The sequence below is a fragment of the Salmo trutta genome, chromosome 35 (genome assembly GCF_901001165.1).
Source record: "Salmo trutta chromosome 35, fSalTru1.1, whole genome shotgun sequence".
NCBI lineage: Eukaryota > Metazoa > Chordata > Actinopteri > Salmoniformes > Salmonidae > Salmo > Salmo trutta.
Window position 1 is genome coordinate 15,498,923 of NC_042991.1, and position 72,089 is coordinate 15,571,011.

At 43.4% G+C, this 72,089-nt stretch overlaps 3 protein-coding genes across 4 annotated transcripts; 2 read left to right on the plus strand and 1 right to left on the minus strand.

The window, feature by feature from the left end:
• The first annotated feature begins 6,886 nt into the window (after positions 1–6,886).
• Positions 6,887–15,977, plus strand: LOC115174685 (cyclin-C). The gene is made up of 12 exons (XM_029733466.1): positions 6,887–7,042; positions 7,477–7,583; positions 11,302–11,386; positions 11,850–11,919; positions 12,094–12,145; positions 12,297–12,352; positions 13,308–13,343; positions 13,446–13,537; positions 13,621–13,688; positions 13,795–13,874; positions 13,964–14,082; positions 14,192–15,977. Exons 1-12 carry the CDS (start codon positions 7,011–7,013, stop codon positions 14,244–14,246), a joined length of 852 nt encoding a protein of 283 aa, XP_029589326.1. The 5' UTR covers positions 6,887–7,010; the 3' UTR covers positions 14,247–15,977.
• A 746-nt stretch (positions 15,978–16,723) lies between these two features.
• LOC115174686 (failed axon connections homolog) lies at positions 16,724–23,766 on the plus strand. 2 transcript variants are annotated; one of them, XM_029733467.1, is made up of 6 exons: positions 16,724–17,182; positions 19,073–19,208; positions 19,397–19,593; positions 19,859–20,076; positions 20,651–20,767; positions 23,159–23,766. In XM_029733467.1, the coding sequence occupies exons 1-6, from the start codon at positions 16,923–16,925 to the stop codon at positions 23,449–23,451; spliced, it is 1,221 nt and encodes a 406-aa protein (XP_029589327.1). In that variant the 5' UTR covers positions 16,724–16,922; the 3' UTR covers positions 23,452–23,766. The 2 variants fall into 2 exon arrangements, with proteins under 2 accessions (XP_029589327.1, XP_029589328.1); XM_029733468.1 differs by lacking the exon at positions 16,724–17,182 and adding an exon at positions 18,895–18,992.
• A 13,314-nt stretch (positions 23,767–37,080) lies between these two features.
• Positions 37,081–40,342, minus strand: LOC115174687 (POU domain, class 3, transcription factor 2-like). Its single transcript, XM_029733469.1, has one exon. The coding sequence runs from the start codon at positions 40,136–40,138 to the stop codon at positions 38,795–38,797; it is 1,344 nt and encodes a 447-aa protein (XP_029589329.1). The 5' UTR covers positions 40,139–40,342; the 3' UTR covers positions 37,081–38,794.
• Between the last annotated feature and the right edge of the window lie 31,747 nt (positions 40,343–72,089).

The following is a 72,089-nucleotide window of genomic DNA, read 5'->3' on the forward strand; positions in this document are numbered from 1 at the left end:
TACACCCAGGTACTGCTCTGCAGCTGCCACCTACAATCATTAAAAATCGACTACCCCATTCCACTACTTTGACCCTATCTGTTCCTGCACCATGCCAACAGCCTGGGAGAACAGGACACCACCCTGTCAACACACCCTGTAACTCTTCAGTCAAATCTTGTACACCCAAATACTTCTCTGCAGCTGCCACCACATCTATTTTCTGTGATTTACATTCCATTTCTGCGTTACAGTTGATAACCATTGCTATGAACACTAAGAAGCCAACCTTACTGAAGCATAAATCACTCGTTGGCCTATCCCTCTGTGCTGGCACAGATCTACTACTCATTGGGATCCTCTCAGGATCCCTCACTCTTGACCCGTCCTCCTCTACTTTCTTCACTGCCTTAGCATATGACACCTTCTGCACTATTTTGACTCTGGCCACTTCAACCTGCCATAATGCAATAATAGTATTTAACAACAAAAAATGTATGACTACCTCATCTCTGTACCCCACACATACAATTATATGTAAGGTCCCTTAGTTGAGCAGTGAATTTCAAACACAGATTCTACCACAAAGACCGTGAGGTTTCCAATGCATTGCAAAGAAGGGCACCTATTGGTGGATGGGTAAAAAAAAAAAAAATCCAGATTGAATATCCCTTTGAGCATGGTGAAGTTATTAATTACATTTTGGATGGTGTATCAATACACCCAGTCACTACAAAGATATAGGTGTCCTTCCTAACTCAGTTGCCGGAGAGGAAGGAAACAGCTCAGGGATTTCCCAATGAGGCCAATGGTGACTTTAAAACAGTTACAGAGTTTAATGGTGTGATAGGAGAAAACTGAGGATGGATCAATAACATTATAGTTACTCCACAGTACTAACCTAATTGACAAAGGGAAAAGAAGGAAGCCTGTACAATGCATAACATGCATCCTGTTTGCAACAAGGCACAAAAATTATATTGCAAAAAAAATGTGGTAAAACAATTAACTTCTTGTCCCGAATACAATGTTTTTGTTAGGGGCAAATTCAATACAAAACATTTCTGAGTACCACTCTCCATATTTTCAAACATAGTGGTGGCTGCATCATGTTATTAGGAATTCTTGTAATCGTTAAGGACTGGGGAGTTTTTCAGGATAAAATAGAAACGGAATGGAGCTAAGCACAGGCAAAATCCTAGAGGAAAACCTGGTTCAGTCTGCTTAATTCACCTTTCAGCAGGACAATAACCTAAATCACAAGGCCAAATCTACACTGGAATAACTTACCAAGAAGACAGTGAATGTTCCTGAGTGGCCAAGTTACAGTTTTGACTTAATTCGACTTGAAAATCTATGGCAAGACCTGAAAATGTTTGTCTAGCAATGATCAACAACCAATTTGACAGAACTTGAAGAATTTTGAATTGGAATAATGGGCAAATGTTGTACAATCCAGGAGTGGAATGATCTTAGAGACTCACAGCTGTAATTGCTGCCAAAGGTGCTTTTACAAAGTATTTACTCAGGGGTGTGAATACTTATGTAAATTAGACATTTCTGTATTTCATTTTCAATATATTTGAAAACATTTCTAAAAACATAGTTTCACTTTGTCATTATGGGGTATTGTGTGTAGATGGGTGAGGAAAAAAATATATTTAATCCATTTTGAAGTCAGGCTGTAAGACAACAAAATGTGGAATAAGTCAAGGGGTATGAATACTTTCTGAAGGCACTGTATACCCTAACATGAGTTTGTCTGCTAGAGAATCTGATTCAAAACTCAAAAGGACTGACAGTGGCTCCTCTGTTTCACCACGCTCCCCACCGGGACTGTGTCGCACCAAATAGCGGACATCACAAAAACCAGGAATTTTAAACTTCAATTGCTCCACCTCTTACCATATTATAAGCCTATCCATAGTTCATATAAACCACTAGGCCTATCAAAGATGGCCAAGTTTGTTAGGATATGGCAGGGTCAATGGCATGGGGTATTCTCAGTCACACCTGCAACCAATCAGAGCCGACAAACAATTAATTCAAATGGACCAACCAGCTCAAAGTTCACAATCACGGCTACCACTATGCATTGAATAGAGCTCACCAGCTTGTAGTCCTAAAACCCGGAAATGAGTTACCTCTGGTTCGTTAAGCTATCCCTATGGGGAAAATGAAAGGGGAAAGAATAGGTTTTTGTGATAACACCGAAAATAAGGTCCGAGGTTAACAGAGGTTTAGGATTGTGCTTTACGTTCCTTTTCTGATTCCATAAATGCATCAAAATTCACAAAAAGTGATCTTAACTGATAAAGATGATCTCATAGAACAAAACATATAAGATCTCTTAAATCTGTGTTTACCACAGATCTCATTTTTGGCCTTCATCCAAAAACTATACAAAAACTACTGTTTCCATTACTATTGCTCTCTATAGAGGCACCACCACCCTGTTAAAGCCAAGTCGAAACAGTTTGCGTGTAACAAATAATTACAAAATGTTTGTTCGTTTTGTCTGTTTGTGAACACAACATGTTTTCTTGAGGCTGTGATTGGTCAACAGTACTACTCCTAGTAGGAGTGGGAACTATGGACAGGATTCTTCAATGAAGCGTTTGTCATTCATTGAGCGACCACTACTTTTCAAGCACATTTTTCCACTTGAGAAATACTGCACCAAACCTCTTAATTAGATGTAAAATTACGAGTTTAAGACCTCTTCGGCAAAAATGACAACATTTATTTCAGGTTTCTTGATTTATCTTAGATTAATTCAGACTATTTTGAGGAAGTGTATAGATGGGTTTGCAGACAACGTCACGAAAATGATGAGGGCAAACCCGTGAAACTGAAAGCACCAACCACCACATTTAACCATGGCAAGGTGACTGGGAATATGGCAGAATATAAACAGCGTAGTTATTCACTCCGTATGGCCATCAAACAAGCTAAATGTCAGTATATAGAGTCGCAATTCAACGGCTCAGACACGAGACCTATGTGGCAGGGACTACAGACAATCACGGAGTACAAAAGGTAAACCAGTCACGACGCCGAGACTGACGTCTTGCTTCCGGACAGGCTAAACATATCTTTCGCACCCTTTGAAGATAACACAGTGCCAAGGACTGTGAGACCTACTTCTCCGTGGCCAATGTGAAAAAAAACTTTAAACGTGTTAACCCTCGCAAGGCTGCCGGCCCAGACGTCATCCCTAGACGCGTTCTCAGAACATACGCAGACCAGCTGGCTGGTGTATTTATGGGCATGTTCAAATATCTCCCTATCCCAGTCTGCCTTCCCCACATGCTTCACTTGACTACTTTGAGAGACTAGTCAAGGATCATATCACCTCTACCTTACCTGTCACCCTAGACACACTTCAATTTGCTTACCGCCCCAATAAATCCACAGACGATGCAATCGCCATCACTGCCCTTTCCCATCTGGACAAGAGGAATACCTATGTAAGAATGCTGTTTATTGAATATAGCTCAGCATTCACCACCAAAGTACCCTCCAAGCTCATCATTAAGCTCGAGACTCTGGATCTGAACACCGCCCTGTGCAACTGGGTCCTGGACTTCCTGACAGGCCGCCCCCAGGTGGTGAAGGTAGGAAACATCACCTCCACTCCGCTGATCCTCAACACTGGGGCCCCACAAGGGTGCGTGCTCAGCCCCGTCCTGTACTCCCTGTTCACCCATGACTGCGTGGCCAAGCATGCCTCCAACTCAATCATCAAGTTTGCAGACGACACAACAGTAGTAGGCTTAAATACCAATGATGACGAGACCGCCTACAGGGAGGAGGTGAGGACTCTGGGAGTATGGTGCCTGGAAAACAACCTGTCACTCAACGTCAACAAAACAAAGGAGATGATTGTGGACTTCAGGAAATAGCAGAGGGTGCAACCCTCTATCTACATCGATGGGACCACAGTGGAGAAGGTTGAAAGCTTCAAGTTCCTTGCTGTACACATCACTGACAAACTGAAATGGACCACCCACACACACAGTGTGGTGAAGAAGGCGCAACAGAGCATCTTCAACTTCAGGAGGCTAAAGAAATGTGGCTTGTCACCTAAAACCCTCACAAACTTTACAGATGCAAAATTGAAAGCATCCTGTCGGTTCTGTATCACCGCCTGGTACGCCAACTGCACCGCCCTTAATTGCAATGCTCTCCAGAGGGTGGTGCGGTCTGCCCAACGCATTACCGGGGGCAAACTACCCTCCCTCCAAGACACCTACAGAACCCGATGTCACAGGAAGGCCAAAAAGATCATCAAGGACATCAACCACCCGAGCCACTGCCTGTTCACCCCGCTATCATCCAGAAGGCGAGGTCAGTATAGGTGCATCAAAGCTGGGACTGAGAGACTGAAAAACAGCTTCTATCTCAAGGCCATCAGACTGTTAAACAGCCATCACTAGCACATTAGAGGCTGCTGCCTATAAGCACAGACTAGTATTCACTGGCCACTTTAAGGAATGGAACACTAGTCACTTTATTAATGTTTACATATCTGGCATTACTCATCTCAAATGTATAGTTGGTCACCTTAGCCAAATACATTTAAACTCAGTTTTTCACAATTCCTGACATTTAATCCTAATATAAATTCCCTGTCTTAGGTCAGTTAGGATCACCACTTTATTTTAAGAATGTGAAATGTCAGAATAAGAGTAGAGAGAATTATTTATTTCAGCTATTATTTCTTTCATCACATTCCCAGTGGGTCAGAAGTTTACATACACTCAATTAGTATTTGGTAGCATTGCCTTTAAATTGTTTAACTTGGGTCAAACGTTTCAGGTAGCCTTCCACAAGCTTCCCACAATAAGTTGGGTGAATTTTGGCCCATTCCTCCTGACAGAGCTGGTGTAACTGAGTCAGGTTTGTAGGCCTCCTTGCTCGCACACGCTTCTTCAGTTCTGCCCACAACTTTTCTATAGGATTGAGGTCAGGGTTTGTGATGGCCACTCCAATACCTTGACTTTGTTTTCCTTAAGCCATTTTGCCACAACTTTGGAAGTATGCTTGGGGTCATTGTCCATTTGGAAGATCCATTTGTGACCAAGCTTTAATTTCCTGACTGATGTCTTGAGATGTTGCTTCAATATATCCAGGTAATTTTCCTTCCTCAAGATGCCATCTATTTTGTGAAGTGCACCAGTCCCTCCTGCAGCAAAGCACCCCCACAACATGATGCTGCCACCTACGTGCTTCACGATTGGGATGGTGTTCTTCGGCTTGCAAGCATCCCCCTTTTTCCTCCAAACATAACAATGGTCATTATGGCCAAACAGGTCTATTTTTGTTTTATCAGACCAGAGGACATTTCTCCAAAAAGTATGATCTTTGTCCCCATGTGCAGTTGCAAACCTTATTCTGGCTTTTTTTATGGCGGTTTTGGAGCAGTGGCTTCTTCCTTGCTGAGCGTCCTTTCAGGTTATGTCGATATAGGACTCGTTTTACTGTGGATATAGATACTTTTGTACCTGTTTCCTTCAGCATCTTCACAAGGTCCTTTGCTGTTGTTCTGGGATTGATTTGCACTTTTCACACCAAAGTACGTTCATCTCTAAGAGACAGAACGCGTCTCCTTCCTGAGCGGTATGACGGCTGCGTGGTCCCATGGTGTTTATACTTGCGTACTATTGTTTGTACCGATGAACGTGGTACCTTCAGGTGTTTGGAAATTGCTCCCAAGGATGAACCAGACTTGTGGAGGTCTGCAATTTTTTTCTGAGGTCTTAGCTGATTTCTTTTGATTTTCCCATGATGTCAAGCAAAGAGGCACTGAGTTTGAAGGCAGGCCTTGAAATACATCCACAGGTACACCTCCAATTGACACAAATGATGTCAGTTAGCCTATCAGAAGCTTCTAAAGCCATGATATAATTTTCTGGATTTTTCCAAGCTGTTTAAAGGCACAGTCAACTTAGTGTATGTGAACTTTTGACTCACTGGAATTGTAATACAGTGAATTATAATTGAAATAATCTGTCTGTAAACAATTGTTGGAAAAATGACTTGTGTCATGCACAAAGTAGATGTCCTAACCGACTTGCCAAAACTATAGTTTGTTAACAAGAAATTTGTGGAGTGGTTGAAAAACGAGTTTTAATGACTCCAACCTAACTGTATGTAAACTTCCAACTTCAACGGTATATGTTGTGTAATTTGTTAGATATTACTGCACTGTAGGAGCTAGAAGCACCAGCATTTCGCTACACCCGCAATAACATCTGCTAATGACATATTTGTGACCAATAAAATTTGATTTGATTTTAATAGTATTTTTGTCATGAGATGCTGGATTGTTCCCTTCCATACCGCAGTGTTTGATCTAATGCATTCTGGGATTTTCTTTCTTCTTCTGATATTTAAATGGAGGGGATTATGAATTATTGTAGACAACCCACAACGTGATCTTACAATTTTTCCAGACCACTGTAATTACTTTTAATTGTTTTAGGAGAATGATTTTTTTTAAATGAAATCTTTCAACCTCATGCTGCATGGTATTGGTAACCATACATGATTTCAGATTAAACATTACTATGGTGATATGCAGAATAAATTAGCAATTTGAATGACCTGTACATTGAATTTCATTGAATTAAATTCTACTTCCTTTAATTAAAATTCAATTAAAAATCTTATTTCTGTGGAGTGTGAATTCAAATTTAATTCAAATGTAAAATTGAATTGGAATCAAAGAGCAATTTGCAACTCAATTCATAATCGACCCCAACCCTGATGGTTAGGCAACATCGATATTTTAACAATTGTATATTTACACGCGAAATTAGACAACAAGAGATGTGCGTTTCCCACCCTTTTAGCAACCCAGACCCAGCTTAGTGGAACACAAGCACATCACGCCCCAGTCGCCGTCAGAACAGCATTGAGTGTTGCACTGCAAATTGATAAGCTGACCACTTTCTTCTCTATGTCCCGTGTCATCTTTCAAAATAAAGACATTTTAAAATAACATTTTCTACCTCAACTCATAAGCCATGGCTGGGAACTTCTGGCAGAGCTCACATTAGTAAGTATTCTGTCCAAACGTGATGTATTAGGACTATGTATGGGAAAGAAACTCCATTGATTTGGGGCCTAGCTAGAGTTAGCAAGCTAGCTTGCTACCTAACTTCAGCTTGTCCGCCCACTCTAGTCTTATATTATGTCAATATTAGTGTACCGGATGAACATTTAGTGGTCATTTTTCTTAGTGGTAATTATCTAGATATGAATGCTGAGATTTATTTGTAGAGACAGCTAAGTATTTTTGTGCCCCTAGCGAGCTGGCTTGATAGCGTAGCCACACTGACATTAACTTAGTGCACAGGTCGTCAAGGCATTTTTGTGTTATTGTTTATTTCTGACGCGCCGCTCTCAGATTTCCTATCAGCGGTTTTGTTGTTATGATACTGTGTGTATGAGAGGGCTCGTTGTGGTTGATTGTCTCCTCTCTTTCACTAGTCTGCAGTGGGTCCTGGACAAACAGGACCTGATGAAGGAGCGTCAGAAGGACATAAAGTTCATGTCTGAGGAGGACTACTGGAAACTGCAGATCTTCTTTGCCAATGGTATTTCTTCAGACTCATATGCTATGATAAATCTGTGTGGTGAGAGAATGGTTTTACTGTTAGGGAAATGGTACCATGTCACAACATGAATTACCCTCAAATCTCATTTGACACTGTACTCCTAGCAATAACCGGCAACAATTACCTATATTTACATTTGAGTCATTTAGCAGGAGCAATTAGGGTTAAGTGCCTTACTCAAGGGCACATGGACAGATTTTTCATCTAGTCTGCTCAAGGATTAGAACCAGCGACCTTTCGATTAACCGCTAGGCTACCACCTCATACACTACGTGACCAAAAGCTTGTTGAACATCTCATTCCAAAATGATGGGCGTTAATATGGTGTTGGTCCCCCCTTTGCCGCTATAACAGCCTCCCTCTTCTGGGAAGGCATTCCACTAGATGTTGGAACATTGCTGCGGGGACTCGCTTACATGCATCCACAACAGCATTAGTGAGGTTGGGTACTGATGTTGGGTGATTAGGCCTGGCTCGCAGTCGGCGTTCCTATTCATCCCAAAGGTGTTCAATGGGGTTGAGGTCAGGGTTCTGTGCAGGCCAGTCAAGTTCTTCCACATCGATCTCGACAAACCATTTATGTATGGACCTCGCTTTGTGCACGGGAGCATTGTCATGCTGAAACAAAGTTTGAAGCACAGAATCATCTAGAATGTCATTGTATGCTGTAACATTAAGATTTCCCTTCACTGGAACTAAGGTTCCTAGCCCGAACCATGAAAAACAGCCCCAGACCGTTATTCCTCCTCCACCAAACTTTACAGTTTGGCAGTCCAACGAATGCAAAGTGCAAATGGTGAAGCGTGATTCATCACTCCAGAGAACAAGTTTCCTCTGCTCCAGAGTGTAATGGTGGCAAGCTTTGCACCACTCCAGCCAGCGCTTGGCATTGCGCATGGTGATCTTAGGCTTGTGTGCGGCTGCTCGGCCATGGAAACTCATTTCATGAAGCTCCCGACAAACAGTACTGACTTTGCTTCCAGAGGCAGTTTGGAACTCAGTAGTGAGTGTTGCAATTGAGGACAGACGATTTTTACGTGCTTCAGCACTCAGCGGTCGCATTCTGTGAGGTTTTGTGGCCTACCACTTTGTTGCTCCTGTAGGTTTCCACTTCACAATAACAGCACTTAAAGTTGTGGGCAGCTCTAGCAGGGCAGAAATTTGACAACTGACTTGTTGGAAAGGTGTATGACGGTGCCGCGTTGAAAGTCACTGAGCTCTTCAGTAAGGCCATTCTACTGCCAATGTTTGTCTATGGAGATTGCATGGCTGTGTGCTCGATTTTATACACCTGTCAGAAACGTGTGGCTGAAATAGCCGAATTCACTAATTTGAAGGGGTGTCCACATACTTTTGTATATAAAGTGTATTCAGAAAGTATTCAGACCCCATGACTTTTTACACATTTTGTTACGTTACAGCCTTAATCTAAAATGTATTAAATTGTTCTACATACAATACCACATAATGACTACCGTAATTTCCGGACTATTAAGCACACCTGAATACAAGCCGCACCCACTGAATTTAAAAAAATATATATATTTTGAACATAAATAAGCCGCACATGTCTATAAGCCGCAGGTGTCTACCGGTACATTGAAACAAATTAACTTTACACAGGCTTTAACGAAACACGGCTTGTAACAAAAATAAATAGGATTTAATGAAACACGGCTTGTAACAAAAATAAATAGGCTTTAACGAAACACGGCTTGTAACAAAAAATAAAAAATTAGCAGTAAGCTTTAGTTGTCTTTTTGCACTGAGTCAATTCCTCACGCTGCTGTTTCCAACGTCTTATCATCAACTCATTAAGACCAAGCTCCCGTGCAGCAGCTCTATTTCCTTTTCCAACAGCCAGATCAATCGCCTTCAACTTGAAAGCTGCATCATATGCATTTCTCCATGTCTTTGCCATGATGAGGGTGACAAAATGACTACCGTAATCAGAATGATGGGAAGTTTGAGAGCGCTCGATTTAATCTAAACAGTAAACAAAAAAATTGTTTGACCTTAACCCGTTCGGCAATTTCATTGGTCTAATGAAAGCTTCATGCCGCCAAAAAACTGAGCACGTCACAGAATGTGTTTTTTTGGAAGAAAAAAAATTGAAAGCGGGAAAAATCCATATATTAGCCGCGTCATTGTTTAAGCCGCAAGGTTCAAAGCCTGGGAAAAAAGTTGCGGTTTATAGTCCGGAATTTACGGTAAGCAAAAACAGGTTTTCTGAAATGTTTGCAGGTTTTTATAAAAAAATAAATAAAACATATATCACATTGGCAGCGATTACAGCCTCAAGTCTTCTTGGGTATGATGCTACAAGCTTGGGATTTTTCTCCCATTCTTCTCTGCAGATCCTCTCAAGCTCTGTCCAGTTGGATGGGGAGTGCCGTTGCACAGCTATTTTCAGGTCTCTCCAGAGATGTTTGATCAGGTTCAAGTCCGGGCTCTGGCTGGGCCACTCAAGGACATTCAGTGAATTGTCCTGAGGCCACTCCTGCATTGTCTTAGCTGTGTGCTTAGGGTCAATGTCCTGTTGGAAGGTGAACCTTCACCCCAGTCTGAGGTCCTGAGCTCTCTGGAGCAGGTTTTCATCAAGGTTCTTTCTGTACTATGCTCCGTTCATCTTTCCCTCGATCCTGACTAGTCTCCCAATCCCTGCTGCTGAAAAACATCCCCACAGCATGATGCTTCCACCACCATGTTTCACCGTAGGGATGGTGCCAGGTTTCCTCCAGACGTGACGCTTGGCATTCAGGACAATTGGTTAAATCTTGGCTTCATCAGACCAGAGAATCTTGTTTCTCATGGTCTGAGGTGCCTTTTGGCAAACTCCAAGCGGGCTGTCATGTGCCTTTTACTGAGGAGTGGCTTCAGTCTTGCGACTCTACCATAAAGGCCTGAGTGATGGAGTGCTGCAGAGATGGTTGTCCTTCTGGAAGGTTCGCCCATCTCCATGGAGGAACTCTGGAGCACTGTCAGAATGACCATTGAGATCTTGGTCACCTCCCTGAACAAGGCCAGAGAATCTTGTTTCATTGCTCAGTTTGGTCAGCTCTAGGAAGTCTTGGTGGTTCCAAACTTCTTCAATTTAAGAATGATGGAGGCCACTGTGTTCTTGGGGACCTTCAATCTGCAGACATTTTTTGGTACCATTCCCCAAATCTGTGCCTTGACACAATCCTGTCTTGGACTTCTACAGACAATTATTTCGACCTAACGGCTTGGTTTTTGCTCTAACATGCACTGTCAACTGTGGGACCTTATATAGACAGGTGTGTGCCTTTCCAAATCATGTCCAATCAATTGAATTTACCACAGATGGACTCCAATCAAGTTGTAGAAATGTCTCTAGGATGATCAATGGAAGCAGGATGCACCTGAGCTCAATTTCGAGTCTCATAGCAAAGGGTCTGAATACTTATGTAAATAAGTTTTTATTTTAATACATTTACTAAAAAAATCTAAACCTGTTTTTGCTTTGTCATTATGGGCTATTGTGTGTAGATTGATTAAGGAAATGTTTTATTTAATCTATTTTCTAATAAGGCTGTAGCGTAACAAAATGTGGAAAAAGTTGAGGGGTCTGAATACTTTCCGAGTGCACTGTACAGTGTCGTGTGACTTGTAAGGTTGCTGTTTGACGCAATTGAGGTTAGATGTGCTTTGTGTTGAACTTATTGTTCTGTTCCAGTGATCCAGGCACTGGGGGAACACCTGAAGCTCCGCCAGCAGGTCATTGCTACAGCAACCGTCTACTTCAAACGTTTCTATGCCAGGTGCTTATGCCATTTTCATGACAACAACACTGTGTTCTATTCATCAGCAAATTATAAATGGCACTAGGGGAGCATTGTGTAATATCTACAGTGCTCTACAGTGCCACTACATGCGCCTAAATATTTTGCTGTACGACCTGGAATTTTAATTTAGGAGCACCAGGGCGCCTAGGAAAAAATCACCCAGGTGATAATTGTTGGAATTATTATTTCACTGTACCGCAGCCCCTGAGTGCCATGGAGAATACACTGAGCGCAGTTTTTCACCGTCATGCTTTCCCCATTACTACAAAGAAAACGACTTGTTACTTCAAATATTTTTCATTGTGCTCCTACATTTCTTTGTGTGCTCCTACATTTTTCAACTTAGGCGCACACGTGCTCAGCGTAGAGCCCTGAGCTTCGAGCCTCTTCCAAATCTCTTTCTTTGTCTCCCCCCTCTTACTTATTTCTTCCTTTGCAGGTACTCCCTGAAGAGTATAGACCCAGTGCTCATGGCTCCTACATGTGTGTTCCTGGCCTCCAAAGTGGAGGTATATATGGCCTGATATCCCACTGCCTTTCCAGTTTTCATAGTCTGTGTGGGAGTAGGGATAGGTTTAACTGATAGGGTTAACTGCTCTGTAACATAGTCTTTGATAGAGTAGGATGGGGTGAACTGCACTATGACAGCATCCTCAAAGCCCTTCTGTTACTGTCTCTTCCAGGAATTTGGTGTTGTTTCAAACACTCGTCTGATCTCTGCAGCAACGTCTGTGTGTAAGTAAGGAGACACGAAGCGTTTCCGTTTAGATATGATCTTATATTGAAGATGACAAATACACTCTTGCAGTGGTACAAAGGTTACATTCATTCTGATGGGTTGCATTCATTTGATGTCAAATCTAACAAGTGTTTTTGTTTTGTACAGTAAAAACAAGATTTTCCTATGCCTTCCCAAAGGAGTTCCCTTACAGAATGAACCATGTAAGTCTCACCTAACCTTGCTGTTGAAATCATTTAGGATGTGCTGTATGAACAGTTCTTAGGCTTAACAATGTAGTATTTATTATAAAGTTAAATGATTGAATATAATTCATTGTTGTAGCTAGGCGTTACAATCATGTTGCATTGTGGTGGGAACTATCTCTGAGGTAACACACTCACTACATTGTGGAATATTTATACTTAAGCGATAAGGTCCAAGGTTGTGTGGTATATGGCCAAAAATGCTGTTCTTAAGCACGACACAACGTGGAGTGCCTGGATACAGCCCTTAGCCGTGGTGTATTGGCCATATACCACAAACCCTGGAGGTGCCTTACTGCTATTATAAACTGGTTACCAATGTAATTAGAACAGTAAAAAGTAATGTATAGTTATACCCGTGTTATACGGTCTGATATACCACGTCTTTCAGCCAAACAGCATTGAGTGCTCGAACCACCCAGTTTATACACCAGTAAGAGTCCTTTACATTGTGTGTTGTAGTTAGGTATCAGTATGTTGGCGTCTATGGAGACGCCACATTCCACAACTAGTGTTCGCAAGCCTATGGCAAAACTCCCATCGCCATGGAAGGTGATTTTGACCGTGGTCGGTGGCGTCTCCTCACCGGGGCGTATCTATCGCTGTGGCGCTAAGTGGACTACGATTGCAGCGCCGGTTATTTATCTACTGATTCCACGGAGTTGCCAGGACCACGTCGGGGCTGTCCTAACACCTTGTAGACAATTATTGATTCTCTGGTGGTGTGGCGCAATGAAGGAGGTGATTATTCACACTGTAGGGGTTCAGTTAGCAGAATGTTGTTATTCCCAGATACTGGAAATATTCCCAGATATTTCCCAGATAACAGAGAGAAAAGGGATACAAGTTGAGACTATGACACTGATATATTTACTAAACTGAGTTTGTACTTCATTTGCTTTCCTCATGACAGATATTAGAATGTGAGTTCTACCTACTAGAGCTCATGGTAAGTATAGAAGGTTTTGTCTCTGTCACAATACATTCAATGCTAGATGTCATCCATTTGTTGGATGGATGGATTCATGAACTGATTTCATGCGTGTTCCAGGACTGCTGTTTGATAGTGTACCACCCCTACAGACCCCTGCTGCAGTATGTGCAGGACATGGGGCAGGAGGACATGCTACTGCCATTGGCCTGGTATGTGTTTATTTTTCTTTGTTTGCAGGAGCATGTATTGATTTGATATGAGAATATTGAAACACTGTCTTATTTCTCTATAGGAGAGTAGTGAATGACACGTATAGGACAGACCTCTGTTTACTCTACCCTCCCTTCATGATCGCACTAGGTAAGACACCCCGTCAGGCCTCTCACATTTCCTACTAGTAGATATTCAGCTCAATAAAATATAGGTGAGGTGTTACACACATGCATTCTTCCCCCTGCATCCGCAGCATGTCTGCATGTTGCCTGTGTGGTGCAGCAGAAAGACGCCAGGCAGTGGTTTGCTGAGCTCTCTGTCGACATGGAGAAGGTACGGCCACACAAAACAAATGGCATATTAATACATCAATCGGAGGGGAAAGCTGATTGTCTGTGCGGTGACGTATGTGCTCTGCTCAGATCCTGGAGATCATCCGAGTCATCCTGAAGCTGTACGACCAGTGGAAGAATTTTGACGACAGGAAGGAAATGGCTACAGTGCTCAACAAGATGCCTAAACCCAAGCCGCCTCCCAACAGGTACAGAGATCTATCCTAATCTCACTTTAGTGTTCCACCTATGTACTGTTAACATGACCCATTCACTTCCTGTCTCAACTAACTGTTTCCTGTTTTGTTTGTGTACCAGTGAGAATGACCAGAGCTCCAGTGGGAACCAGAATAACTCTTACATCCAGTCATAGGCAATGGGATGTCCACCTCGGCTCATGTATGATAACTCATCAGAGAGATGGCCACAGGAATGCTGGCATTAGCCAATCGGCGGCAGCAGTCCTGTGTTTCCATCCCTCAACAGTTAAAGGGCGCGTTCCTGTGCCCAGGTGTTGCTAACGCATGGCAGATCTTACAACACCTGGATAGGTATTTTACGTATCAGCTAACCACATGTTATAGCAATATAGTGCCCGACCGGCACAGTTGATGACTTTGCTCGTAACCATTGGTTGATGCATTCAATGTCTGAGCAGGGGAACGCGACCAAAACCTTATGGACCTAACTGTGAGAAACAGGAGGATGTAGTGAGGGAGGGGGGGACTATGAGTTGTGATGATCCTGACTTCCTTGAACACTCTCGGGGAACAATCATATAATATGGAGCTCCGTGGGACCAGAGAACTTGATCATTAGTGATTGTGATGTGTGAGTGGCCCATTTGGCAGTGTCTTCATTCCTCAGGGAGAATAGTAGTCCTTTTTACTGGTATCGCTAAGATGATTGGACCCTGTACTGTTTGAAATGCGTTCTGAAAGGATGTAAGGCTGTTCGATTGTGTGACCCGATTGCATGTCCTGTTATCTAAGGTCTACGTTGATTGGTTCCAGAGTTTAGCAGGTGAAGTCATGGGGGAGAATGGAATTTCTGGGGGTATACCCGCTAGATTCAAGTGTCTTCATTACCTGTTGTATCTCCAGCCTTTGTAAATAGCTTTACTCATGTCTTTCATTTCGTCTTTTGTGTTTTACTTGATTGAGCAAATTTACTTGGGTAGAAATCAAGAAATGTATTTGCTGTCTTCTTCAAGTAAAAGTGCTCAAATGTGTTTACTGTCATGATATAATTAGCCTGCAACAAAAACGTTATTTTAATTTTTTATTCTGCTTTTTTTAGATGGAGAATTGTTAGGACCACATTTTTGGTGGGGAAGGCAGGTGGATTTTTAGCTGTGTGTTCTTGATTGCATATTGAATCAGTCCTACACAAGCCAGGGTCCAATGTTTTCTGTCTGCATGTGCCATGTATTTTATCAAATTGAAGTGTCACAATACCTTTGTGTGCATATTTACTTGTATATATTGATATATTTTCTGTACAGTAATACAGTGGGAGCTGCCGTGTGTGTGTCTGAGAGAGGTTGTTTCTCTTGGTTTCTGTGATATGTACGTGTTCATCTGTGTCCAGAACTGGGTGCTTGAATGCCTTCCAAAATAAGCTGTTTATCAAGGTAATAAGACTTACGAGCACACTGTGTCCTATTGCAGGGAAGTGATGTTTTTTTAGTGGTCCCTTCTCTTTGGGTGCATCCCAATAGTTTGAAGTGAATTCCTCTCCTTGTATCGGTTGCTTCATATACACTGATGCGAAAAGAAAATCTAGATGAAATCAGACTGGTGGTGGTCGTGCTCCATATTACTTTCACATACCGGCTGTTTGCAAGTCATTGCAGATAAAGGAGAGAGAGGATCCAGCTTTTAGACTATTGAGATACAGCCTTTTGCCTCAGAGTTCCCTTCCCCTCTACAGGCTCCATCATTTATCAAATGTGTTTACGTGACTGACTGGGATTACCATTACCCCTGTCTCTATAGAAACACAACATGAAAATGTATGGTTTATCAAGTATTGGCTATTACTTGAACTGTATTTCTTTTTGAAAATCTTTTGTGGTAATAAAATGAATATTGCAGTAACCAAATTCGGTTGATGCATCTGTAGCTCCTTCTTTGCACGACTGAATGTTTCATATTATGTTTTATTTCAGGGGCATTCAACTGTTGCCTGACGCTTGACCATCCTGACCGACCAGTCTCGTTTCGCTTCACTTCACTCAAAGATTAAAATCAAAGTTTATTGGTCGGTACACATATTTGCAGACATTATCGTAGGTGCAGAGTAATGCTTGTGTTTCTAGCTCCAAAAGTGAAGTAATACAGAACAATACAGATATAATCCAAAAAGAAATACATTCATTAATCGGTATAGCGAAAAAGAATATAAACTCGCGAGACTTCAAGATGGCCTACGATACGAGGCTAACTCAGCTGTATAGGCTACCACGTCTAGCCCTACATTTGTGTTGCCTGGATTTAATTTTGTAATGGTCTAAAAGTTTCTAGAACTAATGATCATCTTGCAACAAATAAAAGTCATAGGCTACACCACCATGCAATAGTTAGGCCTATATGACTTTAGTGCGATATGTATTGGTAAGGAGAGGTAATGTAGAGTCGTTACTGTTATCAACGCTGCAAAGCAGACATGTATATTATAAAGTTTATGGGAACGGTTAATTATTTATTTTTTAAGTAGCCTATGCAATTAACCTACATTGAAGTTGCCAGGAAATTGAGTAGCCTATGCTATTGCCCAACTGATCGCAAAAACAGTTTCAAAGGTGCAGCTATCGTGACGTCACTCTCATCCGCGGCAGAGTGAGATCGGCTGCGGAGGATACCGGCGACGATCGGCTGCGGAGGATACCGACCCCGCAGCCGGGACGGGACAACCGCCAGGCGAGATGGCCCCTATCCCTTTCTTCCTCGCATCCCGCATCGCAACGACCCATTGGCACGCATGAAGCCCCCGTTGATGAAGCCAAAACCGGCCAAAGCAAGGCAGAAAAAGGCCACTGAGAGAGAGAATGTACTGGCGCGTCGGGTTCGCCTGGACGCGCTCGTTTGTGGTTGATCTTGGACGGAACCAGAGCTTCTCCTTCGGCTTGTGCGGCTCCAATGAGCAGCTCTCGTTGTATGGGTACATCATCGCCTACCCTCTGCAGGACTACGGTGGGATCATGCCGCTCCTTGGGTCGGACTCTTGGTGGCGGAAAACGCTCTATCTGACCGGGGGCGCTCTGCTTGCCGCCGCTGCCTATCTACTGCACGAGCTGCTCGCCATCAGGTAGGCTTCCAAAATGAATGTAGCCTAACGGCCCGGTCCGCTTGAAGGAGATTCCATGTTTAGTCGCGTTATGGAAAGAAAATAAATAAACCAATGAATCACACAAATGTTATGGCTCTTCGTATTCCAGTGATTGTGGCTATTAGGCCTAGATGTCAAATTAAAACCATCCATTGATTTGTTCATATGTAGCGTGAAGCCTGAAATTAGAGATATTTGTGTGTAAATACAATAAGCTAATTTTCATTGCTGCAAAGGTTGACTCTTATTTATTTACGATTTCTCAAGGGCATGGGATGATAGGACATGTGATATTGGCTAGATGGCTGTACCCAAGCCAAACATGTTTTCTGTCGAGTCGAGTCTTGGCAGTATAGAAAAACATTGCGGTTGTGATAGAATGACCTTTACTAACCTCGCACTTGAGAGAAGTATACAGCTAAAAGTCAGGCCCCAATATGTATTAGCTAACAGGAATTGACCATCTTTGACCGAAAACTGCAGCTTCGCAGTAGAATCCCTAGATTGTAGCTGAAATAATGTCTGGGGGAATTGAGTTAGGTCGCTGCGGTCCTTAAAAAAACATCTCGGGTTACCTGCAGCGATAACCCCAAGGCCTACTCAGCTAGATAAACACACTCTTACAGAGATGGATGCCTGTTTCGATTTGAATTGACTTCACACTACACCAATAGGAATCGTTGTGCCCTAAAGCTTGTTGTTGTATACACAGAAGGGCATTTTGATTGACTGTTTTGTTGTTTTACATGTGGCTAGCACTGTGTGTGTTTTCTCATAGCTCTTCTTTTTGCTCCGCCTGTACTCTTATCTTAGAGACCCATTTTAAATCGATCTCTAAGTAGTTACTGTCTAATTTACTTTCCCTATATGTCATTACACCGAAGTGCTTTGCATTCTATAGATAACTGGATCAATACGTTTGTTTTTTGAGGTATGTGGGCATTTCAGCACCACCGCTAAATGAACAGCTACTCCCCGGTGGCAATGGCGCCCTTGCCCGAGGAAAGTTTCAGCATGGGTCTTGTGCAAAGCTCTCTGTGCTAGATAGCTGTAAAACGGGAACTACTGTAGCACATGAGATTGTTGTGTAAGATCTAAGAACATTTCCTTGATTATTTTCAAAGTACAACTTGATCATTAGCCTATAATCGACTCCAGATATATGTAAAAGCTTGGAAGTTATCCAGAGATTCTAAAATAATGTACAGTGTGTATAACCTACTAGGGGATCCAGACATCCAGAGATTCTAAAATAATGTACAGTGTGTTTGAATTGGGACATAATTTGCACTAATTTAATATGAGGATGGCCTTGCTACATCGGAATTGAGGGTTTGATTCCCACATTTTTTTTGTGATTTCCAATTGGTAGTTGCAGTCTTGAACTATCTCCCGTATGGACTCGTGAGGGGCAAAGTTCGAGAGCCATGTGTCCTCCAAAACACAACCCCGCCAAGCCGCACTGCTTCTTGAGACACTGCTCGCTTAACCCGGAAGCCAGCCACACCAATGTGTTGGAGGAAACACCATACAGCTGGCGACCAAAGTCAGCGTGCATGCGCCCGGCCCGCCACAAGGAGATGCGCGATGAGACAAGGACATCCCAGCTGGCCAAATCCTCCCCTAACCCAGACGGCGCTGGGCCAGTTGCCTCATGGGTGTCGCGGCTGTGACACAGCCTGGGATTGAACCCTGTCTGTAGTGTCGCCTCTAGCCCTGTGATCCAGTGCCTTTGACCGCTGCACCACTCGGGAGGCCTACACACATTTAATGAATATATGCACTAACCGTAAGTTGCTTTCAATAAAATGTATAAGGATGAGTGATTAGATTAGGAGCTCAAACTGCTTTGCTCTGGCTGGTCCATAGGAAAGAACAGGAGCTGAACTCTAAAGATACCATCATCCTTCACCAGTTCTCCAGGCCAAAGAGTGGTGTCCCTTCCCTCTCCCCCTTCTGCCTCAAGATGGAGACCTACCTGCGCATGGTGGACCTGCCCTACCAGGTGTGTGTGTGTGTGTGTGTGAGAGAGAGAGAGGGATGGGGAGAGAGACAGAGAAAGAGAGAGGGATGTTTGGGTTGGTGCGTAGTTGAATTATTTGATGTAACATTGTGTCATTTTCTATTGAAGAGTAACTGACCATTGAAATTCCTTCTTCCTCTTTCCTTTCTATCGCTCCCTCTGTCATGCAGAACTACTTTGATGGGAAGCTGTCTCCCCAGGGGAAGATGCCATGGATAGAGTACAACCAGGAGCAGGTGTCTGGTACAGAGTTTATCATCGACTTCCTGGAGGAGAAGCTGGGCGTGAGCCTCAACAAGAACCTCAGTCCCCCGGAGAAGGCTGTGTCCCAGGCTGTCACCAAGATGGTGGAGGAACACTTCTACTGGTGAGACACTTCCTGACACTACAGTAAGACATCCACTAGATGCTGCTCTGTTAGGAGACCTAATTTATTTGATTCTGAGGGATAGGATGATAAACTAGTGAATGTGATTGGGTCGCAAACCATTACATCTGTCCCTTGAAACTCACAACCCTGGTGTTGCAAACTCCATGCTCCAACCAACTGTGCCATTGGGACCACACTTTATCAGCGTATGGATTTGAGATACTGTTGACCTAATGAACATCACGTCTGTGTGTGATGACAGGACCATAGCGTACTGTCAGTGGGTGGACAACCTGGAGGAGACCCAGAAGATGCTGGCAGTGAGTGGGCCACTGAGTGACCTACTCAAGTGGATCCTGAGTCGCCTGACTGGCGGCATCGTGAAGAGGGAGATGTACGGCCACGGGATTGGACGATTCACCAAGGAGGAGGTCTACGCTCTAATGGAGAAGGACATGCGGACGCTGGCCACCCTACTCGGTAGGGTGAGGGTATACTGTAGATAATCATTAAAATCACAATCATACAGATCATCATACCCATCTCATTTCACAAGGTACAGTCTGCAGTCTTAGAAGCCTTGTTAATCTCATAACTAGGGCTAAGGCCAGCTGTAGGTTCCATTGTGGTTTAATTCAATTACTTGAGTTTACAGTACTATGGCCAGTTTCAAGTGCTTAAAGGAGCGGCCTTTTTATAGTCTTCCCTGTGGCTCAGTTGGTAGAGCATGGTGTTTGCAACGCCAGCATGGTGTGTGCAACGCCAGGGTTGTGGGTTCAATTCCCACGGGGGGCCAGTACAAAAAAAAAAATGCATGAAATTAAATGTATGAACTGTATGCATTCACTACTGTAAGTCACTCTGGATAAGAGCGTCTGCTAAATGACTAAAATGTAAATGTTATAACAAGATAAATTGTACAATTCTGTCCTCTTCTGGAGAAAGTAGGACACTACACCATGAGGACTAATTTCCAGTCAAAATTTTACCCCCATGTCCCTTGTTCCATACAACATTCTTCTCGCCCCCTGATTCTTGGTGTTTTTCTGGGTAGGTGATAAGAAGTACCTGATGGGTCCTAAGCTGTCTATGGTGGATGCCACTGTGTTCAGCCATCTAGCCCCTGCCATGTGGACCCTGCCGGGCACAAGGCCAGAGCAACTCATCAAAGGTGAGTTTCACCAACAAGCCACATTGCGTGTCATGGTTAACATTACTCCCCAGAAAGGGTTCCAAAAAATAAATAAATAGCAAGTTAGGGCAACATTGAGGGCAATCACCCTACTTAAAAAGAAAGATAAGGAATCATTGTCATGCAGATCTTACCGCCTAATATTCCTCTTGAATGTGGATTACAAAACCATTGCTAAAGTGTTGGCTTTTTGCATACAAACAGTAATACAAAAGTTGATTCACTCAGATCAACTCAGATCAAACAATCTCTGCCATTTTTTAAATATAATCCGTCATACTAAAAACTTGAACGCTCCAAAAGTGGCAGTACCATTAGATGCTGAAAAAGCATTAGATAGGGTGGGATGGGTATATTTGGTGGCTGTCTTCAAAGCGTTTTGTTTTGGTCCGGTATTTATCTCCTGGATTGAGCAATTGTACAAATTCCCCAAAGCAGCGTGACAGGGATGACCTCTGTCTAGTTATTTATTTTCTTTAGCCACAGAAACCCTAGCATCAATTTGAACTCATGGCTCAATCCGGGGCAAAGAGATTGGTGGAGATCAACATGTGATATCATTGTATGCAGATTACATTTTACTTTATTTATCTGAACCACAACATTCTCTGTCATTTATTTTACTTCTGTTAGACACATGTGGTGCTGTATCAGGATTCAAAGCGAATTGGGAGAAAATTTAGATATTGCCCATTTCTAATTATGATTTCTCAAGCTTAGAAAGTACATTTTAAAATGAACAAAGATGCATATGACATACCTAGGTGTACTGATACCATGCAATCAGGAGGAGGCATATAAAATCAAATATTTTATTTTACTAGTTAAGATTGAGTCCAATGTTCAGAGATGGAGATCTCTCTCTATTTCTATGTTAGGCAGGGTCAACATAATCAAAATGAATATATTACCAAGGTTGATGTATTTCAGGTCCTGCCAGTTTCAATTCCATCCAACTTTTTAAATAAAATACATGGCCTGCTCTCCAACTTTATTTAGAATGGAAAGACCTCAAGAGTCAAATTGACTGTTTTACACTTACCCTATGAAGCTGAAGGTCTTGGACTACCTCATATGAAAATGTGTTACTGGGCTGCACACCTGCGTTCACTTAACAATAGACAGCAGACTATCCTGTGCATGGAGGAGTATCAAAGCCATAAATGTAATACCTTAGGATCTAAAATATATTCACTACTTCGGGTCCAAGAAAAAAACAGACAATCCAATGATTCTCAATTCAAAGACCCAATATTGCCAGGCACCTCTATTTGGAACAACCTCCCGTGTTTAATGACAACACCTTTAAGTCCTGGTTCTAAAGTGGCATCATGAATTTTGAACCTGTGTACTATGATGGATCTCTACTGTCATTCAATCAACTACAAGACGGATTTGGATTATCCAAGGCCGATTTCTTTAACTTCTTACAACTCAGAAATCGTATTCAATCGCTTCAACAGAATCTGTATGAACCTAAGGCATCTAGCATAGACAAAATACTGAAAGAAGCTGATATGCCAAAGAAGTTGATTTGCCAAGTTATATGAAGGGTTGATTTGAAACTCTATATCTAAAGGACGAAATTGAGGAGAACCTTTGGTCACAGATATGTGCAAATGCTAAAACCTGCTCCTACAACCTAAGACATAAACTACTGCAATTTAAGATAATTCATAGGACTTACTATACTCCTGCCAGAATGCATATAATGCACCCAGAAATGTCACATCTCTGTTGGATATGCAAAAAGCACAAAGGAACCCTATTACATATGCTGTGGTCTTCTGATAGAACATACATTATCCCAAAATGGTATGACTATCATTTCATTGTGTCTATGAATGTATATCCATCTATCTCTACGATTATGTCTGTTGGGAAATGAAAATATTGATGATCAATATCAGAGAAAGTTTTGTAATCTACGTCTAATTTGCTGCAAAAAAAGTAGAACCATCAATTGGAAGGCCTCATATTGACCCTCAATAACAAAGTGGAGGACTGAACAATCTAGCTACATAAAGTTGGATTTTGTATATTATAAAATAAAATAAAAACGGAAGTGTTTAAGGAAATTTGGAAATCATATGTTGATCATCTTGGGGAATGTGTTGTATAGTGGACGTTTTGTTTCCTTGTTGTGTTGTTTGTGGGGTGATGTGGAAACACACAAAATAACAAATTGTCAAATGTCAAAACAAAAAAAGAACGAAAAAAATCTGTGATGAGGAAGAAACCTTGACAACAATCAGACTAGAAGAGACTCCATCTTTATTGAATAAAACACACCACATTTTGACCCATTCTCAGCTGAGCTTGTTGACCTTTGCCTTTGTGTTGACCTTTGACCCACCCTATCCGCTCCAGGCGAGCTGATCAACCTGGCCATTTACTGTGAGAGGATCCGCCGGCGCTTCTGGCCCGAGTGGTTCGTTGATCTGGAGGATTTCTGTTACGGTGACACCACAGAGGACGACGACTCCCCGTCCAAACTCCAGGACCTGGGGCTCTACTCCCGTACAGACACCTTCCAGGACGAGGCCAGCCCTCCTCACACGCACACACACACAATCTCACCAGACAGTGACCTCACAGGCCACTCGCTCTACGACTCGGACATGGACACAGAGTGCTCTGAGATGGAGCAGCTCAAGTGTTGACTGCCGTATGACACACACACGACACACACACCGCCTGGAGGGGTCTCGTGCCTCCCCCCAACACAGCGCCCTGTACCTGTTGAGCAGGGAATAACTACTGGGGGGCATTTCTGTTGCCAGAGGCTGTTGTTTGTGTTAATGAGTGATGGATTCAGAGATTCTACACACACAATGGGCTGGAGGAAATGAAAGACTGAATATAGAGATAAAGGAATAGAGATAGACGAGTAGAGAGAAAAACAGAGTAAAATAGGAATAGAGAGAAAAACAGCCAAAGAGGGATAGAAAGAGGTAAAGATAAACCGATGGAGAAAAGAGTTGAGAAAAAGAAAGATCAGGAGTTAATGACGCCATCGCTGAGAAACTCCTCTACCTGGGTGACGTCAACGCCTGTTGCCCAGTTTCGCATTGTCGAGTTGTTACCACGGCAACAACGTGGTGTGTGTTACCTGTGTCCCCCAATTTGAGATGCATTGTGTGTTTGACGTACCATGTGTTTGACGTACTGACCCCGTGACTTGCATCCTTGCAAAATATGAATCATTCTATTGATATTATATTGATATGTCAGACACTGTTAAGACAAGATGCAGATGAGTGCAGTTCCATATAAATATGTAATCAGATCCCAAATCTGATTTAAAATGAGTATACATACAGTGAGGGAAAAAAGTATTTGATCCCCTGCTGATTTTGTACGTTTGCCCACTGACAAAGAAATGATCAGTCTATAATTTTAATGGTAGGTTTATTTGAACAGTGAGAGACAGAATAACAACAAAAACATTCTGAAAAATGCATGTCAAAAATGTTATAAAATGATTTGCATTTTAATGAGGGAAATAAGTATTTGACCCCTCTGCAAAACATGACTTAGTACTTGGTGGCAAAACCCTTGTTGGCAATCACAGAGGTCAGACGTTTCTTGTAGTTGGCCACCAGGTTTGCACACATCTCAGGAGGGATTTTGTCCCACTCCTCTTTGCAGATCTTCTCCAAGTCATTAAGGTTTCGAGGCTGACGTTTGGCAACTCGAACATTTAAGTCATTTTACATTTAAGTCATTTAGCAGACGCTCTTATCCAGAGCGACTTACAAATTGGTGCATTCACCTATAATATCCAGTAGAACAACCACTTTACATTAGTGCATCTAAATCTTTTAAAGGGGGGGGGGGTTAGAAGGATTACTTTATCCTATCCCAGGTATTCCTTAAAGAGGTGGGGTTTCAGGTGTCTCCGGAAGGTGGTGATTGACTCCGCTGTCCTGGCATCGTGAGGGAGCTTGTTCCACCATTGGGGTGCCAGAGCAGCGAACAGTTTTGACTGGGCTGAGCGGGAACTGTGCTTCCTCAGAAGTAGGGAGGCGAGCAGGCCAGAGGTGGATGAACGCAGTGCCCTTGTTTGGGTGTAGGGCCTGATCAGAGCCTGAAGGTACGGAGGTGCCGTTCCCCTCACAGCTCCGTAGGCAAGCACCATGGTCTTGTAGCGGATGCGAGCTTCAACTGGAAGCCAGTGGAGAGAGCGGAGGAGCGGGGTGACGTGAGAGAACTTGGGAAGGTTGAACACCAGACGGGCTGCGGCGTTCTGGATGAGTTGTAGGGGTTTGATGGCACAGGCAGGGAGCCCAGCCAACAGCGAGTTGCAGTAATCCAGACGGGAGATGACAAGTGCCTGGATTAGGACCTGCGCCGCTTCCTGTGTGAGGCAGGGTCGTACTCTGCGAATGTTGTAGAGCATGAACCTACAGGATCGGGTCACCGTCTTGATGTTAGTGGAGAACGACAGGGTGTTGTCCAGGATCACGCCAAGGTTCTTAGCACTCTGGGAGGAGGACACAAGGGAGTTGTCAACCGTGATGGCGAGATCATGGAACGGGCAGTCCTTCCCCGGGAGGAAGAGCAGCTCCGTCTTGCCGAGGTTCAGCTTGAGGTGGTGATCCGTCATCCACACTGATATGTCTGCCAGACATGCAGAGATGCGATTCGCCACCTGGTTGTCAGAAGGGGGAAAGGAGAAGATTAATTGTGTGTCGTCTGCATAGCAATGATAGGAGAGACCGTGTGAGGATATGACAGAGCCAAGTGACTTTGTGTATAGCGAGAATAGGAGAGGGCCTAGAACAGAGCCCTGGGGGACACCAGTGGTGAGAGCACGTGGTGCGGAGACAGATTCTCGCCACGCCACCTGGTAGGAGCGACCTGTCAGGTAGGACGCAATCCAAGCGTGGGCCGCGCCGGAGATGCCCAGCTCGGAGAGGGTGGAGAGGAGGATCTGATGGTTCACAGTATCAAAGGCAGCAGATAGGTCTAGAAGGATGAGAGCAGAGGAGAGAGAGTTAGCTTTAGCAGTGCGGAGAGCCTCCGTGACACAGAGAAGAGCAGTCTCAGTTGAATGCCCAGTCTTGAAACCTGACTGATTAGGATCAAGAAGGTCGTTCTGAGAGAGATAGCAGGAGAGCTGGCCAAGGACGGCACGTTCAAGAGTTTTGGATTGAAAAGAAAGAAGGGATACTGGTCTGTAGTTGTTGACATCGGAGGGATCGAGTGTAGGTTTTTTCAGAAGGGGTGCAACTCTCGCTCTCTTGAAGACGGAAGGGACGTAGCCAGCGGTCAAGGATGAGTTGATGAGCGAGGTGAGGTAGGGGAGAAGGTCTCCGGAAATGGTCTGGAGAAGAGAGGAGGGGATAGGGTCAAGTGGGCAGGTTGTTGGGCGGCCGGCCGTCACAAGACGCGAGATTTCATCTGGAGAGAGAGGGGAGAAAGAGGTCAAAGCACAGGGTAGGGCAGTGTGAGCAGGACCAGCGGTGTCGCTTGACTTAGCAAACGAGGATCGGATGTCGTCAACCTTCTTTTCAAAATGGTTGACGAAGTCATCCGCAGTGAGGGAGGAGGGGGGGAGGGGGAGGAGGATTCAGGAGGGAGGAGAAGGTAGCAAAAAGCTTCCTAGGGTTAGAGGCAGATGCTTGGAATTTAGAGTGGTAGAAAGTGGCTTTAGCAGCAGAGACAGAAGAGGAAAATGTAGAGAGAAGGGAGTGAAAGGATGCCAGGTCCGCAGGGAGGCGAGTTTTCCTCCATTTCCGCTCGGCTGCCCGGAGCCCTGTTCTGTGAGCTCGCAGTGAGTCGTCAAGCCACGGAGCAGGAGGGGAGGACCGAGCCGGCCTGGAGGATAGGGGACAGAGAAAATCAAAGGATGCAGAGAGGGAGGAGAGGAGGGTTGAGGAGGCAGAATCAGGAGATAGGTTGGAGAAGGTTTGAGCAGAGGGAAGAGATGATAGGATGGAAGAGGAGAGAGTAGCGGGAGAGAGAGAGCGAAGGTTGGGACGGCGCAATACCATCCGAGTAGGGGCAGAGTGAGAAGTTTTTGATGAGAGCGAGAGGGAAAAGGATACAAGGTAGTGGTCGGAGACTTGGAGGGGAGTTGCAATGAGATTAGTGGAAGAACAGCATCTAGTAAAGATGAGGTCAAGCGTATTGCCTGCCTTGTGAGTAGGGGGGAAGGTGAGAGGGTGAGGTCAAAAGAGGAGAGGAGTGGAAAGAAGGAGGCAGAGAGGAATGAGTCGAAGGTAGACGTGGGGAGGTTAAAGTCACCCAGAACTGTGAGAGGTGAGCCATCCTCAGGAAAGGAACTTATCAAGGCGTCAAGCTCATTGATGAACTCTCCAAGGGAACCTGGAGGGCGATAAATGATGAGGATGTTAAGCTTGAAAGGGCTGGTAACTGTGACAGCATGGAATTCAAATGAGGAGATAGACAGATGGGTCAGGGGAGAAAGAGAGAATGTCCACTTGGGAGAGATGAGGATTCCAGTGCCACCACCCCGCTGGCTCGATGCTCTAGGGGTATGCGAGAACACGTGGGCAGACGAGGAGAGAGCAGTAGGAGTAGCAGTGTTATCTGTGGTGATCCATGTTTCCGTCAGCGCCAGGAAGTCTAGGGACTGGAGGGTAGCATAGGCTGAGATGAACTCAGCCTTGTTGGCCGCAGACCGGCAGTTCCAGAGGCTGCCGGAGACCTGGAACTCCACGTGGGTCGTGCGCGCTGGGACCACCAGGTTAGAGTGGCAGCGGCCACGCGGTGTGGAGCATTTGTATGGCCTGTGCAGAGGGGAGAGAACAGGGATAGACAGACACATAGTTGACAAGCTACAGAAGAGGCTACGCTAATGCAAAGGAGATTGGAATGACAAGTGGACTACACATCTCGAATGTTCAGAAAGTTAAGCTTACGTTGCAAAAAATCTTATTGACTAAAATGACACAGTACTGCTGGCTGGTGGAGTAGGCTAGCTAGCAGTGGCTGCGTTGTTGACTTTGTTTGAACGTGTAGCTGGCTAGGTGTAGCTGGCTAGGTGACCTCGATAGTTTCAGTACTACACCTTGTCATGATACAAAAGCAACTTTGTAGCTAGCTAACATAACACTAATCAAGACGTTCCTTTGTAATGTATTTAGTTTCTACAGTGTTACTCGTCGGTAATAGTTGGCTGGGTTTGGAAAAATGGCGTCGCGGGGGACGGCAATAGCTGGCTAGCTAACCTCGGTAATTACTAAACTACACAATTATCAAGCTATGACAAAGACAACTATGTAGCTAGCTAGCCAACACTGCACTAGTCAAATCGTTCCGTTGTAAAGTATTAGTATCTACAGCGCTGCTAGTCGGTAACGGTTGGCCAGCTGTTGGCTAGCTAGCTAGCAGTGGGTTAATGATGACTAGGTGTGTTGACTAAGTCTGGCGTCGCGTCACTGCTGGCTAGTTACTAATAATTACTCTAAACTACACAATTATCTTAGATGCAAAGACAGCAAAGACAACTATGTAGCTGGCTCACTAACACTACACTAGTCAAGTCGTGCCGTTGTAATGTAATAGATTCTACAGTGCTGCTAGTCGGTGGAAGTTGGCTGGTTGGCTAGCTAGCAGTGTTGACTAGCTAGCTAGCAGTGATGACTACGTTAGGAGGATGAAGATAGCTAACTTCGATAATTACTCTAAGCTACACGATTATCTTTGATACAAAGACGGCTATGTAGCTAGCTAAGAAAAAATTGCTCAGATCAAACAAATCAAACCGTTGTAATGTAGTGAAGTGTAATATTACCTGTGGAGTGAAGCGTAGTGCGACTGCATGGGATTAAGGTCTGGAGACTGGCTAGGCCACTCCAGGACCTTAATGTGCTTCTTCTTGAGCCACTCCTTTGTTGCCTTGGCCGTGTGTTTTGGGTCATTGTCATGCTGGAATACCCATCCACGACCCATTTCCAATGCCCTGGCTGAGGGAAGGAGGTTCTCACCCAAGATTTGACGGTACATGGCCCCGTCCATCGTCCCTTTGATGCGGTGAAGTTGTCCTGTCCCCTTAGCAGAAAAACACCCCCAAAGCATAATGTTTCCACCTCCATATTTGACGGTGGGGATGGTGTTCTTGGGGTCATAGGCAGCATTCCTCCTCCTCCAAACACGGCGAGTTGAGTTGATGCCAAAGACCTCCATTTTGGTCGCATCTGACCACAACACTTTCACCCAGTTGTCCTCTGAATCATTCAGATGTTCATTGGCAAACTTCAGACGGGCATGTATATGTGCTTTCTTGAGCAGGGGACCTTGCGGGCGCTGCAGGATTTTAGTCCTTCACGGCGTAGTGTGTTACCAATTGTTTTCTTGGTGACTATGGTCCCAGCTGCCTTGAGATCATTGACAAGATCCTCCCGTGTAGTTCTGGGCTGATTCCTCACCGTTCTCATGATCATTGCAACTCCACGAGGTGAGATCTTGCATGGAGCCCCAGGCCGAGGGAGATTGACAGTTCTTTTGTGTTTCTTCCATTTGCGAATAATCGCACCAACTGTTGTAACCTCCTCACCAAGCTGCTTGGCGATGGTCTTGTAGCCCATTTCAACCTTGTGTAGGTCTACAATCTTGTCCCTGACATCCTTGGAGAGCTCTTTGGTCTTGGCCATGGTGGAGAGTTTGGAATCTGATTGATTGATTGCTGCTGTGGACAGGTGTCTTTTATACAGGTAACAAGTTGAGATTAGGAGCTCTCCCTTTAAGAGTGTGCTCCTAATCTCAGCTCGTTACCTGTATAAAAGACACCTGGGAGCCAGAAATCTTTCTGATTGAGAGGGGGTCAAATACTTATTTCCCTCATTAAAATGCAAATTAATTTATAACATTTTTGACATGCGTTTTTCTGGATTTTTTTGTTGATATTCTGTCTCTCGCTGTTCAAATAAACTTACCATTAAAATTATAGACTGATAATTTCTTTGTCAGTGGGCAAACGTACAAATTCTGCAGGGGATCAAATACTTTTTTCCCTCACTGTAGTATAGATAGCCTGCTAATTACATATACGATCCCAATGTCATATAATGCAAATATGTGGTTCTCCCATACAACATCTCAGTGCTTGTTAAATATGACCAAACTCCCTGGTGACCCCCAACTAACCCATTTATGCTGATCTAGGATACGTTTTAGAACTTCTAATTCATCAATTTGTTCCCAGAAGACTGACACTTTTCATCTGCAGTCAGGCTATCGAGTATTTCCTCAATCGTTTTTAGAATAGTCTGATGTTATGGGGGAGTTGCAGATACTGTAGATTGTGGGAACATCTCAAAAGTCTAAAGTGGCTTCCTTTCCTCATCTCCTCTCTATAATCTGCACAGATCTAAAAACATTGGATAGGTGAAAGCAATATGGTGGATGCCTACTGGAACTTTCTTCCACTTGTCCAATTCTTTCATATCAGATGAAGAGGAGGAGAGGAAACTCCTGGAGATCCTTAGTTGTGTGTACTTTTAGCCATTGAGAGCGGATGAAACAATCATGTAGAAATAGACTAAATAGACTAGATAGACATGGAGTTGCATGGCTGATAGGTGCCAATGAAAATCACACTCTACCCTGCTGGTTATCTGTTATCTACGTTTCTACGCTGGCCTGTCTTAATGTTTACTGTGATGCAGTGTGTCTGTGCATATGTGTGTACCTCAGGCCAGAGAATGAGCGCAGAGATGCAATAGATGAAAAGAACACTTAGGCCTTTGCTCAGCATCTCTGTTTTCATCACATATAGCTGGTGTGTCCACCCCCCTTTAAGAATGAATCTTATCTAGAAATACAAGGAAGAGAATGGTCATTGTTGCTTTAAGCATCAATTCACTCTGTGCTAAGCATGAAACCACTACTATAATCCGCAGTGTTGGTTGCTAGTCTTATTTAATAGTAGGCTGTGTGGAACAGTGAAACAGTCTATTCTAATTAGTCTATTTCTAGTGCATGGCTTGTGTGTGTGTGTGTGTGTGTGTGTGTGTCTGTGTGTCTGTGTGTGTGTGTGTGTGTGTGTGTGTGTGTGTGTGTGTGTGTGTGTGTGTGATGGGACGTAGCGTCATCGTACGTCATGAGTTGATTTCGAGGCATACAACGTACAGGCATTCAGGCTGAGTGTTCACAGTAGTGTACATATATTGATACAGATACATATATAGACACAGATACATATATTGATACAGATACATATATAGACACAGATACATATATAGACACAGATACATATATTGATACAGATACATATATAGACACAGATACATATATAGACACAGATACATATATAGATACAGATACATATATAAACACAGATACATATATTGATACGGATACATATATAGACACGGATACATATATAGACACAGATACATATATTGATACAGATACATATATAGACACAGATACATATATAGACACAGATACATATATAGATTCAGATACATATATAGACACAGATACATATATAAACACAGATACATATATAGATACAGACACAGATACAGATACACATAGTTATGGACACAGATAAATATATAGACAAAGACACAGATACAGACACAGATACATATATAGACGCAGATACAGACAGAGACACAGATACAGATATATACACAGTTACAGACAGAGACACAGATACAGATATAGACACAGTTACAGATACAGATATAGACACAGTCACAGATACAGATATAGTTACGGACACAGATACAGATAAATATATAGACAAAGACACAGATAAAGATATAGACACAGATACAGATAGATACAGATAGATACAGATACAGCCACAGTTACAGATAGATACAGTAACAAACACAGATATAGATACAGATACTGATAGATACATATACAGATACTGATAGATACAGCCACAGTTACAGATAGATACAGTAACAAACACAGATACAGATACTGATAGATACAGATACTGATAGATACAGATACACATGACCACATTAGAGGATACAGAGGCAGGACTCTCATCTTGTCTAATGGCAGCAGAGAATAGTAGTGAAGTAGTGTGGCTAGATTGGGTTCTCTAAGGAAGGAGAAGCAGTTAGTAATGCAAAGATGAATGTACTGATTGTAATGGTAATGATGGTGATGCTGATGATGATATGATTAAGATCCTCTACAAACCTTATTGCAACTTTAATTCTCCTGCACAATGAAAGTGCTCAGACCACATGTCGCCACATCTGAGTACAAAAAAGAGTCAGCCTCTATATGGGTTCCATGGTGTGAATTTACACAGTGATACATAAGCCTTTGTGTACAGATGATGTATACCAGTCTGTTACTGTCTGTGTCACTCCCTATACCCTGTCTGCATGTTTCTTGCCTTCACTTATAAGAGCCAAGGGAGAGACACAGCCTTGCTATTGACCGCTTAAGCCAGTGCCAGCATATTATTTATGTATTTATATGTAGTCTACATTATTTATTTTCTATTTATTTGTTTTCTATTTGTTTTGTGTATTTATGGAGGGGTTGTTTTTGCACTAATGTAATGTAGCTATTTATTTTCTTATATATTTTTGTACTTTTGTTCTAATACTGCCAATGAGGTTTTTTGTTCAGATTCTCTCCTATTTGAACATGGTAACAAGTTGAGTGTCGTTGTATGTCTATGTTGTGTGTCGTTGTATGTCTATGTTGTGTGTCGTTATATGTCTATGCTGTGTGTCGTTGTATGTCTATGTTGTGTGTCGTTGTATGTCTATGTTGTGTGTCGTTGTGTGTCGTTGTGTGTCGTTGTATGTCATTGTATGTCTATGTTGTGTGTCGTTTTATGTCTATGCTGTGTGTCGTTGTATGTCTATGTTGTGTGTCGTTGTATGTCTATGTTGTGTGTCGTTGTGTGTCGTATGTCTATGTTGTGTGTTGTTGTATGTCTATGTTGTGTGTCGTTGTGTGTCGTTGTATGTCTATGTTGTGTGTCATTGTATGTCTATGTTGTGTGTCGTTGTATGTCTATGTTGTGTGTCATTGTATGTCTATGTTGTGTGTCGTTGTATGTCTATGTTGTGTGTCGTTGTATGTCTATGTTGTGTGTCGTTGTATGTCTATGTTGTGTGTCATTGTATGTCTATGTTGTGTGTCGTTGTATGTCTATGTTGTATGTCTATGTTGTGTGTCGTTGTATGTCTATGTTGTGTGTCGTTCTCTTATTCTACTGGAACTGGGTTGCCATTCGTTTGTCAGAACTATGTTGTAATCTCAATTTCAACCTGAAGCAAACCTCTCTTGGAATCGTGACATGTTAAAATAATGTTTGATGATTATGATTGGTTCAGTAGACGTGTCAAACTCCTACTACCAATGGGCATGCTTTTGATGTCCCTTATCTAGTACAAATCTATTCTCAAAACAAACCAAAAAACGATTGTGTCATCCTCATCCTACCATACCTCATCGCTTAGCTTTGTGCCAAGTGGAACGTTACCGTTGACATAGGCTTTCCAGGGTCCTCTTTAGGATACTAGATAGACGTTGCCCATGGTCACATATCTTGGATCAGCTGTCCCTCCTCCAATCTTTACCATGAGGGCCATGCAAAACTGACCTTAGATCAGTGTCTATGGGCAACTTTGTCCTACTCCGTTACAGATAGCAAAGGTCAGGGGTCAGAGTTCAGTCCTATTGTGTCACTTCCTTGTTGAGATCTGTGCTATTAGACTACTAGAGCCATATTACATAGTCAGTCTGTGTTGTGTGTGCTGAAACATGTGTGGACTCTCATAGTGTATACTGGATATAGGTGAGCAAAAAAATTACATGTGTATATGAGCTAACAGAAAAACTCTGTAACATAATAGATAACAACTTCCTATGAATGTATTACCACTAGAGATGAGTGGCTGTATGAAAAAGAATCACTCCTAATATTTCATTAAATATAGCTGTGTTCATTTTACCATGCGTGTCTTGAAAAAAAAAAATGACATTGGGATTTTACCTGTTTTTTATTCTTTATTATTGTGTTTTGTTTTTTTGGGGGGTTATACCGGTGTTTTGTTGTTCTATTGTGTTTTACATATGTTTTTGTTGTTGTTGTGTGTTTTGTTTTTTACTGTGTTTACCTGTGTTTTGGTTTTTATTGTGTTTTTGTTTCTATTGTGTTTTAGACAGAGTTAGCAATCCTAGATCTGCTATCAGTACTATACTGTCTGAATTTCTTTCTCTCTGTTGGTCTCACTCCCTCTCTCTATCTCTCTCTCTCTTTCTGTCCCTCTCTCTCTTGGTCTCTCTCTCTCTCTCTCTGTCCCTCTCTGTCTCTCTCTTTCTTTCTCTCTCTCTCTCTCTCTCTCTCTCTCTCTCTCTCTTAGTTCAGCATCTAGAGCTCAACGTCCTACAACTCCATAGGTCCCCTAGACATATCTTATCATCACTTACAGTTATATACTGTGAGTATATCAATTTGTGTTATCACCCGCACATCTGTCTCAGTGTCCCTCTTAGTGTGCTAAGACAATACTAAGCCAACCCAACAATATGAGAGGATTAGCCTCGTAGCCCATTTCTTTGTGTATGTATGTGTGAGGAGTGGGGGGTGCATGAGAGAGGGGTCTAAGACGGAGTGGGGAAAGACTGGAGGATGATGGGAAAGACCGAGATAGACAGGGAAAACGGTAAAGACAGAGAGACAGACAAACAGAAAAGGAAAGCCAGAGAATAAGAGCCAGAGAATATGATTTGGAGGACTTTGGCTCATTTTCAGTCTGTGGCCGTATTGTGATTGAAATCCATTAAGGGTCTCTCCACATAGACAGTGGGTAGCTCTCCTCTCTCATGTCTTGCCTCACTCTGTTTTGAAATGGGAAATCCAGTTCAGACAATGGCACTGAAGCAGCATCCTATTATTATAAAGCTCTGGTGAGTCAGAGATGGCAGACTACAGCGCTGGAGCCAGCGGCAGAGGACTCTGAGTGTGTGTTTGTAAAGTGTGTGTGTGTGTGTGTGTGTGTGTGTGTGTGTGTGTGTGTGTGTGTGTGTGTGTAATGACATGAATAATGCAGAGAGAGTGCCTGTAGGAGCTTGAGGGCCGGGAGCAGGGCAGATGGTCGCCTGCTGATAGGACAGAATCCAGGCAGCAGGGTCCTCCAGAGAGCTGGGTTTACACTCTCATTTCCCCTCTCTCTCTCCCACACACATAAACGGTATTTTCTCTCATATTTTTAATTTCCCTCTCTGTCTATTTCCTTTAAACCCACACACACTTCTCTTTTCACTCTCTTTCTTGTGAACGCATGCATACAAACAGTATGGCCATATTCTGCACAACTGAAATACTGCATATTTCTTACATTTCTTAATGAACTATGCTGTGTGTGAAGCCACATGAGGCTGCATTGCCCTTACTGTAACTTGAGTGTAGAAATCCCTACAAACGGACATAAATGTCCTATTGCCAATATCAAGGATCTGTTTATCCTCGCTGAGGGCATTCTCTCTCTCTCTGTCTCTCTCTCTCTCTCTCTGTCTCTCTCTCTCTCTGTCTCTCTGTCTCTCTCTCTCTCTCTCTCTGTCTCTCTCTCTCTGTCTCTCTCTCTGTCTCTCTCTCTGTCTCTCTCTCTGTCTCTCTCTGTCTCTCTCTCTCTCTCTCTCTCTCTCAGTTCGATACAGGGTTTCTTCGACTGCAGATGACTTTGTATTAGATTATTACAAGGATATAAAAAGGAGGGTGAGCCAGAAGACGAGATCAAAAAAAAAGGCTCACCCTCCTTTTTTCTCTTACAGAGATGTAAGTGCTCAGTGATAAAAACAGCAGCAATAGGCTGTTTGAACAAGCCCAACCTGAAGCGATACACAGTACAGTCCACTAGATGGCACTGCGAGACTGTTACAGAGGTTGACGGAGCAGCACCTCACCGTGTTTCCTCCGAGGCAGTAGGACCACATAGACTGTAAAAGGACAGGACACCCTGAAGCAGAAATGGTAAGCTATTGTACAGAAATCAGGAATGTTTTCGACGATAAACACTCCAATACAACCAATAACTAGCCTACATCACAACATAATCATTTGCTGTTCATACATTCTCAAAATTTGAAATTAGCTTTAATTTATAGGCCCAAATAATACAATCCCACCGATGGTCCCGGTAAGCTTGTCTATAGCCACTTATAATTTTTTTCTCCTTTTCCAAAAAAAGATGTCGTAGGCTTTTTGAAAGTAAAAGGTACCAAAAGTGATAACCTACCAGTTTAAATATCTATTCAATAGCGCATTCATGTATTGGTGGTCGAGAATGTTGATTTATTTTTTATCGACTGAATGTGAGAAAAATATAAGTGCTGGGCCTATATGTTCAAACATGACTGCTAGTTTAGGGTACGCTACCCTATCTGACCGTCCTGGTCACAAAGTTTGGTGCGTTTGTCTATACATAATAACCTGTAATAGCATATCGTTTTTCTGCGATTTTATTGCATTTCAGGTAAGAAATGTGGGTCTTTTTAGAAACACTGTAATCATATATTCTCCATAAAGACGTCTAAAAGCAAATTGTTTTTTTATAACTGTCGCAATTGTTTTATTTGCAAGCCTACACTTTTGCAACATGTAGAAAACGGTGACTCCAATAGTGGACACAGAAATTACGTCAAAGTAAGAACAATATAATTTTTTGTATAAATGTTATTAACAGGCTACTTCTGTAACGACACGATTTCTTTCCCCAAGACAATATCTGTGCAAATCAGCGGTAATATACAGTTATCGGAAACCACTGAAGGACATTTTGTGCAAGCAACCAAGACAGATTGATAAAATCCATAATTATAACGCAGGCTCGTGCGCTCAAGCCTGTTGCGACAGCGTTGTGCGTGACAGCCGTGATCCATTCGTCAGGCTCAAATAATATGAACAGAATACAAAAGGATTATAAAAAACAAATACATTTTAATGACAAAAAGCATAATATAGAAATTGTGCAATTTTTATTTTATTTTCCCCTTCTGTTGATCAGAGTCACAGGATCGGGGTCAATTCAGAATAGGTATGAACTCACATCCAATCCAACCTTTTGAGTTTGAATTTGAATTGTCAAGAAAAAATATTTACATTTGAATGTGAATGACAGGAAATACAATTTAATTAAATTGAATTCCACCAATTCTTTGTATTGAATGTGTGGGCCTACTCAATTTATATTTTCCTAGGAAGCCTTTTCACTAAGGCCAGGCCTACTTGTGTCAATAAATAAGCCTATGCAAAAATGTTTATGTAATTATCAGTGAAATATTAGACTAGTTTGACTGGTGTGTGTGTGTGGGGGGGGGGGGGGGGGTATAGATTTGCTATACCAATGTAATCCATTTTTTGTCAGTAGCCTATGTAGAGAATTTCCCATGAATTTAATTCAATTTCCTGTCATTCCATTTCAAATCCCGAATCATCCTCCTCCTGACACCATTCAAATTCAAATCCAAGTTCTTGAAATAACTTACACATTCGGACTATTGTCCATGGTTTTTTGAATTTAGTCCAGGAATTGCCAAAGTTAACCCCGACCCTGCATGCTGTCAGATAGCCAATATATCACGAGTTGAGTGGCACAAGAGCAAGTGCACGTGTTTGTGCTTTGGCACTGGTCTACAAGAGGAAATTCAACAAACAAACAAACATACAAAGCCATACAAAAACAAATAAAGTTACATCCCACGAATAATTCTTCTTAGTGAATTAATCATCGTATAGATTAATTAGAGCCACTGAAGACAGAGCTGGTACATATATATTCCGTTATCTTCTTCTTACGAAACGAAGGCAAATGGCAGGCTTCAGTGATATGGTGTGGTCTTTACAGTCTCGGTCTTTCTGGTCACAGCATTTTGGAAACACATAAATAAATATACTAATACAACACATAGCCTACTGTAAAAAGTCGCGCAGAACGGTCAAATGTACACGATGATGGACACGTCACGAAGTGTCAAGAGAAAATAAAATGAATTCATTTTCATGGTTCTTTTGACCCCGTGGTGTGTGTGCCTTGCAAAGGCATACACAAGCCACAATTATTATTACTGTATTATTATTGTTATTGTTATTATGATTATTATTTAGGCCTATTATATGACAGTTGAATTTTTATGAAAAAAAATGTGTTTAGATTATTTGGATACAATCTGACCACATATATAACTGAGATATTGTCCCTTGGTAAATATGTTGTTGACAGTGTATTATCTACTGTGCTTACTATTTGATGGTCATTAACCAACTGCGATTCAAATATAGGCTAGTTAGTCAAACTCAAACTAATTATGACAAATGTTTGATTAAAATTAACTTGGTTAAATATTGATCATATTGATTTATTGATTAAATACATCTCAAAATACATCTCAATATATCCCATGTCCCCTTTCCCATGTATGCATGCCTTATGACTCTGGAAATACACAGTATAACCATGGTATATGCTTTGCCTTTGTGGTAGAAACATAATAATAATAATAATAATAATACCTTGATAATAACAATACAAATAGGTTAAATAATAATATGCTGGTGATGGCACTGGCTAGTATTAAATGGTTTAGCAGGTGAATTGAGCTTCGACCGTGTTCAACCCCTGTTGCTTTTGTTATGACTGAAAGATGGCGTTTATTTACCGACTGTCGACTGCAACTTGTATGCCTGTTTCCCGCGGGTAGGCTCGTGCACACAGCCTATACTGTCTTTCTTTTTTACACGTCTTGACCATAAAATCGATTTGATGTCAATGATATTTAACCTTTTTTTGGTTAGCACACACACCAAACACGGTCCATGTAGCCGTTATTGCGCGTAGCATCTCCACTGCATGAAAACTCCACATAGCTCTCGCTGTGTCTGGGGTGTAGTGCTTTAGTTCCAACACTCGGTATTCCCACTGTGTTCCATAGGTCCAAAATTAGCACTGGCGACAGTCCAATGCTAACTGGCCCGGCACAGAGAAACATAAAGGTCAATCATATCCTTTAGGGATCCGTGTGTTTACTATAACGGGGTTCAGATCATTGTACAGGGGTTTGAGCGCCGTGGTGAGGTGGTGTGTCCCCATACATGTCCTCAGTTCCAGGTAACTGTCCTCCAATGGGCGTCATCCTCTTCTCTTTCTGCCGTCTGTTACAAAACCAAACCCTCACCACTTCTTTCTCCAGCTGCAGGCTGTCTGCTATGGAGGTGATCTCTGCGCCGCCGGGTTTGGGACTTTTGAGAAAATGGCTCTCCAAAGCCCCCTTGACGCCCACCTCAATGGAGGTTCTCTTTTTCCTCTTCCTCCCCTGCGCCGCGATCTTATCTAGGCTGGTGGGGCTCCCGGAGGTGGAATCCGCCTCCTCCAGCCACTTGTTAAGCAGTGGTTTGAGTTTACACATGTTTTTGAAGCTTAGTTGAAGCGCCTCGAACCTGCAGATAGTGGTCTGGGAAAATACATTTCCATACAGGGTCCCGAGCGCCAGCCCCACGTCAGCTTGGGTAAAGCCCAGTTTGATGCGCCGCTGCTTGAACTGCTTGGCAAACTGCTCCAGGTCGTCTGAAGTTGGCGTGTCCTCGTCCGAGTGGTCGGGGTGTCCCCCGTGCTGGTGGTGCGAGAGAGACGACTGGCCCCCACCTCCATGCTCGCTCAGGTGCGGGCTGTGGCTGTGGTGGTCTTCCTCCCGCAAGGAGTGGTGGTGCATCTGCTCTGGTCCCCCCAGGCCGAACCCAGACTGGGAATACACCAGGCTCTGGCCGTCAGACGTCGCCATACCGGGGATGTGCGTGGTGGCCGTGCTCGTTCGCCATGTCCTGGCGTCGTGATGCGCCTGGTGCGCTAGGTGAGGGTGTCGCTGCTGCTGCTGTTGCTGTAGACTAGCGGAATTCTGCTGCTCCTCCCGGTCGCTCTGTAGAATGGGCTTCACGTCCTGCTCTCCGAGGGGACTCGACGGCCACGGAGCCCCGTCCCCGTGCGACAGAGCCGTTATCCACTGGTGCGCGTGGCTGAGGGGATGACCGCTGCCCGGTAGCGTGTAGTCGTTCTGGAGCAGGGTGTGCGCGTCCCTGTACGCCGCTGCCTGCTGCATGCTCCCGGACTCCGAGTGCGGCGGCGGCGCGCTGCTGGGGGTAGTCAGGACGCTGTAGTGGTTGGACGCTGCGGTCGCCATAACTCTCGGAGCCGAAGTGATAGCTCTCTTGTTAAAGAAGCTGCCTTTGACAGTTACTCTTTTCCGCCACAGGGCAGCTAGGATTCTCTCTCGTTCTCCCTGGCGCCGTGCCAAGGGGACGCAGAGGCGCGCACCTGAGGTCCGCCTCGCTCCGCTCTTTATTGGCCAAGAACGGTTGACAGATGTGGTTACCCCTGACAGCACCACGCTCATTGGTCACGCGAGGTTCTATAGAAGCCCCTATCACTCGCCCCAACAATACTGGCAGTCCTGCTGCAAACTACAAGGCAGAGTGAAAAGCTGGGATTGACTGAGAAACACTGGATATACTCTTATCTCAGTGGAAAAAACGAGTCATTAAACTTTACCTTCGATAAACTTTTATTAGTATGTTCGATTGATGTAATGTATCCTGAATAAGTAGGCTATTAATCGTTTTGTGAGAAACATCCACAAACTGAATGCGTAAAAATGCATAAGAACCATGGGCTATATCATTTGTGCAAATGTTTATAATTTTTTGCTCAAATATTTTTATTTTTATTTTATTTCACCTTTATTTGACCAGGTAGGCTAGTTGAGAACAAGTTCTCATTTACAACTGCGACCTGGCATAAATATAGCCTAGACCTATTCACCAAACAGTATAATCTTTTTACATTTAAAATATTTTATCTTTATAGAGTTGCATTTTGAGAAAATCCTTGTTTTGTGTAGACCTATATTTATGGAGGCTTGTGCTCAGAGCAGTGGGATATTAACTGTCACGGACCCTCCAGCTGCCTCTCGCGATGCTGTCCAAAGAGAAGGGGCGCATTTTTCCCGGCCCTCTGCCCCGTTGCCATAGCGAGCGCATTGAATGGAACAACAACGCCCACGTCACAGCTGCATTTGCCTCTTCTTTTCGTTCCATTCCAAAGGGCCCATTCGAGCAGCTTGCTCGGCCGACACAACAAATAAAAGGAGGCAAGCGAAGAGGGCACCTCGGGGCCAAGGAGAGAGTGGTGAATAAATATCCTCTCTAACCCACTGGCGCCCACAGTGCCTCTATATTCTGTGCCTGTTTGGTAAACTTCGCAATTAATGCACCCACACTGGAACCCGGAACCAATACACGCCCCGTAGTTCAATAGCTAGTTTGTATTATTTTAGCTAGTTTGTATTATTTTTGTTGTTGTATTGTTTGTATATTATTGTATTTTACATTTGTGTGACTGTCCTGTCTTTGTCTATTAGTGTTTTGTTACTCGTCAGGTCATTCGTTTTTTTTGGACCCCAGAAAGAGTAGCTGCTTCTTCTGCAAAAGCTAATGTGCATCCAAATAGGTGGTGGGCCATAGCAAGCTAGCTACCTGCTTTAGTTTTTGAGATGATCATCTCTGTCAAGGGTGAAGCTGGTTTTGACATATTGTGTATATGTATTTATTCTGAACACATTTCTGTTTGTTGGCAATGTCAATTCTTGCAATTTTCAAAATGCTTACTTTTATGTTCTCTAGCTGGACAGGCAAACGCTGCCTAGTACTAAACTGTAAATCAATCAAAACTTGTGTACTATCTGTGGTACTTTCTCTGCTCAACACCTCTGCTAATCACGTTATCAGTACCTAAAGCAGTAGACAGCTGGTGACAGCTCAAGAGAGATCTCCCTGACAAACTATTATCGGGTAAAGTATTTATTTATTTGTAATCTAACTATTTAGCAAGCTGTAAAATTACTCCCAATGTACAACCCAGCAACCATAGTAATGTAGCAGCTTGCTAGTAAGCGAGCGAGTTACAACAAGTAGATCTGTTGCTAGCTAGCAGGATAAGATAGCTTTGTTCACTAGCTAGCATGTCATTCCTGGAAAAGGGAGTGTTTTAGCTTTCAGTTTATTCCAAGTAATAATTTAAGACTACAAAAATCTATTGGACAAGTAGTGTAAATCTAACATAAAGGCAGGATCCAGAAATTTCATTCATACTGACAATTAAGGAATTCCACATTATTCCTGTCTATAGTTGGAGTAGGACGATTGCAGAGAACCCCGCCTCAGACTGTCAGGATGTTCATTTTCTAGCTCACAAACTACATTCCTTTACTGTGATGATTTATTGTATTCATTCCTGTCTCTCATTTTTGTCTCACATGATCTATTCAGCTCTCCTGTGTCCCGCTCCCAGAGATCAACCAAGTGCTATTCACCAAGCATGGGCTGATTCACTCACCTACTGCAATTTGAACTAGCACTGCCGTCACTATTTAGATATTGGGACCACATATGCATTTGACTGTTGTCTTTTTTTTGTGATTTTGTCTGCACAGTCTGGTGCATTTTAGAGTAGAAGAACACCCACTACAGATACATGTGCTTGTTTGAGCATTTCAAAGACTACATTCAATGTAGAATCAGTTGAACAGGTTACAAACAGATTATTTTACTATTGTAAAATGCAGTGGGGAGAATTCTATTGTCCCATTCAGGAGCTCAGACTTTTGCCATAGATGGTCGAGTTCTCGTCTCTGGACCACACACGTTATGCTAAAGCACTTGTCTCTCTCAACATCGGTCAGCTACATTGGTGACCAGGGTGGGTTTATTTTGATACGTCTAACGGGCCTGGGCACACAAATGCTCCTAGAGAGAAGGGAGGGGTACTGAAGCATGTGTTGTTGACAGTTCTACAGTCTACATCAGAAACCCAGACGTTTTGGCAGATGGTAAAGCTCTTATTTCTGGACTGCAACATTGTAAGATTGTGCTTTCCATGGCACCTGATATACATTGATTGGTTACACTATATTTAGATACTTCATATACTGCCTGAGACATCTTTACTATTTGTCTCTGTACTCAATAAATGGTGAAACACTATTTGGGATGGTGTTCTTTGTTCCAATGTATATACATGAAACTAAGGCCGGCTCTAGCCATTTGGGGGCCCTAAGGAAGATTTGGTTGGGGCCCCCCACCTCGCAGCAAAACATTTTAGTGGCCCCGGGTGTCACACTCATTGTACGAACTGGAAGCATACTCGTACCAACTTGCAGTGTGATCTGGGTTCCACATATTTTATTTAAGTGAAACGTACAAAACAATAAAGAATAAACGAAACGTGACTAAGTGGTGCACATGCACAAAATACAAAATAATATCCCACAAACACAGGTGGGAAAAATGCTACCTAAATATGATCCCCAATTAGAGACAACAATTCCCAGCTGCCTCTAATTGGGAATCATACAAATCACCAACATAGAAATAATAAACTAGAATACCCCCCAGTCACGCCCTGACCTACTACACCATAGAGAAATAAGGGCTCTCTATGGTCAGGGCGTGACAGTACCCCCCCCCCCCCCCCCCCCGCCCCAAGGTGCGGACTCCGGCCGCAAAACCTGAAACGAAATCCTGTCATGGAGCGGGACTGGGCGACGTATCTGGACTGAGCACCGGTGCAGAAGAAGACTCCAGCCATGGAGCAGGTCTGGACGTCGTGCCTGGACTGGGCATCGGCGCAGGGGAAGGCTCCGGCCATGGAGCTGAGTTGGCCACCGTGCCTGGACTGGGTAGCAGCGCAAAGGAAGGCTCCAGCCTTGGAGCGGGACTGGACGTCGTGCCTGGACTGAACATTGGCGCAGAGGAAGGCTCCAGCCTTGGAGCGGGACTGGACGCCGTGCCTGGACTGTAGACCGTCTCAGGAGGTTCCGGACTGTGGACCGTCTCAGGAGGTTCCGGACTGTGGACCGTCTCAGGAGGTTCCGGACTGTGGACCGTCTCAGGGGTTTCCGAACTGTGGACCGTCTCAGGAGGTTCCGAACTGTGGACCGTCGTTGGAGGTTCCGGACTGTGGACCGTCGTTGGAGGTTCCGGACTGTGAAACGTCGCCGAAAACTCTGGACTAGGGACTGTCGCCGGAAGCTCTGGACTGGGAACCGTCGCCGAAAGCTCTGGACTGGGAACCGTCGCCAGAAGCTCTGGACTGGGAACTGTCGCCGGAAGCTCAGGACTGTGAAGCCGCACTGGAGGCCTGATGCGTGGGGCTGGCACAGGACGTACTGGGCTGTGGAGATGTACTGGAGACCTGGTGCGTAGAACCAGCATCAATGGTACCGGTTCGATGACACACCCGTGCGAGGAGCTGGCACAAGACGTACTGGGCTGTGGAAGTGCACTGGAGACCTGGTGCGTAGAACCGGCACACATGGTACCGGACTGGTGACACACACTTCAGGGTGAGTGCGAGGAGCAGGCACAGGACGTACCGGACTGGGGAGGCGCACTGGAGGCCTGATGCGTGGGACCGGCACAAGTTGCACTGGACTAGTGACACGCTCCTCCAAACGCCTGCGTTGCTGCATACTCCTAGCCAACTCCATTCTCCGGTATCCCTCCTCGCATTGTTCCATTGACTCCCAGGCGGGCTCTGGTACTCTCATTGGTACGACTGACCACCTCTCTATCTCTTCCCAGGTTGTCACTGGCTCACTCCCTGGCTCCGATGATCACCCCGTGTGCCCCCCCCCAAAATATTTTTTGGAGGGGGCTGTCTTTTGGGCTTTCTACGTGGCCACGAACCCTGGTGTCGTCGCTGTCCTCCCTTCTCTCCGTTCGTCTGCTTCCAAGGAAGGCTTTCATCTCCAGCCATAATTTCCTCCCAAGTCCAGAATGTCTTCTCCTCCTTTATCTCCTCCCAAGCCCAGGATACCTTCTCTTCCCGGGCATGCTGCTTGGTCCTGGTGTGGTGGGATATTCTGTCACGCTCGTCGTACGAACTGGAAGCATACTTGGACCAACGTGCAGCGTGATCTGGGTTCCACATATTTTATTTAAGTGAAACGTACAAAACAATAAAGAATAAACGAAACGTGACTAAGTGGTGCACATGCACAAAATACAAAATAATATCCCACAAACACAGGTGGGAAAAATGCTACCTAAATATGATCCCCAATTAGAGACAACAATTCCCAGCTGCCTCTAATTGGGAATCATACAAATCACCAACATAGAAATAATAAACTAGAACTCCACATAGAAATAATAAACTAGAATACCCCCCAGTCACGCCCTGACCTACTACACCATAGAGAAACAAGGGCTCTCTATGGTCAGGGCGTCACACGGGAGAGAACGTTTTAAGTTTTAAAAGTTCATTTCCCGCAATTCTATACATTTTGCCATGGTGCGAAGAGAAAATGTTGCAATTTTATAACAAATTGAATGCAATTCAAAAAAAATTGCCATGGGGCAGATACATTTTTTTTGTTCAGTTTTACAGCTAATTTCCTGCAATTCTACCCATTTTGCCATGGGGTGGAAATACATTTTTGCAGTTTTAAACACCCACAGGAGTGGAAATTAACTTTTTATCAGCTGAAAGATAATGCCCATAGCTTACCCATAACGTTGCACAATGATTTAAGTCAATAAGTCATTGTTTTAGTCAAAGTATGATATATTTGGGGTTGAAGTGGGAAATCCAAAGTGGTAACTTTGGATAGTTTCTGTGTCAAAGCCATATGTTTCCCCTATGATATGACGTGCTAATACCTTTCAGTCTACGTTTCTTTTCAGGGCTGGGTTTTATTTGAATGTTACCACCCACCATCATGGCATTTATTAATCAGAAACACCTGCAAAGTTCTTCCTCTTTACAAGTCGCGACTGAGCTGAGCAATATAATAGATAATCTTTGGCTGATCCAAACAGCTTTTCGCCGTAGCCTACACATGGCCGCCTGAGCCATGCAGAAAATGAAAATAGGGTTTGCAAACTTGTGTTTTTGCACCTCCACTTTTTACCAGCAAAGTATCATATTCTATTGGATAATTTGTAAATGTTCCCTTCTTTTTTAGCTAGTCTATATAAAAAAATACTATTTTATAAATGGTAAAATTGTGTGTGATATGATTGCATTTTGGAACCCCGCTCCCCCCGTCGCCCCAAGATGAATGGTTTTGATTGGTGCAGCAACAAATCACAAGTGTCTACTTGTTGTTAATTCTCGAATCCACGTGGAAATCATCACAACGTTCCACACCCTAATTTGTGAATATGTATTAGCAGCCTGCGTCATTCTTCGGAGGTGGAACCTAAATAATTTATTTCCGCTATCGGACAGGAATTACGTAGAAATAGTGGCGGCATTGCCCTCTGGTGGGAGCCTTTAATGCTAAAATCCTTCAATTCTACACATTTTGCCATGACTTATGCCAAGTTAATATGATATCTTAATGAGAATGACCAACAAAATCAATGGGAGCCTCCTGGAGGTCAGGGCTCCTGGGCATGTGCCCTGTGTGCCCAGTCAGTATTCGGCCATGATTACAGCAAGTTTAGATGGCTAGATGAACTATCAATCAAACAATTGACATGGCTAATTGTCAGCTAATTGAGTGGCTGACATAACAAGAGGAAGACTGCTGATGCATAACCAAATGTATAAATTGCACTTGGTGTATTTTACTATTCTTACTCTCAATAATACATTTGTGTGTGTGTGTGTGTGTGTGCGTGTGTAGGGAGGGGGGGGGGGTATATTTTGATTCAGAGAGTTTGTTAGTCACATGCACAGGGTTGCAGATGTAAATGCAGGATACAGTGGAAATCTTAAGCGCTGAGCTTCAACAGTGTAGGTCAAAGGGAAGTGAATGAAACATTTCCCCTTTGGGGACAGTTGGAGACTTTGAAAAGAAATCCATAGTTCATAGTAGAATGATGAATGGATTGGCCAGATTTTGGCATCATCAAACTTTTAGAAAGTTAGTAGGAAAGTTAATCATTTAAATCACCTAAATATACTCACATTCACTGAACTCAAACATTCATTTCCCTACTGCTTTTTCTATAATCCTACAGGCTCTGTTATTCTCCATACCTTATATTCCAATGCATCCAACATTATGCAGGCCCACCATGGTATTGGGCAGCAGCTATTTAAGAACTCACCTGGTTTAGAAATCAAACTCTGGTTATCTTATTGCAGAGTACATTGTACAACTGTTTTTAGAGAAGATTGTATTGCAATTTGCAAAGTACGCTATATGTGTAGGCTATGCCATATGTATTGGCTAATATGCATATGCACCTGTCTAGCGTACATGACACATCTGCATGCTTTTATTTGGGTTTCTATGCAAAGTATATGATTGAATGTTTCTGTAAGACTGCAGCTAGTTACTTGAAATGAGACATAATCATGCCAAAACATGAAAAAAAACGTGTTTAATTCACAGACATATAGCTAATGAAACACAAATGGACATTTACAATAGCTGGCTAGGCTAGTCAAAACTGTAACATTGGCTAGCTTTCCATAAATTGGCTAAATGGTCAACGGAGTTACCTCTTCATACTGTCAAGACCATTCGTATTGGATTCTGCATCAAGTGCACTCGAAAACAGATATTTCTCTTATTTCAGTCTGGGAGCTAGCTAGCTATATCTGGTCCACTTCATCAGACAGCAGCTGGCGTTTTTACATAGCTGTGTTTACATGGTAAATAGAAACAGGCCATTGGCTGCCTTCATCATGAGGGATATGTATGGGTGTTCTGATTGGTACCAAGTTTAGCAGTTTTGCATATTTTCTTGAGCAGACAGTGTGTTGAAATATACTTTTTATGAGAAAATGTGCAGGAATTGAAGGTGCCAACAAATGTTATAGTCATCATATGAATGTTTTATTGTAATTTACAAAAAAAATCAGCTCCTCCCTCGCCAGGGATTGATCATGTCAGATGATTCTAGGAGTGGTGGTTGGAGTCAGGCGCAGAGAGCAGAGGTAAAGTATACAGTCTTTATTTTCTCCGGCAACAAACTGGTCACGCCAAAACAGAAGGGCGCGTAATAATAATGACCAACCCAAAACACAGGGCAAAACGGTCCGAAGAGAGAAAATAAGACGTCAGCCAGCACAAAACACCAAAACACAAAAACATCCAAAATACAACTAGCGAAGCAACTACATTCACAGGCCCACCGTCCTGAGTGGACAACAAACAATCCCGCACAAAAATCCCAACTGAAAACACACATTAAATAAGTCCCCACTAATGACATACACAAAACAGGTGCGGAACAGACAGACAAACTAAACGAAACTGAAACAACGATCGGTGGCAGCTAATAGGCCGGCGACGACGACCGGCGAGCGCCGCCCGACCGAGGAGGGGCGCCACTTTCGTTGGATCCTGTGACAGATCAACTTCACGTTTTTCGGCTTTGGCCCACCACCTAAAATAAACAAATAAATATGAACATGAATAATGACAAATAATCAAAGGCAAAAACACCTGTGCTCCATAGTTTTCATGAACACAGCAGGGGATAATGTAGTCTACAACACAGGATGAAGGGCATTTGTTTTGGGATAATAATTAGGACTGATAATAAATATAGTTCTGTATGCATAACATGAGAGAGAAGGCAAAACAATGTTGGATATTATGTGACACTTGTAATAAACTATATAGGTGCCAACTATATAAATAATTTCAAATATTGAAATATAGCCTACACTATTGTTTTGGGGAGATTTGTGAAGTAATTTTGTAGTTACTTTCCACCAAAATGAATTATTTGCAGGGATGTTAAATATAATTTGTTCTATTTTGTTCAATGTTTGTTCTACCTCCAAGAACCAGAACCAGCAGGGAATCAGGAAGATGGTGCTGTTTGTAAACTGAAAATGGTGTCTGTCCTACCTACCACTCTGTGTCAATAGATTAAACAAGAAACTTGATAGGCATGCCATTAAAAAAATTATCAAGAAATGGTATTCTGTCATTTATTTGCCTATTACAAACTTATCATTGACAGGGCTATTTGATTGTGGAAAGTTTACGGAATGCAACTTTAAGATAATTTTGAGATCAAGTTACTTCAATGCAAGTTGCATACCATAGCTTAAAGAATTGGGTAAAAAGTCATGCACTTTTCCATATATAACATATAAATCAATGAATTGAAGAATCAAATAAAGTAGCTGATCTGGGCATCAATCAATCCTATAATGAATTACCCAGATCGAAAGAACATTTGTGATGATTAGGTCATAATTCCGAGAATTACCGAACTTGCCACCGGGGGCCTCCAACGGTCATGGGCAGAGAGAAGCAAAACATATTACCCTAATTGTGTAATATGCAAACTACTGACCGCCCAATTACAAGACTTAATAACGCATAAACGATGCAAGTTCTGTTTTTAAGACGGACAGGCTACAGTATGTGTTAATTCAGTCAAAGGACTGGCGCGGCTGTCAACACAGGCCAGTTAGATAGGCTTTGTCTCTCTGTTTCAGGAGCCTCAGCTGACTCTGTATTCAAAAGACTGAGAGTTAATGACAGAGAATCTGAGTGTTAAATTAACAGTAATTATATGGCCTGCATGCTGTAAAGATTCAATTTCTCCAACTCTAATGGGGTAAGTGTCCCCACGCGCAGTGAGTTTCCGCTTTATGATATTTATAATACAGATAGTACACACTCTTGGCAAGGAGCAGGCTAATTGTGTGTACAACGGGGTGACCACAGCATGGCCCTCCCCCTGTGGGAACCCTAAAGCAGGGGTGAGTGAGGCTGGGGGGTTTCCTTTATGCTGCTGGATACAGGGAGATAATGGCCATTCCTCCACAGCTGGCCCACATAATCAAAGGGAGAGGGGCTCGGAGGATTCCAGCTTTAACCAGGCCTTTGTGTCGACTAATTACATCTGAATGCAAGACCCCAAGAACCCACCTCCCCCCATCTCGACCTGTGCAGAATACACCAAACAGCCCTTTAGATAGAGTGAGAGAAACACACACACACTCACACCAACACACACGCACACACACACATACACACACACACGCACACACACACACCCCAGTGAGTTTCTCTTCAAAGTTCCCCGTCTCCAACACATGTGGCACTCGGCATTAGATCAGGTCTCAGTGGGCTGGCTGCACTCAGGAGAGAAGAGGTTTGGAGGACTGCAGGAGAATGGAAAAGTCTGAAGAGCCTTGGCCCTATTCCCCAACCTCAACCTCAATCTCTATACCTCAAACTCAATCTCTATACCCCAACCCCCACTCCTATCACCATAGCTCTCCTCTGAAGACTTGTATGCTCCAGCTTACACTTACACAAGCTTACGCGTTGTATTCGTATTTCCATTGTGAAAACAAACGTGTAATAGCATAATGTTTGAGATTGTAAAATTGTTTTGGGTGGGCTATTTAATAATCTATACTCTGTTTTATGTGCAGGATATGATGTGTGTGTGTGCATGCGTGTTTGAGTGTTCCTTTTCCCAGTGCAAATACACCCAGTCCTGGTCGTATTGTTCTCCCTATAGTGCAGTGTGTTTGAGTCAGGGTTATGAGGTCTCTCTCTACCTCTTCGTCCCTCCTTTTCTCTCTTCCTTCCTCCCTCCCTTCCTCTCTCTGGATATAATGTGCCTGTGTGTGTGTGTGCGCCTGTGTGTGAGTCAGGGTTAGGAGGTCTCGCTGGCGCTCAGTTTAGCATTGATTTATTCTCTTTCTCCAATTTATTTCCCCTTCGCCTGATCTGCCTCTGGGAGGACGAATGGAGGAGAAACGCCAAGCACACTCTCCGTCTCCCACACTACGTACAGCACCACACACACACACCACAAACACACAAACGCACCACACACACGCATACACACACACGCACCACACACACGCATACACACACAGGCATACACACACACACACACACACACACACACACACACACACACACACACACACACACACAGTATAATAAACTCACATTCTGCCAATCACACACACAGAGACAGCACGAATATCAGGATGTGTGCAAATTCACACCCAGCCGCATGCACAGACACGCACACAAGCAATAACGCACACACACACGGATGGATCCACAGAATGTAGCATATGACCATCTAAAATGGACTCATAAATAAACAAGGGAACATCTCCCACCACTGGGTGAGTGGTCATATTTCACTGGGGAGCATTCTAACAGTGACATATATTAATTAATCTTGTGTTACGCCGTATAATGTCCTGAACAAACCCAGGATAGAGGAGCTGTACATACGGTCATATTTAACAGTTTTACTGGAGGAGCACTGTAATGGGGTGTAATGTCCTGGAGAGAAGTATGTGTGTCACATCTGCTTCTGTACATGATAGTGAATCCCTTTTAGCCCCTCTCCTCCACTCCTCTTCTCCTCCACTCCTCCACTCGGATGAGTAACGAAAGAAGACCAAGAAAGAAAGAGTGTAGAAACAGAGGAGAGGGAAAGGGGGTGTTAAACCCACTTGAAAGCTCCCCCCGATCGATAGTGACGGGCCAAGCACAGATTAAACCCAGGCTAAGTCCACTCTAATCAATACTGATGGCCAACTCAGGGGTTAAAACACAAGTCAATCTCAGTAGATCTATACAGACAATATAGCACTGTGGCCCATAGCATGGATACATCTACAGCCATCCATACAAATGGACGCACCACAGGGTAACATTTACGTGTATTCAGTATGGATGACTCCCACTATGGGCTGGAACAGTGGTAAATCTAGATGTATGGGTGACTCCCACTCTGGGCTGGAACAGTGGTAAATCTAGATGTATGGATGACTCCCACTATGGGCTGGAACAGTGGTAAATCTAGATGTATGGGTGACTCCCACTATGGGCTGGAACAGTGGTAAATCTAGATGTATGGGTGACTCCCACTATGGGCTGGAACAGTGGTAAATCTAGATGTATGGATGACTCCCACTCTGGGCTGGAACAGTGGTAAATCTAGATGTATGGATGACTCCCACTATGGGCTGGAACAGTGGTAAATCTAGATGTATGGATGACTCCCACTATGGGCTGGAACAGTGGTAAATCTAGATGTATGGATGACTCCCACTCTGGGCTGGAACAGTGGTAAATCTAGATGTATGGATGACTCCCACTATGGGCTGGAACAGTGGTAAATCTAGATGTATGGATGACTCCCACTATGGGCTAGAACAGTGGTAAATCTAGATGTATGGATGACTCCCACTATGGGCTGGAACAGTGGTAAATCTAGATGTATGGATGACTCCCACTATGGGCTGGAACAGTGGTAAATCTAGATGTATGGATGACTCCCACTATGGGCTGGAACAGTGGTAAATCTAGATGTATGGATGACTCCCACTATGGGCTGGAACAGTGGTAAATCTAGATGTATGGATGACTCCCACTATGGGCTGGAACAGTGGTAAATCTAGATGTATGGATGACTCCCACTATGGGCTGGAACAGTGGTAAAACTAGATGTATGGATGACTCCCACTATGGGCTGGAACAGTGGTAAATCTAGATGTATGCATGTATGGATGGGTCCGTTGTGGACTTGGAGAGTTAGACTGTCACTCTTCACTTGTTATTGGAGATGGGCAGGTAAATCTATCCTAAATGTATTTGATGGGAGTGCTTGAGATGTGATGCATTTGTGTGTGAGCGCGCGCGTGTGTGTGTGTGTGTGTGTGTGTGTGTGTGGTTTTGTCTGTTTCTGATATTGTAAGACAGAAAGGGAGAGAAAGAGAGAGAAGGGAAAAGGAGAGAAAGCAATTGGGTTCTCACTCATGATTGACTTTGTCAGACCACGCACAAGAGATGTACGCTGGACTGCAGGACTGACCAAATTGATCCAGCAATCACACGCCAAAGTATCAATGACCAATAATGATCAATAAAGTCATTGATGGGTGACGATCCAAACTTCAAATCAGGGAAACTTATGTGATCGTCTATAGTGGTCATCCTGGAGAGCTATGACAGGTGCAGGTTTTAGTTCCAGCCCAGCAGTAACACACCTGATTTCACTAACCAATTATCAAGCTTGCTGGGTTGGAACAAAAGCCTGCACGCCCTGTACATCTCCGGGACTAGGGTTGGCGATCACTAAAACTTCATCATGTTGATCCTACACAAAATACTTTCTCCCTCTTTTCTCTCCAATTTTTCAGTACAGTATGGGCTCCAGCTGTCTCTTTACTGTTCCCTCTTTCCCCCTTTCTCGATCTCTCTTTCTGTGGCTTTAAAGACGGGGGCATGTATGGAGGGAGACCATTCAGGGACCCTCTTATTTTTGTCCCCCCTTAAGGTAAATTTACACACTATGGACACTGTGTTGCAATGTGTTTTTTTGTCACAAAAGGGGTGGCCCCTTGGACCATTGAGGGGACACAAAAGTCCGCTCTTCAGATCGCAAGGCATTATTGTGAAATATTGGAGTATGTGAATGCCATTTTGATTCCCAGTAACATTGTTTTCCAATTGTGAGCCAAATAGAGATTGTGTGAGCAATAATAGGACTGAAGTGTAGTTTACATTGTTTAAGGGATATATCAGTGATAACCACCTCTTCCAGGGCAATAAGATACCATATTTCTCTATACTCAGCCAGGGTGTGGAAGAATCATGTCTAAACCAATTTAGGATGGGACGAAATACAAGTGTCTGTAAATACAATTTAAAGTTTGGTACAGATAGTCCTCCTACATCTTTCCCTCTTTGTAAGTATGTTAATTTTATCCGGGGTCGCTTACCTTGCCATGCGGAAACCACACTATGGACTTTATCACAATAGCCAGAAGAGGGAGACAAGGGAAGTATTGACCTACAGAAATTCAGTCTTGGCGATATATTCATTTTGACAATAGATATTCTGCTGGTTCCTGGTTGCAATTTTTTAAATAATTCGCTTAATTTCTGTTTACACTAAGCAAGTATAGTGTAGAGAACCATTGTACCATCTAAATGGTTGTGAAATGAATTTTCCACAACCAAAAATATTGTATTTTCTGCTTTTTGAAGCCGGTGTACAAAACCGAAAGTAAAAGACTGGGAAGCATAGAAATATGCACATAGAACAGATCTACTGCTTCTTAGAATTGCCTTCAATAAGAATGACAGATCCATAATTCACAAATGTGAATTTTTGAAGTTTGAATTTTTGAATCTTTAATCTTTACAGCAACTGAGATGTTAGTCCATCTACTTGAGGTCAGATTAACTTAATTTGAGTGTTCTATTAAAGTTTCTGGCAATTGTTTTATCTAAGGAAGGAAATCATATTTATTCTCAAATATGAATGGGAAACAATTGGGATTCCATAAGTAGAGATTAAGTCCTCCATCAGGTCTTGAGGCAGTAGGGCAGATTTGGGGTGATTTATTTTATAACTTGAGATGGAGCTGAATTTGTCTATGATCTTCAAAGCGTTTTGGAGGGATAGAGATACATTGCCAAGATAAAGTAAGATATCATCAGCGTATAATGAGATGATCTGTAGAATTGATAGATATTAGGGTTGATTTCTTTCGATTGTCTAATTACCTGGGCCAATGGCTCCATAGACAATAAAAATTGCGGAGGTGAGATGGGATCACCTTGTCTGCTACTTGTAGTTATTCTGAATGGAACAGAGCAGGTATTACCTGTTATAACTTTGGCTGAGGGATTGGCATATAGTATTTTAATCATATTAATGAAATTGGAGCCATGCCCCACATGTTTCAAAACCGACCAAAGATATGACCATTCTATTCTATCAAAAGCTTTTTCTGTGTCGAGAGAAAGAACTGCCCAATAAGCTTTGGTTTCTGATGAACTATGTAAGATATGTAAAACAAATAAAATATAATGTATTGGTTGGGTACACATATTTTGCAGATGTTATCACAGGTGCAGTGAAATATAGTGCAGTAATACCGAACAATACAAAACAATACACACAAATCCCAATTTTTTTAAGAAAGGAATTAAAAAATATCAGAATGAGCAATGTCAGGAGCAATGTCAGAGTCCAGAATATAAATATGTATGTTTACAGTGCCTTCATAAAGTATTCATACCCCCTTAACTTATTCCACATTTTGTTGTGTTACAGTTTGAATTCAAAATTGATTAAATTGTTTTTATTATCTCACCCATCTACACACAATACCCCATAATGACAAAGTGAAAACATGTTTTTAGTAATGTTTGCTAATTTATTGAAAATGAAATACAGAAACATCTTATTTACATAAGTATTCATACCCCTGAGTCAACATGTTAAAATCACCCTTGGCAGCGATTACACCTGTGAGTCTTTCTGGGAAAGTCTCTAAAAGCTTTGCACACCTGGATTGTACAATGTTTGCACATTATTATTTTTTTTAATTCTTCAAGCTCTGTCAAGTTGGTTGTTGATCATTGATAGACAGCCATTTTCAAGTCTTGCCATAAATTTTCAAGCCAATTTAATTCAAAACTGCAACTTTCAATGTCGGCTTGGTAAGCAACTCGTGTTTTAGGTTATTGTCCTGCTGAAAGGTTAAGTTGATTCCCAGTGTCTGTTGGATAGCAGACTGAACCAGGTTTTCCTCTAGGATTTTGCCTGTGCTTAGTTCTATTCCGTTTATCTTTATCCTAAAAAACTCCATAGTCTTTGCAGATGAAAAACATACCCATAACAGAATGCAGCGACCACCATGCTTGAAAATATGAAGAGTGATACTCAGTGATTATTTTGTGTTGGATTTGCCCCGAAGTTAATTTCTTTGCCACATTTTTTTAATTTTTGTTTGTTTTACTTTAGTGTCTTGTTGCAAACAGGATGCATGTTTTGGAATATTTATATTCTGTACAGGCTTCCTCCTTTTTACTCTGTCATTTAAGTTAGTATTGTGGTATAACTACAATGTTATTGATCCATTTCTCCTATCACAGCCCTTAAACTCTGTAAATGTTTTAAAGTCACCATTGGCCTTATGGTGAAATTCCTGAGTGGTTTCCTTTCTCTCCAACAACTGAGTTAGGAAGGATGCCTGTATCTTTGTAGTGACTGGGTGTATTGATGCACCATCCAAAGTGTAATTAATAACTTCACTAAGTCTGCTATTTTCTCTTTTGACCCATCTACCAATAGGTGCCCTTCTTTGTGAGGCATTGGAAAACCTCCCTGGTGTTTCTGGTTGAATCTGTGTTTGAAATTCACTGCTCGACTGAGGGACCTTACAGATAATTGTATGTGTGGGGTACAGAGATGAGCTAGTCATTCAAAAATCTTGTTAAACACTATTATTGCAGAGTGAGTCCATACAACTCATTATGTGACTTGTTAAGCACATTTTTACTTCTGAACCTATTTAGTCTTGTCATAACAAAGGGTTTGAATGCTTATTGACTCAAGACATTTCAGCTTTTCATTCATTTGTAAGAATTTCTAAAAACATTATGATGGTGTGTAGGGACAGTATGTGAATAGAAATGGTGTGTATATCAGTAGTTATATAGGATGAGCCTTGACTAGTGTCGTGTCTTTGGGCACCATTAAACTGAAGACTGATGTTTATCAAAATAACTCCCTGTTATTATTATTACGTGATTAAACTGATTAATCGTTTAACTGTAGTTAACTAGGAGATCGGGGCACCAAGGAAAATATTCAGATTACAAAGTTATAATTTTCCTAATATAACTTTCCTATATTATAACATTATATATTATATCATAGTATTTGACCGATTATCTTCTGGTTTAAATGGTGTATTTTACCTCGTGTCCGTCTCATTCCAAACGTCGTAAATTGTTGTATCTGCACGAACCCAGTCTTTACTAAGTCATCCATACATCAATTGTCTTAAAATCATTTATTTACTAAACTAAGTAATTCACAGAAAGCATACAAAACAGTTGGTTATCGTCACAAAGAATTGGTAGAGTAATGTGCCCTAGTGGGCTAAACCAGCATGGCGGCTTGTTAAACACACAAGGGGGGTCAGCTGAGAAGACCCTACAGAGTTGATAAATATTAACAATTGATATGCTAATCCTTTGCACATGAACGCTCACTCATTCGGGAACAATTTCAATCAATATATATTTACGCTCAGTGTGTCGCCGGGATCCTTGTTGGAGAGTTTTTGTCCTGTTGGAGAGTTTTTGTCTACGTTCTCTCTCTCTCGGTTGGAATGGAACTTTCAAAGCGACATTCATTAATGTCGTTATAGAATGGATGTTTTGTCGGTCTTCGCGTTCGATGATATCAAATTTTTAGCTGCAGACTATTAATTAATATCAAAGACTTGTTACTATTCTGTCGTGGTGATAGTCAAAAAGTTTAACCACGTGGTATGTTTAAACTTCAGTAGACGAAGGCATGGTCAAACCTTGGCTCTCTCTTCTGAGGTAAGCTGGTCTGAAGAAAGTAACCCTGGGTGGGCTTATATACTGAATGTAGACAAACTGTCACACGACGCCTTGTCCTGTCTGTGTCCCTGGGGGTGTGCCGATGACTGAGTTAAGCTTTGAACAGAAATACAATTCTATCACATTAACATCAGTACATAGCCTCTCAACCTATTCCAAATAGCTTTAATCTGATTAAATCATTGTAGAAAACCATTTAGATGCAGGTCCCAAAGCTGAGGCTATTATATAAACCTTAGTATGGTAATATGGCAATATTGTCTCTAATGAGCCTCACAAAATTGTACCAAGCGGACCAGTTCGTAGCTGGATTCTTCACCTGATCTTTTATACCTTCTCCAGAACATAAATGTTGTTCGGTTCCCCAATTCTGTGAGTTGGAAGAATTCCTTTGTCTCTCTATGAAACCCCTCTCTGTCTCAAAACTGGGCCATGAGGCCGGACATTCTCCTTTGGAATTTTACGACCCCTCTCACCACAGCCTGGGTGGGGGGAGGTAGGTAGGGGGATGGTGCATAGAAAAGGCCTGGTGCAGAGGGAGGGGGTTTAACTGTGTTCTCTGTACCCAGAGAGAGGGCAACGTCATGACACTAGAATACAGTATACATATGAAGTGGGTAAAACAGTATGTAAACATTATTAAAGTGACTAGTGTTCAATGAGACGGCAGGTAGCCTAGTGGTTAGAGTGTTGGACTAGTAACCGGGAGGTTGCAAGATTGAATCCCTGACAGGACAAGGTAAAAATCTGTCGTTCTGTCCCTGAACAAGGCAGTTAACCCACTGTTCCAATGCTGTCATTGAAAATAAGAATTTGTTCTTAACTGACTTCGTTAGTTAAATAAAGGTACAAAAAAATGACTCTAAGGTATAGGGTTGAGTACTGGGTGGTAGCTGGCTAGTAACAGTGACTAAGTTCAGGGCAGGGTACTGGGTGGAGGCTGGCTAGTGGTGACTATTTAACAGTCTGATGACCTCAGTTTCTTAGTCCCAGCTTTGATGCACCTTTACTATCTCCGCCTTCTAGATGGTAGCAGGGTGAACAGGTCATCCAGTCAGGTGGCTGAGGTCCTTGATGATCTTCTTGGCCTTCCTGTGACTATGGGTGCTGTAGATGTTCTGGAGGGCAGGCAGTGTGCCCCCAGTGATAGGTTGGGCTGAGCTCACCACCCTCTTGAGACCCCTGTAGTTGTGGACGGTTTAATTGCCGTGCCTTTTAAAAATATATAATTGTTATTTTACATACAGTGCATTCGGAAACTATTCACACCCCTTGACTTTTTCCACATGTTGCTACATTACAGCCTTATTTTAAAATTGAGTTAACTGTTTTTTTCCCTCATCAATTTGCACACAATACCCCATAATGACAAAGCAAAAACAGGTTTTTAGAAATGTTTGCAAATGCTTCAAGCTTGGCACACCTGTATTTGGAGAGTTTCTCCCATTCTTCTCTGCAGATCCTCCCAAGCTTTGTCAGGTTGGATGGGGAGCATTGCTGCACAGCCATTTTCAGTTCTCTTCAGAGATGTTCGATCGGGATCAAGTCCGGGCTCTGGCTGGGCCACTCAAGGAAATTCAGAGACTTGTGCCACAGCCACTCCTGTGTTGTCTTGGCTGTGTGCTTAGAATTCATTGTCCTGTTGAAAGGTGAACCTTCACCCCAGTCTGAGGTCCTGAGCGCTCTGAAGCAGGTTTTTATCAAGGATCTCTCTTTAGTTTGTTCCGTTCATCTTTGCGTTGATCCTGACTAGTCTCCCACTCCCTGCTGCTGGAAAACATCCCCACAGTATGATGCTGCCACCACCATGCTTCACCATAGGGATGTTGCCAGGTTTCCTCCAGATATGATGCTTGGCATTCAGGCAAAAGAGTTCAATCTTGGTTTCATCAGGCCAGAGAATCTTGTTTCTCATGGTCTGAGAGTCTTTAGGTGCCTTTTGGCGTTTTACTGAGGAGTGGCTTCCATCTGGCCACTCTACCATAAAGGCCTGTGTAACGAGTGCGCTGAGTTGGGAAGCAAGTTCAGGGAGTGAGTGTTTTAATAAATAAAAGAAACAATGAACACGAAACACAAACAAAGCACCGACATGAAAACAGAGTCAGAAACAATAACACCTGGGGAAGGAACCAAAGGGAGTGACATGTCTAGGGAAGGTAATCAGGGAAGTCCAGGTGAGTCTGATGATGAGCAGGTGCGTGTAACGATGGTGACAGGTGTGCTCCATAACGAGCAGCCTGGTGACCTAGAGGCCAGAGAGAGAGCACATGTGACAACCTGATTGGTGGAATGCTGCAGAGATGGTTGTCCTTCTGGAAGGTTCTCCAATCTCCACAGAGGAACACCAGAGCTCTGTCAGAGTGACCATTGGGATCTTGGTCACCTCCCTGACCAAGGCCCTTCTCCACCAATTGCTCAGTTTGGCCGAGCGGCCAGCTCTAGGAAGAGTATTGGTGGTTCCACACCTCTTCCCTTTAAGAATGATGGGGCCACTGTGTTCTTCGGGACCTTCAATGGTGCAGACATTTTTTGGTACCCTTCCCCAGATATGTGCCTCGGCACAGTCCTGTCAGTCCTGGCTTTGTCATTATGGGGTATTGCGTGTAGATTGCAGAGGACTTTTTACATTTTTATCCATTTTAGAATAAGGCAGTAATGTAAAAATGTTTTGGGAAAAGGACAAGGGGTCTGAATACTTCCGAAGGCACTGCCCATAGAAAAAAAATAGACAACTTAACATTTACATACATTTCCACAAAAATGTATGATGTCACACTTGCTCAGACCCACATGTTTCCACCGTATCCACACCCAATGTTGTTTCCAATGCTTGTCAGACTTTATATTGTGTTCTGTTGTTTCTGTCTGTAGCCAGATTTTTTTCAATATTTAAATGATAAAGCATTTGATTCTTCTATTGTCCTAACGTTGGGGGGCGTATCGTTTGACTTCCAATATTTAAGTAATGAGGAAAAATGAAAGAGAATGAAAGGAAATGTATGACAGATATGCAAGCCTAGTGCCTAAACAGTCAGATATAGGATAGCTATAGAACCAATAGTGTTTAATCCATTATCTTAATTTATTATTATCAATATGCTTTAAATGACCTTAAACCTAAATTTGCCCTCTTTCAAGTGCTCTATTCTATGTACAAAAAAAGAAGAGGGTGTGAGTAACAGGTCTATATTCTAGATCTTCTATAATAATCCATCATTGTCTGTAAGGCAAGTCCTCCCTGGGAGATACATTCTGTAACCTAACCAGCGGGGGACTGGAGGGGACAGGAATCAACAGGAAGAAAAATCTAATCAATTGTGAGGTTGTATCTCATATGGGACTGGATATCTCTCCTTGCCAGTAGCAAAAAAAATGAATACAGAATGGAAGAAAAATTAGTAGGGGGATAGCTATCAACTTATATGGCCATATTTAGTCTAAATTGATTCAATGCACTGTACCCACTCAAGAAAACAGTCCCAGTACATATAACACAGCCATATATTGTCCATTGTTCATTAATTGGTGTTGTGTCATCACTGTGTAAATGTCCTGGAACATAGGCAATATAATTACGACAAGTTCAATGCTCAGCAATAATAGTAACATTGTTCCTTGTAACCAAACATGATGGGTGTCCTCATCATTTTCTTATGCTGAGGGCAGCATCATAGCCATAGGCTAGGCTGTCTGATTGTGCATGGACAGCATACCTGAATAATGAGCCAGTTATGGGGTTCCATCTGTCAGCTTGTCCCCTTGTGTGTTGGGTTTGATGTGCTTTGCGAAGAAGTCTTGAGCCTCCATGGCAGTGAAAAACGTGTTGTGTTGTAAAAGGTCAGTATGAGTTTTGCCAGGTGGATGAAGCTGCATCTCGTAGCTGTAATCTCACCTCGTTGTAGGTCTCCCTCGGTTTTAGCAGTTTGTCACTCAGGTCTAGGTAGATGCTGATCCTCTTCCCTGCATAGGTCAGACCCCCAGATTCCGCTGCAGGGTGAACAATTCGCCGCTTGACTTCGAAGCTGTGGATCCATACAATCATACAGCGAGAGCTGTTGCGGAGTTGATCCGTGTGGTGCACAATGTTAATGAGTGGCATGGGACCCAGCTTCTCCTGCTCATGAAGGAAGTTGTGTTGCCCGCTTCCACTCTTCCACTCTTTGATTATCCCTTCCGACTTAGCTTGAGCTGTTTCGAGGTCTTGGAGTCTCCAGATTTTTCCCACTTTGGTTGAATAGGTATCTATTTTAGCAGTGAACACTGTCAATGATTAATTTACCGATTTTAATTGTCGAGGGCAGAGGTAATCTTCTCACAAACAATCTCCCGTATAGTATAGTAGCCCCCCCCCCGCGGGCCAAATTCCTAGTAGTTGGGGAAACCTGCTCTAGTGTGACTCCAGTAATTGATTACTGTGGTGTTCAAGCTGTCTTTAACAATTTCTAAGGTCAAGTTCCCCTGGTGGACATTTGTCCTGGTCATGTTTAGGATATCGGTCAGTTGTCTTTGACCCTTTCCCTCTTCACTCATATGTACACCACAGTAAGTGTTGTGTCTAATGGGCCGGCTGGGAGGGTGGACTCTACTACTACTGCATCTAAAGATCACATTCTGACACAGAGCCAAAAAGGAGACCCAGATCGACCCGGAATGAATGAAGCCAAGACCTCAGGGAGCAATAATGGTTGTTCTCAATACGGCAATAAAAAAACTCTGTCTTGTTCTCTCTCTCTCTCTGCGTCTACACATACACAACATTGTGTAAGTATTTGTTGTTGTCTTTTAATGTCTCCCAGGCAGTGCTGACATAATGATTCTATCCTTTACTTCCTTTAGTAGTTACTTCTGTTCTGACACTTTCCTAGGTTCTAACCCAGCTTTCAGCTTACTACTATCTCCATACTTCCTGGTTACCCCTGGTTACCCCTGGGCACAGAGATATTCATGAGCTCAATAAGGTATCCCTAAGCATTGGGAATTTGAGAGTTTTAACGGGCAAGTAGACAGACAGACTGCCAGAGCGTCACAGTGTGTGTGTGTGTGTGTGTGTGTGTGTGTGTGTGTGTGTGTGTGTGTGTGTGTGTGTGTGTGTGTGTGTGTGTGTGTAGGAAGGGGGTTGTAGTGTGTTGTGTTCTGTACACGCTTAGAAAAACGGGTTCCAAATGGGTTTTGCGGCTGTCCCCATAGGAGAAACCTTTTTCTAGATAGCACTTTTTTTTCTAAGAGTGTAGGAATGTATGTGTTCAGGAGCACATTTTTATGTACCAACCCTAACAAACATTTTCCTTCCACAAGAGAATGGCTGAGCCACAAAAAGAATGAAAGAAAGAAAGAAAAAAGAAAGAGAGATTGCTTTTGTCAAGGCACAATAGCAAACATGTTCTTTCCATGCATATCAAGTGAGCTTTGGAGGATGGGATAAGAAATTATTCTGTAAGAATAAAACGAAACTCCAGCAACCTAGCCAATTAATTTGGGCCTGTGATCTCAAAGGGTTAGAAGAGAGTTGCTTGGCTACATAGCGCTAAGCTAATTCATGTAGCATATTCCATCTCTATGCATGAGACTAAATCCGTTAGTGGTAGCCCTGTAGCATGAATTTGTGGGGAGCTAGTTCCCATTAGCGATAATCCGCCTCCAGTGGAATCAGGCTGGTTGAGGCCAACACTGCTTTTTAGCATAAAGCAAACAACATTTAATTTGCTTTGCTAAATCAAAGCGTGGCACTCCAGATTCTGGATCCTGCCTCTCCCTTTCTCTCTCTCTCTCTCTCCTTTTCTCTCTGCATCAATCTTTCATGTCCTACTTCCTCTCTCTCTTCTCTCTGTCTTTTTCTACCCCTTTACCCCTCTCCCTTTTTCCTCATCCTCTCTCTCCCTCTCTATTTCTCAATTTTTCTCAGTCTCTCCATTGCCCCCCCCCCCTCCTGTCTGTATCTCCTTCTTTTCCCCTCTCTCTCAGTGGGATAAATTACTCCAGAATCATAACAGAATAAAAATTACAGAGTGAGGGAAGAGACACTTTTAGCAGAGTGGGATCCCCCCACCAACCCCCACCTTCCTTCACATACACACAACCTCACCCTGAGATTTAATTATGTGTGTGCACACACACACACATAGTTACAGAAACGGTGTGATGGTGTGTAGTGAAATAAAAAACACGAGGTTCTGATTTGGTTGATTTTTAATGTGTATCTCAGAGGTACATGGCGTGTGTTTTGGGTGGTTTCCAGGTCAGGGCCGGAGCCTATGAGACACAGTTGTGTTATAGAGTGTGTGGATGAGTGTGCAAGCCTGCATGACTATGTGTCTATTGCTCTGTGTGTGTGTGCAAAATAGTGAACGTGTGTGTGTGAGCTCCTTGCGGTGCACTGCAGAACCAGTCTGTGAAAAAAGAGCAGTTTGGCTGTTCCAATTGAACTTGACCTGCGGGCCAGATCAATGTGTGTGTGTGTGTGTGTGTGTGTGTGTGTGTGTGTGTGTGTGTGTGTGTGTGTGTGTGTGTGTGTGTGTGTGTGTGTGTGTGTGTGTGTTCGAGCCAGATCAATGTGTGTCCGTGTGCCACGGAATGAGAGAGCACCCTGATTACCCAGGGGTATGTGGGGGAGGGGAGAGCGAGGGAGGGAGGGAGGGAGGGAATGAAGGATGAGCGAGAGAGGGAGGTAGGGAGGGATGGGTTGAGATTGAGCGGAGGAAAGGGCTGAGACCAGGATCAGAGAGAAGAGTATCTCATTTAATTTTATTTTCATTTCATCTGGGGAAGCAGGAATGCACAGCGTTCTCCACTGCTGGAGTTACAATCACATCCAAATCCAAATATATCAGATATTCTCCGAATAACAATAAAACGTGGAAAAACTGGCTTATGTAACAAGTCCTATCCCAGCCTAATCACTAGAAACAGACTTTGATTTCGGACGTTTGAAACGGTCCTGAGAATGTCGATATACAATGCATTTGGAAAGTATTCAGACACCTTCACTTTTTCCACATTTTGTTAAGTTACAGACTTATTCTAAAATTAATTAAATAAAAATAAAAAATCCTCATCAATCTACACACAATACCCCATAATGACAAAGTGTAAGTTTTTTTTGCAAATGTATAAAAAATAAAAAATAAAAACTGAAATACCTTATTTACATAAGTATTCAGACCCTTTGCTATGAGGCTTGAAATTAGCTCAGGTCCATCCTGTTTCCATTGATCATCCTTGAGATGTTTCTACAACTTGATTGGAGTCCACCTGTGGAAAATTCAATTTATTGGACATGATTTGGAAAGGCACACACCTGTCTATGTAAGGTCCCACAGTTGACAGCGCATGTCACAGCAAAAACCAAGCTAGTTCAAAGGAATTGTCTGTAGAGCTCTGAGACAGGATTGTGTCGAGGCATCTGGGGATCTGGGGAAGGGTACCAAAAAATGTTTTCAGCATTGAAGGTCCCCAAGAACACAGTGGCTCCATCATTCTGAAATGGAAGAAATTTGGAACCACCAAGTTTCCTCCTAGAGCTGGCAGCCCGGCCAAACTGAGCAATCGGGGGAGAAGGGCCTTGGTCAGGGAGGTGACCAAGATCTCAATGGTCACTCTGACAGAGCTCTAGAGTTCCTCTGTGGAGATGGGAGAATCTTCCAGAAGAACAACCATCTCTGCAGCATTCCACCAATCAGGCCTTTATGGTAGATCGGCCAGACACAAAACACTCCTCAGTAAAAGGCACATGACAGCCTGCTTGGAGTTTGCCAAAAGGCAACTAAAGGATTCTCAGACCATAAGAAACAAGATTGTCTGGCCTGATGAAACCAAGATTGAACTCTTTGGCCTGAATGCCAAGCGTCACATCTGGAGGGAACCTGGCACCATCCCCAGGGTATCATGCTGTTGGGATGTTTTTCAGCGGAAGGGACTGGGAGACTAGTTAGGATCAAGGGAAGATGAACGGAGCAAAGTACAGAGAGATCTTTAATGAAAACCAAAGCACTCCAAAGCACTCAGGACCTCAGACTGGGGTGAAGGTTCACCTTCCAACAGGACAATGACCCTAAGAACATAGCCAAGACAACGCAGGAGTGGCTTCGGGATAAGTCTCTGAATGTCTTTGAGTGGCCCAGCCAAAGCCCAGACTTCAACCTGATCGAACATCTCTGGAGAGACCTGAAAATAGCTGTGCAGTGACGCTCCCCATCCAACCTGATAGAGCTCGAGAGGATCTACAGAGAATAATGTCAGAAACTCCCCAAATACGGGTGTGCCAAGCTTGTAGAGTCATATCCAAGAAGACTCGAGGCTGTAATCACTGGCAAAGGTGCTTCAACAAAGTTCTGAGTAAAGGGTCTGAATACTTACAGAAATATGATCTTTCATTTTTTTTAAATATACATTTCCAAAAATGTCTAAAAACATTTTTTTGCCTCGACGTTATGGAGTATTGTGTGTAAATTGATGAGGGGAAAATACTATTTCATCCAATGTCAAACACTCCAGCCACCCTAGTCATTGACTGTTCTCTCTGCTACCGCACGGCAAGCGGTTCCGGAGTGCCTAGTCTAGGTCCAAGAGGCTTCTAAACAGCTTCTACCCCCAAGCCATAAGACTCCTGAATATCTAATCAAATGGCTACCCAGACTATTTGCATTGCCCCCCCCCTTCTCCCCCTTTTCTACACCGTTGTTACTCTCTTTTGTTATCATCTATGCATAGTCACTTTAATAACTCTACCTACATGTGCATATTACCTCAACTAACCGGTGACTCTGTACCGGTACCCCCTGTATATAGTCTCGCTATTGTTATTTTACTGCTGCTCTTTAATTACTTGTTACTTTTATTTGTTATTCTTATCCGTATTTTTTTTTAAACTGCATTGTTGGTTAGGGGCTCGTAAGTAAGCATTTCACTGTAAGGTTGTTGTATTCGGCGCATGTGACAAATCAAATTTGATTTGATTTGAGAATAAGACTGTAACGTAACAAAATGTGGAGAAAATCAAGGGGTCTGAATACTTTCCAAATGCACTGTAAAAGTATCTTTACCATAGATTAATAGGGTACTTTTAATTACATTTGCTGACACCCTACAGTCAAATTTTGGCACCGGTAGAGTAGCTATCTAATTGTCACGGTTGTCGTCGGGTCTGGCAGCTCGGGACAGTCTGGGCAGTCTGGCAGCTCGGGACAGTCTGGGCAGTCTGGCCACTCCGGCAGTTCAGGGCAGTCTGGCCACTCCGGCAGTTCAGGGCAGTCTGGCCACTCCGGCAGATCAGGGCAGTCTGGCCACTCCGGCAGATCAGGGCAGTCTGGCCACTCCGGCAGTTCAGGGCAGTCTGGCCACTCCGGCAGTTCAGGGCAGTCTGGCCACTCCGGCAGTTCAGGGCAGTCTGGCCACTCCGGCAGTTCAGGGCAGTCTGGCCACTCCGGCAGTTCAGGGCAGTCTGGCCACTCCGGCGACTGTTGACTGGCGGGCAGCTCCGACGACTGTTGACTGGCGGGCAGCTCCGACGACTGTTGACTGGCGGGCAGCTCCGATGACTGTTGACTGGCGGGCAGCTCCGACGACTGTTGACTGGCGGGCAGCTCCGACAACTGTTGACTGGCGGGCAGCTCCGACGACTGTTGACTGGCGGGCAGCTCTGATGACTGTTGACTGGCGAGGCTGGGTTTACGCACTTGAAGGCTAGTGCGGGGAGCGGGAACAGGACGAGTCGGACTGGGTTGACGCACTTCCGGGTCCGCACGAGAGACAGGAGCTGGAAACCCAGGGCTATGGAGGCGCACAGTCGGTCTAGATCTTACCTCCTGCACAACCCGCCTTGGCTGGATGGAACTAGTAGCCCTGTACGAGCGGGGTGCTCGTACAGGGCAGACTGGGCTGTGCAGGGGCCTGATGGTAGCCGTGCGTAGAGCGGGAGTTGGGTAGCCTGGTCCTCGGAGGCGTACCGGCGACCAGATGCGCTGCGCAGGCATCCTCCTACCAGGCTGGATGCCCGCTCTAGCACGGCACCTGCGAGGGGCTGGAATAACTCGCACCGGACTGTGCGTGCGTATGGGTGAGATAGTGCGCTCCTCAGCGAAACATAGCGCTCTCCACCCCATACGCTCCTCCATATAACCACGGGTAGCTGGCTTCCGGCTCTTCCTACACCTAGCCAAACTACCCGTGTGCCCCCCCCAAAAAAATGATTGGGGGTGCCTCTCGTGCTTCTCCCTCAGCGCGTCCATGGCCTCGTACCTCCGCCTCTCTGCCTTGGCTGCCTCAATTTCCCACTGCGGGCGGCGATAATCCCCAGCCTGGTGCCAAGGTCCGGCCCCGTCCAGAACTTCCTCCCAGGTCCACTTCTCCCGCCAGTCCAACTTGAAGTCCCTCTGCTCCTTCCTCTGCTGCTTGGTCCATAGTTGGTGGGTGATTCTGTCACGGTTGTCGTCGGTTAAGGAGGACCAAAACGCAGCAGGTATGTGTATGCTCATCTTGATGATTATTTATTTTCAAAATGAATACAAAAATAACAAAACACGAGAACTAACGAACGAACAACAAACAGTCTGGCAAAGCCTAAGGCTCAACACAGAACAATCACCCACGAATCACAAACACAAACACACCCCAATATATGGGACTCTCAATCAAAGGCAAAGAGAAAACACCTGCCTTCAATTGAGAGTCCCAACCCCAATTAATCACCCATAGACATACACTCACTAGATTCCACATAGACATACATAAACCTAGACCATAAACCAAAACCCCGGAAATACTAAATCAAACACCCTTTAAACAAACACACCACCCTGAACCACATAAAACAAATACCCTCTGCCATGTCCTGACCAAACTACAATACTAATTAACCCTTATACTGGCCAGGACGTGACACTAATTGTATAAACTATGCACACGAATGCACACGCATGCACACACACACACACACACACACACACACACACACACACACACACACACACACACACACACACACACACACACACACACACAAGTATTGTTATGCGTTTGCTAATGACTCTATTACCCACCTGCCAACTCTGCCTACCCATACACACATGCACACAGCTCTGCCCAGGTGAGAGTATAGGGCCGTGGGGTTAACGAGAGACCAGCCCTCCAGAGTTCCAGAGACAGTCAGGCTAAACCCGCAGCCCAGCAGGAAGCTCATCAGTGGTGTGTTTATGGTGAGTGCCTGAGTCGATGGACTGTGTTTGTGTGTGCGTGCGTGTGTGTGTGTGTCCACGGCTCATTAACAACTAACGATGTGTGGTCATAGTCATGGTCAAGGTCGGAGGAACTGGAATGACACACTCTGATCAGGGTCATGGCTGCAGCCAATGGTCAGTGTTATTGACGCTCTACAACAAAACATACTGTATCAATTTAAAGCATTACAATTGGGAAATACTTCAAGATTAAAGTAAGAAAATGGTACAGGCTGCATGTAGTATAAGGATAACACACACACACCGACTGTGAATCAAATCTATTTTCTTGATTGATTGTTTTTCAATAAAATCGCACACACGTCAGGTAGGGTCAAACCAGCAAATCCTTTGATTCAATTTCCTCTGGAGAGAGAGAGAGAGAGAGAGAGAGAGAGAGAGAGAGAGAGAGAGAGAGAGAGAGAGACACAGAGAGAGAGAGACAGAGAGAGAGAGAGAGAGCGGGGGGGTGGTTGGGGAGTGGTGTTGGGTTCATAAACACACAAATTGCATTATTTACAATCTGATACATTGGCTACATACAGTAGGAGCAGTGGTTTGTAAACAGCACCGCTGGTGACAGGAACCCACACTGAGAGAGAGAGAGAGAGAGAGAGAGAGAGAGAGAGAGAGAGAGAGCTCCTGCACTGTATGAGTTTGCTGCATAACTGAAACATAGACACAGTACATTCACATATGTTTGAGGTGCATCTTTTCGTCTTGGGAAAAGAGCTAGATAACTTCTGATTCCAGTTTGAGTGATTAGGTACCGAAACACCAATGAAATGTTATACATACAGCTGAATGTTTTATGATGGAGTGAGATTGTGACGCCCAACAAAGTCTGTGTCAGACTCAGTACATTGCCGCCCTTTATCTTCAACAGAAAACCACAATGACAGACAGCACACTGGGAGATGAGGGTGTGTGGTACATCTGTCAGTATAGTACAACACACACACACACACACACACACATTTTTTCCAGTAACAACTCTGAAAATAGGCTCATAAATCCAGAAGGTTATTACAAGACAAATAAAAACCCCTAAATGAGAATGTAAATAAAACAACAGGCCATCAGTTATCCAGGCTTTCCCAGGCTTCGGCTCGAAGGGCTAATAGCTCAATAGGAGATTGTTAGTGTAATAGTTTAATAGGGTGAGTAGCGGACTGCCATGCACCCAGACTGGGGTAGGTCTATTTCAGCAATAAAGATTGGGCGTATGGGATATAACTTACCTTAGAGTTGTTGGCAGATAACACATACACACCAAACACACACAGACACAAGTACGCACACGCACACCATCACACACAGACACACGCACACTGTGCTAGGGTTAGGATCAGGGTTAGGATCAGGGTTAGGATCAGGGTTAGGATCATCATCAGGTTTAGGATCAGTGGATAGGATCAGGGTTAGGATCAGGGTTGGGATCAGGGTTAGGATCAGTGGATAGGATCAGGGTTAGGATCAAGGTTAGGATCAGGGTTGGGATCAGGGTTAGGATCAGGGTTAGGATCAGGGTTAGGATCAGAGTTAGGATCAGTGGATAGGATCAGGGTTAGGATCAAGGTTAGGATCAGGGTTAGGATCAGTGGATAGTTAGTTGAGCAGTTTGCATGGTGACTATTCCCATACAGTATACAGCGCAAGAACAGAGGGAACCAATGCCTCACAGGTTTCTACAACACACCGTGGTGGCATTATTTCATCATATTTCCAGGCCTGTATGGCGCGGTTGTGCTCTGCACAGCAATCCATCAGAATGCAAAGAGCACTCAGAACCAATCTACAGCACATCTATTTCCTGCATGTCACACCACATAGAGGGTAGTGTTTATTAAAGCCTAAACACAGGTGAGGAGGGAGAAAACACACACACACACACACACACACACACACACACACACACACACACAGACACAGACACACCTACACCCCCCCCCCCCCCCCCCACACACATCGATACATACTAACTGGAGGGGTTGAATGTGCCATACACACGCTCGCACACACAAACAAACATACTGATGCCTCGCCTGGCTCCGACCCGTGATGGATTGGCTGCACCCCCGCCGTGACAGACGAGCGATGGATGGAGCATGGGGCAGATGAAGGGAAGGAGAGAAAAAAGAGAAAGGAGGAAAATAGCTGAGTGCAGCGGTCTCCATTCCAGGGAGGATCTTACACAGCCAAAGGAGTCATTTCCTAGGAAGGCGAACATGTCGTTTCCTCTAAACAAACAGAACCTATGTGTAATGGATAAGACCCAGAGCGTCACCTTGACAATCCTCCCTTCTCCTCCTCTTTCTAGCTGCTGCTTGTCCCCTCTCTTCTCCGCTATCGCCTTCATTCTTCCTCTTCTTCCACCACCCTCTCCCTTTCTCTCTCCTCCATCTCCTCTCTCACACACACACACACGTGTCAATTAACCCTGTCTAACCCCTCCCCCTCTCATGGCCCCTCCCAGAGGATGTGTCAACCTGCCAGTAGATGAAAATGTCATCTCTCTGTCTCTACCCCCTCCTACAGTACACACACACACACACACACACACACGCACGCACGCACGCACGCACGCACACACACACACACACACACACACTTCACTCCTTAGAGCTCCAGCCAATCGATCCAAACCTGCAACCCTTACATCTCAAGCCTCTAAGAGCTTTATTGACATGGCCAGGTGTGTGTGTGTGTCTGTGCGTGTATGTGTTTGATATCATGAGGGTTCTGTGTGGGTATGTGTCTACATTGATATGACGATGGGCCGAGGGTTGGTTGGTTAGTTGGTGTTGATGTAAATAGGAGTTCAAGTGACGTGTGTGTGTATGTTTTCCAACCTGAAGCCTGCCGTATGTATACACCACCAATTACACATGCTGCTAATTACTGTGTTAATGACATAATTAGCACTGCCTGTTCCACCGCTACACAACGAGATATCCACACTACACACAGTGAGAGAGGAACTCAGCCTACACACAGAGAACTTATCGGCACACACATATTTACTGAGGAAAAATAAGCGTTTTATCCAAATTCTGAAGAATAACGTGTAGAATTACTTTACATCGTTTAGTACTACTTTCTTACCTAATTATAATCTCGAAACATCCATTGCAGGGATGTGAAGTAGTGTTGGTGTTTATGTTTTCATAAATCAGAAATACAGTGCTGTTTGTACAGTATACGCTGAAGGTGTCTGGTTACTTAAGCAAGTATAGTTTCAACAGGTGTTCAAAATAATATACTTTTCTCATGGATGATGATTCCTTAAATACTGTAAAGCAAAGTCTTTACACTTACAGACAGGGAAATCTGCACAAACACGTATACCAAATCCAGGGTAGGGCTGGGAACTGCTAGGGACCTCACGATAAGATATTATCACAATACTTTGGTGCCGATACAATGCATATCGCGATTCTCACGATTCTGTACGTTCTGCAATTCGATACTGTGATTTTATTGCGATTCGACATTCCAAACATATTGCTCACCATATGTCTGCTGTAGAGGGACAAGAGAGAGCCATGAGAAGAGAAAAACAAGTTTTGATCAGTCATGGAAATAAAAGTGCTTAAAGTAACTGGCACCCTATTTAAAAAGAAGATGGAGAACAACCCATGAAGGAAAGTTTTAGTGCAGGTACAGCCAACTAGCGCAAAAAAATAATATTGCGATATTGTCAAAACAATACGACATGACATATCGTCTAAAAGGACATCCTG

Excerpts from the sequence above, each read along its gene's own strand:
- LOC115174685 (XM_029733466.1), top strand. The coding sequence starts at position 7,011 with ATGGCTGGGAACTTCTGGCAGAGCTCACATTA. Across the intron at positions 13,344-13,445 it reads TCTACCTACTAGAGCTCATG|GACTGCTGTTTGATAGTGTA; the intron begins GTAAGTATAGAA and ends TGCGTGTTCCAG. Across the intron at positions 13,689-13,794 it reads TCCCTTCATGATCGCACTAG|CATGTCTGCATGTTGCCTGT; the intron begins GTAAGACACCCC and ends CTGCATCCGCAG.
- LOC115174686 (XM_029733467.1), top strand. The coding sequence starts at position 16,923 with ATGTACTGGCGCGTCGGGTTCGCCTGGACGCGCTCGTTTGTGGTTGAT. Across the intron at positions 19,209-19,396 it reads TGGTGGACCTGCCCTACCAG|AACTACTTTGATGGGAAGCT; the intron begins GTGTGTGTGTGT and ends TCTGTCATGCAG. Across the intron at positions 20,768-23,158 it reads GCCAGAGCAACTCATCAAAG|GCGAGCTGATCAACCTGGCC; the intron begins GTGAGTTTCACC and ends TATCCGCTCCAG.
- LOC115174687 (XM_029733469.1), bottom strand. The coding sequence starts at position 40,138 with ATGAGCGTGGTGCTGTCAGGGGTAACCACATCTGTCAACCGTTCTTGG.